The 72,089-nt window shown below is 31.3% G+C and overlaps 1 protein-coding gene across 1 annotated transcript; it reads left to right on the plus strand.

Moving 5' to 3' along the window:
- The first annotated feature begins 15,004 nt into the window (after window positions 1-15,004).
- On the plus strand, window positions 15,005-46,170 carry LOC123656368. Its single transcript, XM_045592059.1, has 3 exons — window positions 15,005-15,139; window positions 43,974-44,192; window positions 44,981-46,170. The coding sequence occupies exons 1-3, from the start codon at window positions 15,005-15,007 to the stop codon at window positions 46,082-46,084; spliced, it is 1,458 nt and encodes a 485-aa protein (XP_045448015.1). The 3' UTR covers window positions 46,085-46,170.
- The last annotated feature ends 25,919 nt before the right edge of the window (window positions 46,171-72,089 follow it).

A 72,089-nucleotide genomic window follows, 5' to 3' on the forward strand; every position in this document is an offset into this window, starting at 1 on the left:
TTGTTTGTTTATTTGTTTTTCATTATTGTATAAACCTACCTCAGTGCTGTTTTTTTTTGTGTTTTTGAGTCAAGGTTGACTGGTAGGTAAGACAGTTTGTGTAATAATTAAATGTAATAAAATAAAATCAAAATAAACATTCAACAAATGAAATGAGAAGGACAGTTTTACATTATATAAAAGCAAGTTTTGTTACTTAGGAAGTGATATTCTTATTTATTTAAAAATAGAATACAGTTTCTAGATATACATAAAATACCGCAGTAACTTAACTAAACGGTTGAACGCTTGTAATTCACTTTATAAACATTGACAATTAATTCAATGAGGCATGTGTACTTGTAAGTCTGCTTCGTTGTAAATTAATTGTGTATCATCTTTTGTCATGTTTATCATAATTTGTCAGCATTTATTTTCTGGTGAGCTGAAATAAACTGTAATAGTCTGAAAATGTCCTATTACTGGGTAAAGGATTTTTATACTAAAACGGTTAGAATTTTCTTTGGTACGCTGTTCCAAGCGACTTAGCAGATGACTATGTGTTGATGACAAAAAATATATACCTATATATTTCTTAATTATGTTGCATATTATAGTAGCGTAAAAATCTTTTATGAAGAGTTCATTTTAGTTAAATGTAATATAATGTTTTTTTTTTGGTAACTAATAAATTGTTATTATTTTTAAAAATAAATAACTGTTAGTTTTTTAAATATGCATTTGCTTAAATTAATTGCGTGAATGTTTAACTGTTACATGTGGAGGTTGAATCGGTTTGCATACGTTGAAGAAACATTTCTTTAAACCAATCAAAAAGTACACATATTACTGTAACGATCAATTCAGCCCTTTTTGCAATTAGGTGTAGAACATTCAACCGATTCATGGCTCTGCATAATTGGGTGTTAAGTATCAAGTTTACTTAGTCACTTTACAGTGGATCTTTGAGGACGAAGGAGACGCTTGTAAATCCTACAAGCCGTTCATTTACATCATTATGATTTAATTAATGAGCGTTATTAATAAATGACTTCCATTTTTGGGGTTGTGTACCCCAAAAGGAAAAAACGGATCCCTTATAGGATCATATTGTTGTCCGTCCGTCTTTCAGGACCCTTTTTCTCAGGAACGCGTGAAGGTATCAAGGTGAAATTCATATCAAATACTTAAATCTACTGTATCTTAGAGCTGTGAAAAAATCAAACTTCTAAACCAACGCAATAAAAATATATAGCCGTTTATGCTGCAAATTTTCGAAACTCGCAAGGGGATCAAAACCTACAGGCGCTTCCCGTAAACTCAGAATCTTGAAACTTGGTGTGAAGCAATGTCTTATAGCACAGTTACGGAGGGCCTAAGTTTTTAGTTACAATTTATAATAAAAATATTTTAAATAATTTTTATACGGAACCCTCGCTGCGCGAGTCCGGTTCGCACTTGGGCGTTTTTTACATTATTAATTTAATTTTAAGTCTTAGTCTTAAAAGGCAAATGTTGTTTTACAATCCATTACCACTTTTTGAGGGGAATGAATGACATAGAATTTTTTACTTTTCAAATAATTAAAAGTTTTAAATTGAATTTTATTTTTACTCTTTGTAATTTAACGACTTTGTATTTGATGTATAATGAATAGTGAAAAAATTATTGAAATGAAATTCGAATTCGAGGTCACTATTAATGCTTTTGCGGTCATGTTTTAGATGCCTCATGATCACAGATGACACTAGTCATACGACAATGGCGCTAAGTATCGCTTATGAAAAAGCATTAAATTAAAAATTATGTGTACAGGAATACACTTCTATAACAATAAGTTCACTCAGATTATTTAGCTCCTATATACGAGTACATACAAAGACCTCTAAAGTTTAAGGGAAAATGGTTACAGATATAATATGAACAGATATATAATGAACAGCACATTTAATTAGAAATAAATGTTGTGTGTACAGAAATGTTTGAACAAAAGAGCTCTCTGAAATTTCTTAAAGCCCGAGGGACTCAGACAAAGATTTTTAAAGTTTAACACTCTAAGTTCAGGCTTTCGGGAGGACTTGATTTAGATGAAACTAGCACAGATGAAGCGTAAAACTCAACAGTTACATTTTAATCAACAAAGTTAAATCAGTCATTATTAAAAATGAAAACGATGAAATTCAAGATGAAATTGCACTGGGACTCGTACTACCGAATAATATCTATATATTGATACGTGAAGCAAAAACTTTGTACTCCTTTTTACAAAAATCCGCGGACGGAGGAGTGTGAAACTTCACGCAAATTTTAATTTAAATTATGCATAAAAAATAGATTAAATCCCAAAAAAAAGTTATTCACACTACCATGTATTTACTCTTTTGTTAAAACTTATAATTGAAATTAATTATGGTCGGATTTCGACCACTGGACGACCACTAGTTTTTATTGTTCTTAATTTAAAGATGAAGTCAAAAAAGATTTTTTTCTAGTAGGGAATTCCTTAAATTTATAGTGTTTTGTTCATTTCTCTTGAAGGGCACTTTCTAACCCTGCTATATCATTTACCATCACCTTCCTCCTCCTCCTGTATTTTACCATTTAATTTTTGTTTAAAAGATTGAAATAAAATGTAAAGAAATATTTATTGAAGGGATGTTATTCTTTTTATATTTTCATTTTGTTTCGTTCATGACTCCTGTTGGACAATACAACCTTATACTTTTTGATATTTTAATATCAATAAAAATGGGAAGAAGTTTTGCGACCTTAACATCAAAAAGATCGTCAGACCTTCTATACAAATTTCCATCCCCTATTTCATCCCCTTTTTACACAAACGTTGAATTACATGTTTACTCATTAAAATCGTAATCTGGGGGCACGGTAGTGCCCCCGCCAAGACGAGCCAAAAAAAAAAAAAAAAAACGAAAAGCACTACCTATCTTTTCTCGAAGTGCTTCGTCGTTTTTTTGAACCATCATAACTTGGGTTTGGATTACACCAGATAAATAAAATTCTCAGGATATGGTGTCAATAGTAGACTTATTAAACAAATAAAGTTTCAATTGCATAGCTCTTATACTTTAGATTTTATTGATATCTAAAAAACCCCGATTTCGTCACTCACTGATGATCATCAAAATTCATAGAGTACTTCCTGAAGTCCCAGAAAGCTGAAATTTGGTATGTTAGCTAGTATTAGTACAAAAACAACAAAAAAATTCTAAAACTTGGAACTTTTACCCCCCAACCCCTTAAACTAGGGGATGGAAGTTTGTATGAGACTTCCGCAAATTTTGATGCTAGAGGTCTGAAAAATGATATAGAAACTACTTGTTACTGCTTGTTATAAATAATAATAAAAAATACATTAAAAAAATCGGTTATTAGTTTAAAATGTACAATGTCGAAAATTTACATTTTGTAATTTTGGTATTTAAGTTTTGGCGGAGGTCACCGTTTGCATATTAGTTCAACATAAAATCAAAAACAGCTTGCTTAAACCAAATATGGTGAGTTTGGATGATATTTATGGTATAAAATGTGTCGGAGGTAAAATGCAACTATAATATTGTCATAAGCAACTTACAAAAAGAAGTGAAATCCCACCAAAAACATTTTCATGTAAAATGTTGCCAAGACGAGATCATATGGCTCGCACTGTCAAAAAGTGATCAGATCTCATGTAGATCCAAGCTTCTAACTCTACACGCCCTAACTCTACAAACCCTAACTTCACAAACTCTACAACTTAGTCAAAATATGAGGCTTGGCCGTTTCGCTACCGTCACGTGGGCTTAAGGTGAAAAATTTATTCACTGTTTATTACTTTTATGTTATACAATAGTTCTATTAAAGAAAAAATAAAAAGAAGAATAATAATCAGTGAATAAATTTTTCACCTTACGCCCACGTAACGGTAGCGAAACGGCCAAGCCACATATTTTGACTAAGGTGTAGAGTTTGTGAAGTTAGGGTTTGTAGAGTTAGGGCGTGTAGAGTTAGAAGCTTGGATCTACATGAGATCTGATCACTTTTTGACAGTGCGAGCCATATGATCTCGTCTTGGCAACATTTTACATGAAAATGTTTTTGGTGGGATTAAACATATTTTTTAGAGATTCGAATCCGCAAACCGTCACTGTTTTAGGCGACTACTCGCACCACTACACCAGAGAAGTTGTTAGAAGAGCCTTTAGACCACCTTTATTCGGCCCTATCGAAAAATATTCTTAGCAGACGTCTATTAACTATAAACTATCCTCTTGCCAAATTTTATCTTAATACGTCAAGCGATTTTGAGATTTCGTGATGAGTGAATGTTATATAGATTTTATTGTGGTTGTTTGTAACGTCTGATTTAGTAAAGAAATGATACTTAATATCATATAGCTTTCTTTTCACCTTTTTAAATAAAAAATTAGTATACTTGTCCACTGTACTAAGGAAAAAGGAATAATGTCGTAATAAATAGGAATTATTAAATGGTAGATATTCTCGTAGCAGCTTAATTGAAAATCTCATCTTTGAGCACAGCTTGACAGAAATTGTAAAATTAGACTCATCTGCAATGGAAATTAATTAAGGTGAACGTGTGTGATGACACGGCGATGCGGCATTTTAATATCAGGACTTAGAAGCGGTTTTCGAATTAAACTTCTTTAGTTTTATAATTTCTTAGCTTTTAGGTTCTATTGTTGAATCAACGCGTAAGCTTAAATTCATATAAGAAGTGTGAAGGTTTGTTTATCGTCTTATATGCTAAGCTACTCGTATTTTACAAAAGTTACCTGAGTGGAATATAGTGTTTTCCATTACAAAGGTATTCGAGCGATAGAGACAAATATTAAGTAATATCGATTTGATATATCTTTTAAGCATGCCAAATACAGTTTATTTAATTTATAGTTCGACCTTGCCATGTTGTAAAAAAACATTAACAGTAAATAAAGTATAACGTATTTCGAAATACGAATCTTTTTAATGAAAAGCTCAGCGTCAGATCACTTTTGTGAAATCTGACAACGGCATTTTCCACCAGAGCTTTAAACAACTGAACAATCAGAGTTAATGGACCAAATCCGGCAAATCATCGCTAATGGACTCGATAAAGACTTAGATGTTGTAAAATGCTGACTAACTAGTGAGAGTACGTTAACTTGTAATAGCTTTGAACGTTCTGCCTTTTGCTCGATTTAAATCTTATTGCAGTTAGTAGTGTTCATTAAAGTTTAACGTAACTCTAGGTGCGGTGGCTGAAGTAATCTCATTTGTATTGAACGAAATAAATTACTTTCAGTTTTAAAACATTATTCAAAAGTTGTTGAAGGTGAACGATTTTCTCTTAATTATTAATCAACTAACTTCGTAGCCTAATGTTTAGCTCGAACATGATGTTAAATACATGATTTAATGGACCTAAATTATTAAAAAAACACCTTTAAGAACTTACCTCTAAAACCTATACAGCTCATTTAATTTAAAAATTAGAATTATATTCGTAAAATTTACTTTTATTTTAATAGTTTATAAAGTGCTATAAGATTTTTTTCCATCTTCTCGAATTCCATACTGGATAAATCTTATGTAGAAAACAGAATTTACAGGTTATTGTAAAGTAAGTATAGCCTATACGAAAAAAAAAAATATCCAAATTTGTAACGTAAGAACAACATAATGTGTCCTAAATCCTTAACTGTATTTTATTTCCTAAGGGTTTGAGTGACACGTCACCCAGAATATATGGATTCACGTTACAGATCCGCAAGAACGCCTCGAACGTGACAAGACATGATAATCACTGATAATATCTTCCTAAGATAGCCCTGAGGATTAAATTAAATATGCACGACTAATACCAGTTGATTATCCTCTAATTACTTCAGAATCAAAATGAAAAAGGTCTACTGGAATCTATCATATTTGAAATAGGCAAGTGAATTAATTATTCTTCGAAATTTCAGTATTTGTCAGTTTAATTTAAATGTAGTTTTCGAACGCCCTTTTTTAAGGATTTCGTATATTTATATAGGGTTGAAAATTTTGTACCAAACAGTATTCATAATTAGGCTAAAGAGGTTAAAACAAGGACGAGTTCGTCAGACGAACTGTATTATTGTTCCAGTAATACAAGTTTGATGAGGCACTTACTAGAATCGCACAAGTGGTTGTTATGTTGGAACAAGTAAACGAATTAACCGCAGCGCTACTTCACTGATTCTATTACCGTAGCTACTTTCCTCGTAGCTCTTGTCTGCTTCTACCATTAACGAGAACTTTGTGACATTAGAAACAGGCTACGTACGTTTAACTCAGAGTTCTAAGAATAGATACTTTGTCAGTTCAATGTACCTAATTCTTCATTGTTAATGTATCGGAGGTGTCTGCTACATTCCACTTCTCAGCAAAAGCGTCTTCGTCGAATAAGATGAGTGGCGAAGTAAACTGCAAAGAGCTGTTTCACTGCTTTTTGTTTGAAAATACTCATGAGCCTCATTTTTTTTGAAAAATTCAGGTTCCCTCAGGACTTCTTTCTTGCAAGTGGACCGTCATTTATTGTTATAATTGTATTTCCTAGCAAACGGAAAAAACCGTTTTCAATTGTATCGATAAGTGGAACGAAAAAAAGTGAAATTAACAAAAATATAAATTAATAGTGAAGTGATTACGCGTTATCAAAGATGACTCAAAAGGTAGTCATCAGATCTCGATCAAATTTAAATCGGTCCACAAGACAAGTATCCGTTTTCGATTAAAACAAGAATCAAATCAAAATTATTCATAAAGAATAAACTGCTACCCTAGTCGATAATACAGCTCACTTACACGTTATAGTAGTTGTGGCCATGTAATATAATCGATATTCACCGAACTAGCTTTACTGGATTCCGATGGATGGCGTTGCGACAATGTCCGTCAACGTCTCATAAATATGCGTCATCAAAGATTACTCAAAAAGTACTCATTATATCTCTATCATATTTAAATGGGACCACATGATTAGGTATTAGCTTTTGATTTATAAAAGAAACATCAGAATCGGTGTACCCATTAAAAAGCTAGGAGGTATAATACAACGCAGGGTGACGAAAAAACAGTCAAGTAAATAAGCGTTATCAAAGATTAAAAAATAAAGACGACGAAAAAATAAGATTTAAAAATAGTAGTCAATCTCGATTAAATTAAAATGAAACTACATGATGAGCATTAGCTTTCGATTAAAGTAAAAATCGCCAAAATTGGTTAACCCAGTGAAAAGATTATGCGGTATGTATAATACAACGTAGATTGAAGAAAAAATAGTCAAGCAAATACGCATTATTAGATGTAACTTGAAAATTACTTCTTAGATCTCAGTCAAATTTGAATGAAACTACAAGACAAGTACAACCTTTTGATTAAAAAACAGAATTATCGAAATCGGTTCACTCACATAGAGAAGTAAAAAGTTCTGAGGTAACATACATAAAATCGAATTGAGAACCTTCTCCTTTTTTGGGAAGTATCGAAGTTCACGCGAGTAAGCTGCAGTAATTCATCTAGTCAAAGTATAAAATACGATACGGACATGATCCATTTTACCTTTCCTTAAGATAGAAATTAATTATGGATTTATCCAATCTTTCGCAAATGCTTGTAATGTCGATCTAAATTTGTAGATTTTTAAATATTCTATATAGTTTCTTTTGAAAACAGATTTATCATTTTATGTATGTGTGTGTATTGTGTAAATATTTATTTATTTATTATTTTGTAAGAATGTAAAAAATAAAGTTAATACGTAAAAATTGTACCTATTGTGTACTTTTTTGACTTACATATTCACATAAGTTGTACGGTGTATTGTTTGATAATGTCCACTTTGATCATTCATTACAACGGTGAAGACCTCAAAATACTCAATAAAATTTTCTGTTTTACAAAGAAAACATTTATGTAAGAAAATTAGCAGTCATTAAAGTATTATTCAGTGTTTTTAAGTTTTTTTCGCAACTGATCCAATTTACTCTTTCTAACATCTGATACCTGCGACAGAGAATGGTCCCATCGAAATATATATATTTTTTTATACAATGATAGGCTTGCGTTTGACCACTATTTCACCTGATGATAAGTGAAAATGCGGTCTAAGATGGAGCACGCTTACCTATATAGAAGTAACATATAATTTTCGCTACTTCGAGTTTTCTTACTGACGCAATTTTTTTGCAATATTTTTACGACTACAATAAACCAATTTTCGCATTTTATGACTTTCTGCCAGTTGTTGTGAACAACAACCTTTAAGTATTTTATTCACTACAGGAACATAACACTTCTTGTATTATTTGGCTGGTGTGATATTCTGTATGGTTGTGTATCTTTTCTGCTGTATCCTACCTTATCATCTACTACGCCTCAGTTTCATAATCTCTATAACCATCCATTAAGCGGCCTGAAAGATAATTATTTTCACGATCGTTGGTATTCAATACAAAATAAAAAAATGTTATTTCCTTTTTTATTTAGATAGCCCATGTGTAGTTGATAATCATCTTTTGATAACTCTTAACCTTTGAGACAAACTCCAAGGATAGCCTGTTCCGTTGGGCGTTGAGCGAACTCAAACTTAATTTTTACACAAAAGTCTTCGAGGAATGCGTCCTGCCTGTGTTAATGTACGGAGTCGAGACATGCACACTGACAAAGGGTCGCTCAACGTGCAATGGAACGGGTTAAACAAAAAGTAATAACTATAAACGTACAAGGTTGATCCCTTTTTTTAGTACGGAGACTCTACTCTAAACTCTTGATGTTATTGTAGGTAAATTAATTCTTTGCTGCTGGTATCCTTTTTATCATTCCACTTGAACATGATTTATCACAGTACCGTCTGTATATAGTAGTTAGTTCTCGAGATTTGACCGTTGAGTGTAAAGCGTTTATTTCTACTAGAACATCTCTAAAAATATCATTTCTATAACCTTTCTAACATAAAAAGGCAATCTAGAATATCTTTTAACTTTATCACATCTTACATTAAAAATGTTTCGATTGTGAATGATTGATACAAATATTAAAAACCAAAAAACAATATTGCATTTCTCTATATTAATAAGTAAGTCATTATGCAGCATCGTATTAAAAAAAGTATATAAAGAATATATGTATTTAAAAATGTGATAGTGTGATGAAATTTAAGCTATTTAGATATGGATTGAATAAAAAGGCAATAGCGCAGACGAAAAATCAGTTATGTTGACATAGATAAAAAATAAAATGACCAAAAATTAATCGAAGCAAAATATTTCTACTTGTATCTCTATATACGCTTTGTAAGCTTTGTGGCTACGGCAATAACGAATATAGCCACCCCCTAGGGCTCTTTCCGTGGGTGTCGTAAGAGGCGACTAAGAGATAACACAGTTCCACTACCACCTTGGAACTTAAAATGTCGACCGATGGCGGGATAACAATCCAACTGCTGGCTTTGAAATACACAAGTCGAAGACGCAGCAGCGTCTTTGGTGCGACAAAGCCAGCCCTGCGGGTCACCAACCCGCCTGCCCAGCGTGGTGACTATGATCAACACACATGAGTTCACGCCATTTTTGGCGCGAACTTGTGGAGGCCTATGTCCAGCAGTGGACTGCGATAGGCTGACGTGTGAGTGTGTGTATGGTGTATGTGTCTGTGTGTACGATACTTTGGTATTTTCAATTTCAGCTAAAATATTATTACGTATTTTGTAAGGAATGAAAGCGGGTTCGGATTGAATTTTCTATTTCTTTTGTCATGTTTTTACTCTGAGACGAGATGTTTGAAACAATATCAATATTAAAATGATATTATTCTGTACAAAGACGGATTGAAAAAAATAAACTTGTATGGATGTAAATTGTCATTAAACAAACCTGTATTGTGTTGATTGAGATCTTGTTTTATTATAATTATTATTTTTTATTCCTTACATAATATAATAATTTTCCTACATAAAAGGGTGTAAAATTCGTCAGTCATATTTGATTCACATGGTTGTTAATAATTTTGTTTCAAAATGTTGTTCCTTTCACAAAAATTTCTTCTAACGATGTAATGAATTTTTAAACCAATGAAAAGTTTGATAATTCAGAAGTGTTAGTCTGGCTCCGAATTGATATCCTTCTTTTATAATATAATCCACGTTTCATTTCGTTTAAGTTTTATTATACATTGGACCATCCCGGTTCTTATATTTTTTTCTTACATTTTTATATTCAAACTCTTTTAACAAGTGTTTTGGGAGTGTCTAAAAATACAGAGAAGAAAGATACAGAAAATTTTTTTTTTGTTTTTTTTACGACAGACGTGTATTTATGTTAAAAAGTCTTTTGAAAATATGTATGTTACTGTTTTTAAGGTTTATAATCAATGGCTAATGGTAGAATAAAATAGAGATAGCTATTCTCTCTTTATAGCCTACAAAAATATTTGTCATTAAAGCAAGAGTAAGCAAGAACCAGTAGCCATAACCACAACGCCAACCCATTATTAACTTTTCAGTCATGTGAAAGCTGTAAGTTATGTCATATACTAGAGGGGCAAACACGAAAACTTTACATTAACGAATAAAAGTGAATGTTAGGATAAATTTAAATTTGTCTCCTGGTATATTTTGCTCGTAAACGTAGAGAACCACACGTAATGAATGTAAATGTACAATTTCCAGAACTTTAGACATTTAGAGGACAAAAGGATCGAAAAGGTTTTAGATTAGTTTTTTAAGAATGTCTTGGAAGTAGTAATGTAAACTTTAGTGAATATGGAATACTAAATCTATCTGAACTCAAATTGAATATGTTGCTAGAATTTCTAAGACTATTATTTATAACATTTGTCTTCTCAAATTTACTAAATTGCAATGCGTCTGAAAATTTTGTTTGCAGTAGTTTGCAGTTGAAATACCGTTCGGCAGCCAAAACATAAAAATTACCATAAAATTGCGCGAATTTATTTAAATTGAATGTTAAACTATTTGTAAAAATGCCACAAAAACGAATTCAATTATACTTATTTATATTCCCAAGACTGTCACGTAAAACTCGTACAACGAGCTCAGAAAAAGAAGTAGCCTTATTTATATTTGGGATCAAATGACCTTTTAGATGAATTCACTTTCTAACATTTTACAAGCCATATCAAAGACTAAGATAAAGTAAAAAGTATGTAAACTTAAAGAGGTCCTAAAATAATAATGAATAACCCTATATTTTTTTCTAATTAAAAAAAAAACTATTACTGTAATATGAGTGGAAAAAAGAGGTATTAAATTAAGAAAATGTCTGTCAACTTTACAAATATTTTTATGAAAGTAAGAAACTCGTAGTTTATACAATTAAAATGAATTAAAGAATCCTAGTATAGCTCGGCTATTACAAATATTTATTTTTTAAACATAAATATAAATTTAATTTGTTAAATGGCGACTTTTTCTTATTTTGATTACTGATTTGATTTTATCACAGGAAAAATCGTAAAATCTGTACTTCTAAAAATCATTTTTAATGTTGAAGCTCCAATCTATCGTAAGAAAATATGTGTAGATGTAACAGGACATCTATAAACTCTTTCTGCAGTAATAAATAATAATATTACTATTTACAAACCGAAATACAGCTTTTGTAGAATTTGTACCAAGCGCATGCATATTGCATAGCTTTGCATACTTTATAAAACATTTTTATTTTAGTAAGGGTCTTTGAACTTAGTCGTCTCGACTATGACCAGACAAATAAACGTCATGTTTGTTCGTGTAAATTTCATTGTTTTTTTTTAATTTTAATATGAAATTATTTTTATCTTATCGTTGACTATGCATTTTAAAAGTATAAAATAAATTTCAGTTAATTTTGTAACTTGAGAAAAAAATGTCATTCTAATTTGAAACTTATTTTTATTTTGCTGTAACTGAAAGTTCAAAAAGTTAACAATTTTAATTTAAATCTGTTTTAAATGTATCTAATTTTTATGTGTGCTTATTATTTTTAAAGATTATTTGTTATCTGTACTGCTTGTTCTTTGCTATTTGTTTTTTCTTACTCGTACGTATACACGAACACTTTTTCGTTAGTAAAAAGGTTATCAAAAACGAAAAGAACATTTCAAATCAGCCAGAGATTACCGCGTACAAAAAATAATTTTTACAGCTCCATTAAATCAGAATACGTTTATTAAAAACAGCGAAGCGAATTCTCAATTACGCTACCATAGCGAATTTTGTTAAACATGTTGTGAGAAATATCTTAAGCCGTGGAGAAAAAAATGAAACATACAGTATGTTTCTACATAGACAACGCCTTTGTACAAATATGATGATCCCGCACATGACAAATAAATGTTTGAACCTGTACTTTTGTTGTGTTCTGGGTGTTATGAACGTTTTTCCGGACGCCGGATATCGGTGTCGTATCCTTCGGTGTGAAGTGTTTGTATTTCTATTGATATTACATTAACAATATCTATATAAAAATAAATAAAATTGAAGTGTCTGTTTGTAGTATTAAAAAAACCGCTTTTTAGTACACGCGTATGGATACACGGTATACATAAAATAAAAATAAAAAAATAAATAAATAAAATTAAAACAATATATACTTGAATATAATGTATAAATAAACATAAAACATAAATGAATAAATATAAAATATATATAAAAAATAAACAAAAAAAAAAAAATATAAACACAAAAAATTACTCATAAACTTGCACATTGTCTTATTAAACTAACTACAATCTACTCTCTAATCTACTATCTTTGAACCTATATACCAAAGTAACTTTGAATTTCATTTTGAATTTTATTATAAATGTTAATTTTGATAATAGTTATACTAAATAATATTTATAATAAAGGAATGTTAAGACGTTACTCAGATATCCTATTTTACATGTTTTACTGTTTGAAAAAGAACAGAGAGTAACAAATTATTTTATATGCATACAATAAATCGAGGTGATTGAACTTTATTATAATATGTACCTTTTCAGAAGATGCACCTGTAGCTTGGAAGAAAATCATAGTGATTTTCTAACCATGCATTGCTTTCTTTCCCCCAAAATAGTGGGGAAATTTAATCATTTTAAATTTATTATATTAGGTACTTAAATCTTTCGTCGCTAATCGCTATAACTAATTGCTAATAATTTAATTAAATTTTACTACAGTAAATGTCTTTGGAGTAAAACTTTTTTTCCCACTCTTGACTTGGAGAGTAACTGGTGAATTCGTGATGAGAGCGTTACGTAATGTGTGATCGGGCAAGGCGAACGGAAGTTGAGAGGAAGATATAAGTTAGTGAAGATAGAAAGATAGAGAGAGTTACGTTTCGTATATTACTGTAGGGGCAAGAGAGAGAGGTGCCAGCACACCATTTTTTCCATATATCTAATATACAGTGCAGGCCTATGGTGCAGGCCTATTGCTAAGAAGAGTTTTACTTCAGTCGTGTGGTCTAAAGCACACTCGTTTTTGAAGTAAAACTTCTTTACGTACGTTTGACTTGGGGAGTAAGCTGGTGAACGCGTGAAGGGAGTGTTACGAAAAGTGTGATCGGGCGAGGCGAACGGAACGAGAAAGAAAACACATTCTCTTTCTCTCTTTCTCTCAAAGCCAGTTACATTTCGTATGTCTAAGACACAGTGCAGAAGTTTTACTTCAGTCGTGTGGTCTAAAGCACAATCGTATTTTATTTGTTAATCACCATTGAAATAGAGTCAACAGATTTTTATAAGCAATTCTCTTTAGCACAAGTTGAAAGTCGGTCACATTATTTATTACCATGTAGTACGACGGTATTGTAAAAATGCGAATTATTATAATTTGTGGCCTAGTTTACCATAACTTTAAATTACTCCAGCTTGTTGCCAAGTTCCTGCATGCTCCAAGATAACTTTTGTAGAGCATAACCTAGAATTTTTAACAGAACAAAGTAGACAATTTACTAAGCATAGATGAAATATATCATTATATATCTGATATAAATGACTAAAACAGAATCTTCATAAGTCTCTTTGGTTATATTGGAGTATTAAATTTCAAAAATCAATTATAACACGGAAGTAGATACTGCTTATCTATCTATATATATAAGGTATTTTATAAAAGATGATCAATGAAATTTCTTGTTAATATCAATAGGTTACTTATTAGGGAAAATATCGTATTTTTTTAAATATCATATCAAAAATCAATCGTTCCAAGGAGAATCGAACCTGCATCTTCGACTCATCGTGTCGGTGATCTAGCCAATTAAGCTATGAAACGATGTACCCTTTAGGTCGAAATTTATGATATTATGATTTTACGGTTCTAAGCGACCGAAAAATATTAAGAAAAATATTTTTCTTTCTTATCAAATAATAAGAAAAATATTTTTCTTTCTTATCAAATAATAAGAAAAATCGTATGTCTGTTACTAAATTTCAATTGCAACATCGTGTTAAAAATCAGTTATACAAAAATAAACGTACATGTATGCTGTAGTCTCCTACGTCTTAATTAAAAGAATAGTTATAAAAAATACTTAGGTACATTTATTGTAGATAGACTTATTTTAGTTTTTGAAGTGAACTACCGCGGATCATATATCGTTTCTTATGGTTACGTTTCAGCCTGTAATATCCCACTGCTGGGCATAGGCCTCTTTCCTACATAGGTGTACATGATAACAACCGGGATCGACGGTGATCCACAAAGACTACACAAACACCCAGACCACGACAAACATCTGTATGGCCAATGCCAATTGCAATCAAATGTGTGTCATGTGCGGGGATCGAACCCGCAACTGCCAGCGCAATAGCCACAAAACAGTTTCTTATGGTTAGTTCCAATGAATGATTAAAGAGATTTAAAAATCTGTTAATTTCTTTGCAGATAGCAACCATCCGAAATGCGATGGAACGCAGCGGCAGCAGTGAGGTGATGGATACAAATGTAATAGACCATTGCGAGGAAATATGGAGTAGCTAGGAAGTTAAACAAGGACAGAGATAGTCGACTGGGATGGAGATGAACGGGACGGAAGCTCGAGGCGAGGAAGCGGTGACGCTCGCTTTGAGTGTGGCCGTCACCGTCATCTCCGCCATCGGGTTACTCCTCAACGCGTACATTCTTTTCGTCATTGTTATTACTAAACAGGTGATGTATTGCGTCATTTTATTTTATATTATATTAAAAAAAAAACATTTATACGAGTAAGGTAGGTAGCCTAATGGATGTGTTGTTAGTAATGGATGATTGATATACATGTTTTTACATCCAGATCGGTTCGGATCTTGAACCTACAACCATAGATCGGAAAACGGGGTGACATGTCCATCGTAAAAACGGCTCAATCATGATATTTATAATTGCTAGATTTAATTGTATTTAATATCCACGGGTCGATTTACAGGTGTCGTGCGAATTTTGGAACAAAAAATCAATGAGTTCAATCAATCAATGAGGTCAATGCGTCTCCAGGACGACATAATTAGTGTCTTATCCTTAACAACCGAATATATGTTAGACGAGATAATTTTTAATAAATACATTCGCCAAGTGTATCGTAATCATGGCAGTTAACGCGATATTAAGATGTTCTAAGTTTCTTGCCGCTTATTCTGATCTATATTTAAAATCGATGGTAGCTTTACATTTATTATAATTATTTTAAGAAAGAAAGATGCCGATTTTAAAGTGTTTTTGGACTACTTTAAGAGAAATTGATTTTGAAGTTTTCGCTGTGTACGATTCTGAAGCATTATAAAACTTACACTTATCTCGTAAAAATTGATGTTAATACTACAATACTGCAATGTAGTGTATAAAAGTTTTACTGTCTGGAAATAGTTTTTAATCGAAACCAGACAACTCGAAGAAGGTCTTATTTTGTTTTTTCTTTCTATGTTGCCTAAGGATGTACCCTTGTCGATTATAAATCAATTTTATTAGGTTACGCTTTGGTGACAAGTGATTAGAGAAATAAAATTGTCTAAGAACGAAGGCAAATCACTCAATATCAATACCGTTGCAGAATAAAACAAATTCTGGTCCCCGGAAAGAAAATCTACTTATCGATAAAATTATCAAAGTTAAATCAATGAATAGAAAAAAATATTAACAAGTAAATAAAGTTTTGATTAAAAACGATTTTATTAAAAAGTAATTGTTTACCCACACAGTAATTGTTTTCTTTTTTTTTTTATTTGTTTTTCGTTTCATTATAACTTCCTCCATTCCTGTATATTGAAAACTTGATCGAAATTAAAGCGGAATTTGTACGTAATTAATCGGTACAGCTTAACGTCAGGTAACCGGGCTTTCGGTCGTCCGCTCACTTGACTATAATTTTTAATTACATTCTAATTTATCAAATGTCACAAGTCATATCCCTATTTATCGATTTAAATATAAAAAAAAAAAAATACGGAGTATCTACTTTAGTAGACTAAAACATTCTTTTTAAATATACATTTTAGGCTTTATTGGTAAATGTTTTATTTCGAAGGTAATATACGAAAATATTTTGAGTTCCACCTTTTAGCTGATTTATTAAGTGCTAAAATTGTGATAAATGATACTTATTACTTTACTTTAAGTCTACTTGTCTTTATATAAAATCTATATATTAATATCACTTTTTACGAAAATAGCGCGGACGGAGGAGTATGGAATTTCGCACACTTATAGTTTATATAGTGCAGTGCAGAATGCTAATATTTTTTAAAATATGCATTAAAATATATTAAACCAATAAAAACATTACACATATTACCATGTATTTGACGCACACACACCCATATAGGTATACTCTTTTGTTTATTCTTAAAGTCTGTGGTCAAATTTAGTATAGATTGATTATAGATTAATATTGTTTGTATTTACTCAACGTCAAACATAACCATAATAAATTATTTTACTACATTATATATATTAGTTATTTATGGTCGAATTTCGACCACTGCGACTGCACTAATATGAATAAATGATCCTAGCGCAATGTGTATCAAGTAAAAGATAAAGAGATTTTTAGATTTATTTATTTTTATTAACACTAGTCTATTCCCATAATTTAGCGGAATGCAGTTTACGAAAGTTTGAGGTTCAAAGGGAAATGACTAGTTACAGCAGAATTTACAAAAAAAAAAAAATGTTGAAAAATTAATGTAAAATTAAATACAGTTGAATTTATATCATAAAGGATGAAAAATAGTATTGAGTACTTAGAATGATTGATTACTAACAAGCAGGTCCATAGGCTACGGTATCCGCTTACCATCAGGCCAACTGTACTTTACTGTGCAGAGGTGGCTCGTGACATTTTTTGGTGGGGGTTCACAAAAAAATAAACGAACAACTAGAGCTTACTATTTATTTTATTCGTACAGAAAATCCATTCCATACATGAAGATTTACCGCCACTGCCGGCGCTAGCTCCAAACGCCAGACACGGAAAACAAAATAGTTTATTGCTTTTTTCACATTCAAACAATCAATGTGGTTTGAAATATAGTTCAAATTAAAAAAAAGGCATAAAAGATTTAGTTTTCGTACTACATTTTTGAGTAAGTTCAATTTCAGGATGTCGTTGTCCCTTAGTTTTAAGTTCGAGGTATATTTCGAGAGTCTTTTCACACTGTTTAATAAAATATATTGTTCCATTTTTAACACAAAATGTCGCGAATAAACTATTTTTTAATGCTTATTTAAAATAAATACTGCGAAATAACTTACAAAGTCGACTTTTTTATTTGTATACATAATAACGGATAGCGCATGAGCTGGTTATTTTTGTGGCACGCGGCACGGCTTAAACCTCGGTTTGGCAACTTCGTACGTGACGGGAGCTCCAGATTAGGCTCATTTCTCATACGAAATCTTATGTTTCACGCCTGGGTTGTGTCGATGTTTCTCTTTTGCACTAATTGCATACAGTGCTAGGAATCGTAGGTACTAAATTTCGTTTCATATGAACACAATCGCTGACGCTCCACTGGTTATAACTTGACGTCAAATGTACGCGTAGGTGTAGGTAATATAATAGACTATTGTATAGGCATAGTAGGATAGAAAGAATGTAATGTAAGGATAGGCCGCCTCTAAGTAATATACATAAAAAAAAAACATAATTATGTCTTATAATTGGTTAGTTTTCTAATTCATTTGATTACAATATATTAGAAATCTCTTTATATCATTGATTTTATATGAAATGAAAAAATTTATATCTACATTTTGCAATAGAAAACACCAAAACATAGCCACAGAAAATTTGAGTAGTCCTTTATTGAGGTAGTTCGTATTTTGAAGGTCATTTTAGTAACCTCAGTTCGGTAAAAACAACGTGCGTTGCTTAGTTAATTAAAAAAATATTTTATTATGAAATAAACTTCTTTTACTTTTTAATACTGAATTTTTCTTACAGAGCAGAGTTAATTGTTGGCGAGATCGGTATAAAAACTAAGAATATTCTTATTATATAGAAGAATGAAACGTTATTTTAAAATTATTCTTATATTAAAAGTGATATTTCATTTATTTTACGATGTATTTAAAATATTTAAAATTTGCAATTAAGTATTTGCACCAAAAAAGAAATGAATTAATTCTTCGGCTTAAAAGCAACTATTTAATACACGCAAGTTTAATTGGTTTTCAGTCCTATATACAAATAAATGAAATGAGAGTCTGTTTGTAATATTAAAATAACCGCTTTTTACTAAATGCATATGGATGTATACACGGCACATATACCAAAATAACATTTTTTACAATTTTTGTCTGTCTGTCTGTCTGTCTGTTTGTTCCGGCTAATCTCTGAAACGGCTGGACCGATTTTGAAGCGTCATTCACTGGCAGATTGCTAACATAGTAAGGAGTAACTTAGGCTAGTTTTATTTTAGAAATTTATTTATTTTATAGCTGTTAAGTGAACAATAACTTTTTTGTTAAATTCCACGCGGACGAAGTCGCGGGCACTGCTAGTATGAAATAAAATATAATGGTTTCGACTTTTAGAGTGATGTCCATTTTAAAAATAAGGTACGTGCTTTTAAATAAATTATTTAAAAAAAGAATATATTGATACAGAGTAGATTGATATAGAGTACACTGTACAGAGGTAAAAAGTGATCTTGTTTCATGTTTTTTTTTTATTAATTTAGAAAACACTATACTTTAACTTGTTAGTAATTTTGTATTCCAATGAAGTTGATATGTGAAATAATGCGTCAAGAGTATAAATACTAATACCGTACTAGTAGTGATCAATCAGGGACCGTCCAGGTTCAATAGTGTGGATCTGACATGTATATTTATGTGCCTGTGCAAGTGCTAGAGGAGAAATCATTGACATTATTTGATAAAAATGTATACCTACAATACATGCATGTGTTACAATACCATGCCCACTATAAAGCCTGAAACTCTGAACTACATACTAAATAAGTCTACAAGCTTTCGCATTCACTATCAATTAATAGTCGCCCGTGACCATAGCGTTTGCAATGTGGCGTCGTTGAAATAGTGCAAAAACTGAGCCCACAGCTGAGTAAATGTCTTATAGAAGAGAAGGAGGTTGTAGCTATATCTCCTAAGCTGTTCCACTGCGGAATGTCGAAATAAACTGATTTTTTTTAAAAGCTTAGACAAGCTAATAATATGTATAGGTTAATTATTATAGGCTCCACTCCCTCAAAGGAACCGTGTCCTTTGTGGATACGTATTTTATATATTAAATTATCACGACAGATAAGGTTAGAGAACAAGAGATGAATAAACAATGATCGCTTCAAACCCTACGCGCCTAATTAAATTATGTTCGCGTGTGATATGTTACTCAACACTTAATCCACTAGACTCTTGAGGTATGAGATAATAATTAAGTATTTGTCTGTAAACATTGTCTGTAATATATTGTTTACAAGTAAGATGAGATGTGAATAAATAATGTATAGAAATAAGATCGTTTCAAATGATGAGATTGTGTATCACACGTATCTAAGGGTTTATTGTTTTATAATTTTTGTTAGGGTTTTAAGTTTTTGACATTCTTTTTAGTAAATGTTTTTAAAGAAAGCGTATTGTGTATTGTATTGGCGTGCTTAAGGTTTTGTAAAGACATAAATAAATAGCTACTAGATATTTATGTCAAAATCAATATCAAAAATGACTTTATTAAAATAGGCTTCAAAAGCACTTTCGGATCGTAATACAAAGTTAAATTTTAAAGTGATTATTATTTTTAAAAGTAAAGCTACTACCGATTCGGAATGTAAATTGCACAGAAAAAATTATTAAGAAACTCCGCAGTTACTCTTTTAAAAATAATATATAAACTATGTTTTAGTACAAAAATTGTGTTTGCTCGCAAACGAAAAAAAAACCGACTTCAATTACATCGACAAGTAATACAACGTAGATCGACGAAAAAATAGTCAAGCAACTACGCGTTATTAAAGATTACTCAAAAAGTAGTAGTCAGATCTCAATAAAATTTATATGTGACCACATAATAAACATCAGCTTTCGATTAAATTAAAAATTATCAAAATCGGTACACCCAGTAAAAAGTTATTACGAATTTTCGAGAGTTTCCCTCGATTCCTCTGGGATCCCATCATCAGATCCTAGTTTCCTTATCACGGTACCAAACTAGAGATATCCCCTTTCTAACAAAAAAAGAATTATCAAAATCGGTACATCCAGTAGAAAGTTATGCGGTATAATACAACGTAGGTCGACGAAAAAAGCGTCAAGTAAAAACATATTATTAGATATAACTCGAAAAGTAGTTGTTAGATCTCAAATAAATTTAAATGGGACCAATTAGCACACACCACCTTTCGATTAAAACAAAATTTGTCGAAATCGGTCCACACGGGCAAAAGTTCTGATGTAACATACATAAAAAAAAAAAATAAAAAAAATACAGTCGAATTGAGAACCTCCTCCTTTTTTGGAAGTCGGTTAAAAATAGTAATATCTTGCATGAAATACAGCGTAACTAAGGCCACACATCTTTATGCAATCCTGCACCGAATAATACGCTTTATCTATTCATTTCTTTTTAATAAGTACTAAATTTATGCTGAGATAGTTACAAAATTGTTTGTGGGATTTTATTATGCATGTAAATACCATACATAAGCCAGAAAGGAGACGTTTACTTTGCGCAGTCGAAAGTTACATTTTGGTTATTCCTTCACGTATTTACACTGTGATTATTACCATGTATATAAAAACAATCGATATTCTTGTGAATATAGATGATATTATTATAAATATTTTGCGACGCGATTGTTATTGATTAATATAATATATGACTTATGAATAACACACCCCACAGGGAAACTCGATCTCCAAGATCGTAAATGCCGCGAATAACCTTTTTTGCAAAATAAATTCAGTCTCAATAAGCATTACCCTACAGTAACAGACCGTAAGACATAACAATATGGGAATAACTAAAATATATTAAACGTGCAACGTTGGTCAGTTGTCGAGCTTTTCTAACTGCGAATTTACGAAGCTGAGTCTATCATTCAAGTATGACAAATGGGGATTCTACTGAAATTTTGAGCCCATATTTATCCTTAAGAAAACTCTGTGTAATGTGCAATATGTAAAATATAAAATATTACATAATTTACTGCGTACTAACGACCGCTATGGTCTAGTGGTGCATGGCGGTGTTGGCGGCTAAAAACCAGCTGAGTCTGAATTAATATCTGATATTTTTTACTATTACATTGTATTTATACAAATATTTATTTCCGGTTTGTGTCTGGTGTCTTTCCTTGTAGATCTCCCCATCGTGCCTGCCAGAGCACGTTAAGCTGTCGTTTCCAGTTGTTATCATAGACACCTGATCGTTACTAATAATAGGACAAATATCCAATACCTCGCAGTGGAGCAGCAATTAAGACCCAATCCTTCTCCTAAATGGAAAAAAAGGCCTATATGCCCAGCAATCGGATGTTGCAGGCTGCATCGTTTACACTGATAAGATAATCAAGTCCTAAAATCTCAAAGGACAGTGTGACCACCAATGCAAGAAAAACCTTTAGACACTAAGTTCCTTGAAACGAAAATAAATTATTATTCAAGTTAAATTACTTAGCATCGTTTTATTTACGGTAGTAAAATTCAATATATCCTGGCTATTTAAGCAATATTTTTTATCGTTGATCAAATAAGATTGCGATACTAATATATATATCATACACACTTATATAACTAACAAGCTGAGCAAGTTGATTTCCCCGGCGAATTCGCAAAAATATATCCTGTATGAATCTCGGAAATAAAATCATTATAATTTCATGTTTTATTAAAAATTAAGTAGAAAAGCAGCATATATATACATATACACACACACATATATGTATGAATTTAAGTTAGTTTACTAAAAAGTTAATGTTCAGTTCGCAGAGTTATAAAATAAATAAATTTCTAAAATAAAAGTAGCCCAAGTCACTACTTGTTACATCAGCTACTTGCCAGTGAAATTGCCATCAAAATCGGTCCAGCCGTTTCAGAGATTAGCCGGATTAACAAACAGACAGACAGACAAAAATTGTAAAATACGTTATTTTGGCATATGTACCGTGTATTCATCCATAGGCATTTAGTAAAAAGCGGTTATTTTAATATTACAAACAGACATTCCAATTTTATTAATTTGTATAGATAAGACGTACAGCAAGAAATGTACATACGCCATTTTAACTTGTAGTGCATCAATACTTTTGCGGAAAAATCATACTTTTGCATATAACAACAAAGCTAGCGAACAAGTATTTGGAATTGAAGATAGAAACGGACCTAAATGTATAAGTAAGACTTCTTTGGTACATTTCTGATCTGAATAAAGATTTCTGGTGTCATCCAGAAGTACAAACCAAGAAAATTGAGGCTGTTGTGTGTGTTATCCAAAATTGCGTCGTCTAGTTTAATAAAAAAAATAGTGGTATAAGTAAGTTACTCGTTTGGCATAAATGTTACATAAAGTTTCAAGTTTCTTTTGTTTTGAATAATGTAATGTTTGACTCAAAGCTGTCGTATTAATATGAGGGTCTGCAAAAAGTAAGTGGGCGGGGGTTGCTTTTTGTTTAACGTTGCAAAGACAAAGCCTTCCACCGCTCGAATATTATAGTACTTTTGGTTTGAGTTTCAGTTTAAAGTAGCAAGAACCGTGCTTAATGTACTGCGGTTTAGTTGGAGTTGTTAAATAACTTTTCTTGCATAAGGATACGATATTTATAAACCTCTAAGATATGATCGAAAGTAAATATAAAAAAATTAAAGATTTAAGAAACTTATTAACGAAAACAGCAAACTAACATTAAATAATAATAAAAAATATAAAGTTTATAATTATTATTTTTTATCGCTATTTCGTTTAAAAATAATAACTGTAGCACATGATTTACATGTAATAAATTGTTTTGTATTCAATTCAATTTGTATTTAATTCAATTATCTTATGATTGTACCGCTGTTCATTGAGTGTGTTATTAACATCGAACAGTTGGAACTTAATCCGCCACGTCCACTCCATGAGTAATGTTCGCTATCATGTTTCATAACAACCTTTTTATAAAAAAAATTAACAATGGGCATACGAGCAGACGAAGCCATCTGACGTTAAATGGCTACCGTCACCCATAGACATCTGCAACATAAAAGGAGTTGCGGGTACGTTGCCGGCGTTTAGGGAAAAGATGTCTGTACACTCGACGATTGAAAAGCGTTAAATTATAGCGCTTAACCTCAGGAGGAAGGTCATTCCACAGTTTGGATGTTCACGGAAAGAATGCGCGCGAAAAAATAATATATGCTACCCAAAAATGATGTTGATCGTCATTAATAGTTCTAAAAAAACAGAGCGCGACAGGTCACGTATGATACATAAGGTTAACTCAATATAACATTTATATGGTAATCAAGTTTATTCTAGAATAATACATTATTTGCATAGATACGTTATTCATCACAACTATTTATTTTTGATCAAAATGGTTCTTGACATCATTCGATTTCAATAAATATCTTAGAAAATATTATAGTCTTAGAATAACTCTAACGCATAAATATGGTGACAAAAAATTAAACCGAAATTTTATTGCATTATTATTAGCCAGGCATATATAAATTATTACGAATGAAAAATACTTCATCAACAAGGCAATTTTGTGAAGATAAACACTGTCTTTATAGAGTTTAATTTAGAAGCACAACGACGCCGCGTCGTGATGCGCAAGAGTTGCACAGTAATTGGTTTAAATTTATTTTAGTACGTCTCTCCTCAATTTAACGCAGGTGAAGCCGCAGGGCACAGCTAGTGTATACATAATACAAATTGTCTGCATAAAGTAGCTAAAACGCCTTAAAAATTCATTTCTGTCCTATCTCGATCATCTCACGTTTTTATCACTACATCCCATCTTAAGCCACTTCAACGTTGTTATTTCGTCCTAATTTTATTGACAAATAATAACATTGTTCTGAAAAATTTGTTTTTAAGGTTCTTTAAACAAATAATAAATTACTTCGAACAAACACTCAATATAAATATAACAACAAACAAAATTTTTATAACATTTTCTTATAGCGTGTCAATGTGTAACCGGGTCTGTTTGGACTAAACTGAAACGCGAAAATGAAAAAAAAAAATATTCATATATTAGAATTAATATTTTTTTAAGTTATTATTATTTATTTATCTTTTATTACGGCTGGGTCGGCAAACAAGCGTACGCCCGTACACTTAAGCGGTTACCTATATGTATGTGTTAGAAATGAATTATTGCTACATCGATTACCATGATTAATCTTGTATTATTGTCGAAAACGGCTCCAACGATTTTTATGAAATTTAGTATGCAAGGGATTTTGGGGGGGATAAATCGATATAGCTAGGATTAATTTTTAGAAAATGTCATTTTATCCCTGTTTTTAGGCAATGAAAAAATGGCTACAAAGGAAAACTTTCGCAATTGTCTATAAAGTTGTAATAGCTCAGGTGGGAAATTGGGCGGTCGGGATCGACCGAGAAGACCACGGTTCAAATCCCTATGTCTCCAGATCGATTGCTTTTACCGTTTTTTTCCGAAATGCACTCGTGATTTTTCATTTAAAGAACCAGTTTATATTTTTTATTATTATGTCAGTAAAATCGGAAAATATTATTCATATTTTATCAATATGTAATTCGTATTTAAATATGCTTTCCAAAAAACACGATTTATTAAAAATACCGAGCTAAGCTCGGTCACCCAGATAGCTACTGAAAATAATACGTGTCACAAAACAAAACAGTATCAAAATTTCGCCTATCTATATACTAAATACTTGTATTTGTTTGCAAATGAAAAAAAACGACTTCAATAACATCGGACAATGAGTACAAAGGTAGACGACAAAATAGTTACGTAAATACGCATTATATATATTGAGAGAAAACTCAAAAAGTATAATGCCAGATCTCGATTAACTTTAAATGGGACAACATAACAAGCACCATCTTTTGATTAAAAAAGAATCATCAAAATCAGCCCGACCACAAAAAAGTTCTGAAGTAACTCACGTAAAAAAATACATTCGAATTGAAAACCTCCCCCTTTCTTAAAAGCGGTTAAGAAATAAAAAATTATGTACAAACACTACTGTAAATAACTTCTGTACTTCTAAAAAATATTTTATCGAAATTTTAACATTAAGTGACTTAGCTATCTTCTGTTACAACAAATCTTTAAAATATGTTCCATATAAATGGTAGAGCTCAAAATTTAAATTTATATCAATTCTATTATGTGAAATGCAATACACACCTGCGCGAGTTATCAAAGTATTGCATTTATCTGGATCACAAAGTATTTTTCTATACACTCACTTTGAGAGCTCGTAACCTTCCCCTTTTGAATGCGCGCTCTACAGGCAATATCTCTTTCATACATCGCGTCGAATGTTTTGGGTCACATCATATAGGTATGAGATTATTCGAGAAAGTTTAAGCAGCTTTATATAGTATACTATTTTATTTCTTTCTTTATTACTCTTCTGACACTGATATTAATGTATAAATGGGTTTGAAAATTTTGATGATTATATGTTTTGTGTTTTCAAAGCAAAGTATCTGCAACAGTATGAATTTGAGGTAAGAATAACAACACCTTATTTCCACTTAGCCATTTGTACTGTTTTTTTTTTTAATATTTTAAAAGCCTTTATAATAATTTATTCTAATTTTCTTCTAAATCTAAATATAGAAATTTTTCCATTATTATTTTATAATATTTCTTTAAAACGTTTAGAGATGTTTTGATGAAATGATGAATGATGTTTGATGTCTCAGCAAAACATATCGAATTTAGTATATGTTTTTAATAAATTTGTGTGACTATACAAGTATATAAAAGTACTAACAACATAACTTTTATGACTTTTAAGGGGGTGACGGTGGGGGACGTCGACAGAAGAAGCTTTGTGTTACTTAGGAATTGTATCGTATTACATTTTAAAAACCAAAAAAGGACGGAGTTCTGAAATTCATTTTGAGTAATTTCTCAATCAAAAGTAATAAAAATTATTAAAAAAACTACAAGCGTGGCGCGTCCACGTACTAGCGAAACATAATTGTGTTTAAAAAAAACCAACTGCAATTACGTCGACAAGTAACACATCGTAGGTAGACGAAAAAAACAGTCACGTAAGTACACATTATTAGATATAACCCAAAAACTACTTATTAGATCGCAATCACATTTAAATAGGATCACACGACACACACCACCTTTTGATTAAAATAAAAATCATGAAAATCGATCCACCCAGTCAAAAGTTCTAAGGTTCTGAAACGAATTGAGAACCTCTTCTTCTTTTGGATGTCGGTTAAAATTGGTGGCTCGCGGCTCGCAGTGCTACCACACGCACGAGCGGAGGTGGGGTACGAGCAAACTTTCAAATTTGTCGGATCGCCAACGAACTTACTCGGCGGTTTTAAAGTACGCGTACAAAGGGTGACACACCAGCGAAAAAGGTCGTGGAGCCACAAGTTCGCGAACTTACTCGCACGTCTATTATCCCTTTAATAAAGAAGAAAGAAAACGTTTCTGATGCTTATTGAGAAGAATTTTTGGGTTGTTGTAAAATTAAAGCAAAAGGTAAATATAAGACATTTACAAAGAGTTTTTCGGATTTTATATTCCAAAAGAATACTTGCGTATTCTTTTGGAATATAAAATTAATAAGAATTGTCTGCTTCAAAGGAAATTCCAAACAACGGAGTTTGAAATTACCGAAAAGATCACTTTTTTTATTCTTTCACTTACGCCTAAACTAGATATCCTTTTATATTTTTCATTACATATGGTTGCTGGTTATATGTAATTTGGCATAGGCTGTAAATCATTAGTCATAACGATTTTTTTAATTAAACAAATTTTCGGATTCTCGCGGGTTATTATCTTTTTTGTTTGCCCGACCGAAAAACTGAAATTCACGTAAAAATGGAATATGCTATGTACGTAAGTTTACCAGTATTTTTAACTTAGAAATTTAGCATTAAATGTTACAGTAAAAGGTTAATACAGCTTCGTTATGGAATGACATGTTGAAATAAAGTTAACAATGCCTTTTGGCAAATCCCGAAATAGGCGTCTAATAATTGCGACTTTTCTCAGATGTATTTTCGGTCAAATATAGCAGAAGCCTTACTTTTTAGTCAAATCTTGAGTGTTTATCTTATTTAGGTTTTGCTAAGATCGTTAGATCAGAGATAAAGTTAAGGCGAAAGAAAAGGTAAAGGCGTGTTTGTCAAACGTCAATTTGTGTTGTATTGTGTAATTTACTTATTGTTAACCATTAAGATATTAGAACATCTAAATGTATTGGTATAAGTTAGCAGAACGAGAATGTTAGTAGAAATATATTTTTAGGAATATAAATAATTTTAATATCTACGATTTTATTTTTGTGTACCCACACATTAGGAATTCTAAACATTTTTGAATATCATATCAAAAATTGGCCAATTGAAAAATTGACTTTGAATAGTTACGGGTCTCTGTAAAGAACTCACTATAGACGGCGCCACGGTTCGCTTAAACCGAAAATAAAAATCATCATATCAAAAATTTCGCTCTAGCAGGTATAATTTCAAATAATTTTCAAATAATTTTCACAGAGGAGTCACTCCTCACAGAGAAGTTACTATTTAAAGTTGTTTAAATATCTTCTGCAATTCAATTTACACGTAATCACATGTAAATTGAATTGTGTGAATGTACATTGAGCACTTTTTATTAAGCCTACTCAAACGAGAATTTTTAATATTATATTTTTTTAAACCTAAAACACAGATTGCATATATTCAAGTTCTTATCTGACTGTCGACTGGCACAGTATATCTCTTGTGGAATTACGAGTAGATATAAATTGGTCAAAGTTCAAAGGACTATTGTTTTGTATTTTGTCAAACCACTATTAACACTAAAGGGTGTTAAGGTGCGTAGAGAAATTCTAATATTTTTTTTTTTTTGTATTCACTTTCTATGAAAACTAGAAATATGCAACATGTGTTTTTTTTTTTCGAAAATATTCCTAAAATACAAAATTTTATAAAATTGAAATTTCGACAGGACAGTCGAGTTAAAAATTAAGTAGCAAACACCATAGGGTTTCTATGGAAAATTTAAAAATTATACTTAGTTTAATAAAATACCTAAAATTTAATGTTCTTTTATAATAAAAAAGAATGTAGCGTGGTATAAGGAAAAATAATTGAATCTTTTTTCGCTACGTCGGCGTCGCTCTGTTCCAGATTGATGGATTTGTCCGAATGTCTCTAAATCCCTGGCAGATTTCTTTTGAATGTACTTATTTATTTACTTGCCGAGAACTTGAATATTTTAAACAAATTTAGCTTACGAAATTTAGCTTACGAAAATTAAGCCCGGGTATAGTATGAGTACTTTTCAGTAGGAAATTTGTTTAAATTTAATTAATTGCTTAAACTTACAAATACATATATTCTTTTGACTACATAAGAGACGTAACTCCCCATATTATCTCAGTGCAGATTTGTTTTCCTCAAGTATCTTTACATGTAGTCACTTGAAGATAAAACATTTAATATTACGCAAGGTAAGGTAGCGTAGCGGATAAGTCGGTACTAAGCTGCGATTTGTGGGCTGAATGGGGAGAATAAGGATAACGAAGATATTGACTTGGACATAGAGATTACTTGTATATATTTGTCTACAGTTTGCAGTGAAACGCTTAACTTTTACATTTGCAATATCAACATAGGATACTTATTTCCTGGATATACTCGTAATTACTACAGTTTCGATGTATCTATTCGGTGAAATAGCAAACCGAAAGGATAAAGTTACAATTTTTATATAGTAGATGATAGATCTTATTTACAATGAAATCCAATTGCTTTTTTGTAATAACAATGTAATAAAGAAATATGATACAACTTGTATCATATTTCTTGATAAACAGGAGATTCAAATGTACTCGTACTTTCATAAAATATTAAAAATTAACAACAAATGTGAAGATGGTGGATGAGAGATGGACACTTACTCTTATATTTCATGGAAACGATTCTAAAGTTTTAAATGAGACAATAAGATCTTTAACCTAGGAGTGTTTCAAATATGGACATGTCTGCAACTAATACAGATTATGCCAAAATTATAATTTATCATAAACAATCTGAATGTTTGGAGTGTTATGTCCTCGAACAACGCTACAAATGTTGTCTTCTAATTCTTTCAACAAAAGCGGTATGTTCATGTACATAATTTAAATAGTGATATAATTAAGGATATAATACACATGTATCGTCTTTTTAAAGTAAAATAAAGTTATAATAATGATATTACATTGTATTGGAATTATATAAAAAATAAATAAGTAGTTTTAACGTATACACGCGGTCGTGTGTTCCTAAGATAAGCAATTTAACACTTGAGGTATAGGCAACTAACATTGCTAAGTTTTTCATACCGAGAATCGGGACAGGAATCGAGCCCACAACTTCCGGAGCAGAAAGCAAGGTCACTGCACACTGCGCCAACGGAATAGTTAAACAATAAATGAAAAAAAAAATAATAATTTAAATACATTATTATTAGTTCTCACGTTAAAAACCTGATTGGCAGAGTTTTGGTATGTAAGTTTGATAGAAAATTTAAAGGTACAAAATCGAACTAATTGAAAGTCTCGAGTCAATACGGCGTAAACTTTTCAACTTAACAATTAATTTTGATAAATATTAATATTTGCTGTAAAACTTCTAACGATAAAAATTTTAATTACATATGTTGGTATAATGATTAAAACTTTGATTTACTTCAATTTATATATATTATTGACTAAAAATACATGTACAAATTTAAAACTATGGTTTTTATAAAATATTTGTACATTACGACTTAGAAAATTTCTTTAAATAGAAATTGAATAATTATTTGGGAACATGTAAAGTGAGTTCCTAAGAGTTAGTACTCGTAACTATAAATTTAAGCTTCGTTTCGTAATAAATTAGTTATACACAAAACTTTAAGTCATATTAAAACTATGAAATCAGCAATTTTTTTTATTTTATTATAAAAATAAATAGAAGGGTAAACCTCTCTTTATGGCAGTCACTATGTTAACAAAAAATTATAAAGAACGCAGACGAAAACGAATGATTCGCAATAAAATAATGAATCAGAACATTACAATAGAACTTCAAGTAATTTTATCCGACCATAGAACGTTAAGAAATCGTTGAAGATAGAAGTATTTTTATAAGAATATCATTTGAAGATTTTATAAGTTCTTTCAACGTTGTGGACTTTATGCCTTCTTGAATTCGTTTTCTTGTAGTAGTTATTATTTTTATCGTGTTACGATCAATAGGTTTTTTACTGGAAATATTCAGGCTATTGCTCCTTTTTCTTCGTATTGGAACACCTTTAATTTCTTCTTCATAATCTTCATCTGACTTTTTTGCTCCCATTTTAATTTTTTTCAAAAATTCATCATCGCTTAAACTAAAAACCAAAGACATAATTAAAAAAAAACAAGTATTCCTTAGGCCACACTTTTTCTATCTTTACTGACTTATGGATATAAGTCAACTTAATAAGCCATCTCAACTTCCGTTGGCCTTGCCCTATCACCCTTTTCATAATGCTCTCGTTACGCATTCACCAGCTTACTCCCCAAATCAAGCGTACGAAAAGAAGTTTTATTTAAAAAAAAAAGTAACAATATGCCAATAATTTCTCAAACTCACCCTGATGTGTCAAATTTATCTACTATTAGTTTATCTTTAAATGAATCCATTTCCTCATCAATTGATTTAGGAAAACTTGGTCCTGGACTTCTTGACGGTAACTTCGAAACCATTGTGGTAGGTGTTGGTCTATTTCTAGAAGGTTGTTTCGGTCTAGGTGGCCTAATAGGACCAGGTCTTGGAGTAATAGGTGATGGATAAGTCGGATTGAAGTTAGAATTATCTTCTTTTGGAATTAAATTAGGAGGTATCCATTTTGATGGATGGTTGATTGTATCATCTGGAACTGCTTGTCGAAGTGAGCTTATAGTTGAACGATCTTCAAAAGGAGGTACATCGAATTTCATAGCACGTCTATTACTATTTATATCTCTTGGATCTTGTGGCATTAGTTTTTCATCAGGAAAAGCAGGCTGAAAGTTAATAACAATTAATGATTATGACAGAACCTTGTAAGTAATTGACTAAGACTCAAAAGTGTAGCAGCGAAAGCACTACACTCTCGCAGAAAATTGACGTCACATACAATACCTAAATTCTGTAAATGAATGAGAAGCTGAAATTTAACTAAGATCCATCAATTATAACTAAAAGCAAATTTCTTTTCATTGATTATTTCTATTATTAGAGAAATAATATTACGCTAAAAATCGTATTTAATTTTGTGAAGTAAAAAATTCTCCTTAAGCTTCGTCACATTTTTCTTTACTAAAATGAAATTCGGAGATTTTAAAAATTCCATCCCTAACTCTCTGAGGACTTTAAACCGACCACCAGCAATTAATTAATAAATAGGTTATAATAATAGGTATATAATAATTACATATTATATTATAGGTATATTATTTTACGTGTAAACTAATAAGTATATAATAATTAGGTTATAAATACAATAATATGTTCCTAAGGTAGATAATTTACTGACAGATTTTTATGTAACAACTCTTATGTATATATGTTGTCATAACTTATATAAAAAGTCATATATTATAAAAGCACGAACATAATTATTATGTGTATTTTTACAAATAAAACATCCAAATCGTGGAAACGAAAACAGTTGATAATCGAATAACTGAAACGGGTCAGTTAAATATTAACCGACTTAAAAAAGGAAAAAGTTTCCAAATCAATTGTTTTTATGTGTTTTAATTTTTATTTGGTGGACCGATTTTGGTAATAATTTTTTTTTTTTACATCAAAAACTGGTGCTATATATGTGGTCATTTCAATTTGGTCAAGGTCTGACGACTACTTTTGGAGTTATAGCTAATAATGTGTATAAATTTAATTGACTGTTTTACTAACTGACTGTAATTGAACTCTGTTTTTTATTTTATTTGCAAGCATCATTAAAAGTGTTAATGTTGTAAATCGTTGATCTATTCTCACTAAAGTAGGTTCGCTTCTAATTTATTAAAGGGTTTTCCTTTAGCAAAATTGATTAACCTTTTGAATTTTGTCCATTGTTCGACGGGCTGCAGCCGCAGCTTTTCTCATATTAATGACGCTCTGCACAGCTTTAAGCTGATCGAGCGATCCCGGATATTGCTTTATTACCTAAAACATACATAATATATTTAACATATTCCAGGCCAACTTCCACTAAGGTATTAGATTTTAACAAATGCCATGAAAATACTATCACAAACTTAGTATATATTTTAGAAAGAATATTAAAAACACATATTTCTTTAATAAAGTTTAACTGAATAAATATTACAATATTTATTCACCAAGATTAATTTACAAGAAGATAATTTGCTAATTACCTCGCTTAACGGTACTTCAGGTGTGCCAGATTCTGAAGGGCTCGAATCGGGGGCTTTCGCTGTTAATCTCATTAAAGATCCTTCGAAATTGTTTCGATCGTTAGACTCATATATCGAATCATCTAATCTTCTACCTGACCTCAATGTGGTCGATGCATCGTCAGAACCAGTTAAAACTAAAACGTAAGTAAATGATTTATCGATATAATTTCTGTAGCCATTTATAAAGACTGATAGACAAATCAGTCGACTGAAATATATATATGTTTCAAGAGTAATCTCTTTACAAAATGTGTATAATCGTACAACTGAACTTACGTTTATTCTCCCCTATATGTCCAGCCACAGGTTGGTGACCACTGCGTCGCCATTCCATATCATCAGCGATTTCATCGTCAAAAACACCGCGTTTCAAATAGACTGACACATTTGTTTCTGTAATAAAAATATACTGAATTGACTTATCTTAAACAACCTTCACATGTTCCACTTAAAAAAATCTCCTATTACTGGGCAAAGCTATTGTATTAGGTGTTGGTATTTCTAGAAGGTAGTTTCAGTCTAGGTGGCCTAATAGTAGTATACTCGAGAGCTACACTCGACATTGAGGAAGTTATCAGCGAACAACAGACCGTCGAGCTGATACAGCAAGATATCGTGAAACTGAACCTATAATAAAATTTGGAGAATAATACACGACAACGCTGAATTGCGGCGTGGCCAAAAATTTCCTTAACAAGAGTCGATCGTTATCAGGTATTTATGATAACAATCCGGGCCGACGACTTAATGTGCCCCTAGAAGACATGATTTACTACAATACATATATACCCAGATTAGGAACAATAATTTAAAGTAATAGAAAACTTAATGTCTAATTATCTTCAAAATAAATAAAGATATAGTAATTGAAAGCACTAATAAATAATAATTAATTTGTAAGTTTACTTGATCAAGTCATAATCAAAAAATCGTCAATTAAACTGAGGATTCGTTAATCGTCTTTTTTATATAAATTAATTTGATTTCTTGATTAAATACGTTTGATTACTTATTTGCGGAGCAATTGTAATACAATTTCAAGTTAATTTTATTTATTTCAAGTCATTATATTTAAGACTAAAATATACTATAAACTATTACTACTATTATAAGATACTAGCTTATCCTGTAAATGTTGTTTTGCCATCTATGTTAATTACCCCCTTAATACCCCCCATACCCCTTATAGCTTAGGGGTATGATAATTAGATGTTGGCCAATTTTCAGACCTACCACACACGAAATTTCATAAAAATCTGTCCAGCCCTTTCGGAGGAATATGTTAACTAACATTGTGACATGAGAATTTTATATATAAGATTTACTTATAAATTAATATGAATAGAGTGAAAGACCTTATTAAATTTAGTTTATTATACTGCTAAAAGTAAATAGGTACCCTCTCGATATTAATTTTTTTTATAAAATGTATTTTACTATAATTATATATTAGAGTTAATTTTGAAGATAATATAAATAGTGACGTTAATGAAATATTATATTCTATTTGCGAAAGAACGCTAAATTCAGCGTGTGTTTTACAGTAGTAGTAAATTTATTTTAACAGTAGTAGTAGAATTAGTTTGTAGTTAGAATTTATGTAAACATTAATCAGTCGTTATAAATTATTGCCTTCCGTGGTTATGTTACAAATGTCGCTATGTTTCCTATTTTGTTGCACTATATGCATTACAATGTAAATTTAGTAGGTTAATTGCAATATAAATTTACGCATATATTTATTTTACGTCTGTTATTTATTTTCAAAATGATCAATTTTGTTGTATGCACATTGTATTATAATGAATCTCTCCATGCCTAAACACGGTAAGAATTCCAGACGATCATATTATCTTTCTTTGTACATATTCTATGGTTTTTATCTGATATTCACGATCTAATTTTAATTTTATCTGAGGCGTATTCTAAAATAAGTATCGAGTGATCCTAAATTCACCAAGTTTTTTGTGAATAGATAATTTTACTCTTTTGTTTCGGCAGTATACCACCGAATAATAAAATACACTAATATGACAAAGTAATCCACAAAGACGAGGTGAATCTTTATCGTTGTTATTATATTCAAATTGGTGAATACAAGTACGAGCAATAAAGTACATACTTAGTAATATTTTCTAAACCCACATTGATATCTAAGCACTGGACAAGGCTGGCAGTGTTTCTTTCCAGACTACGTAAATGTTATGATTAATAAGTTATATTTTGTAGTTTGAACATCACAACCCGAGCATAACGCGTAAGTCAAAGGCAATTTGAGTGATTTGTTAATTTCAGTAAATTAAAATAAACCTTTCAAATCCATGTACTCAGCTAAAGAGTAGTTGTACCCGAGAGCAACGCCCGACATTGAAGCGGTTATCAGCGAACAACAGACCGCCGAGCTGATACAGCAAGACATCGTGAACGTCCACAATCTGAAATATGATTAAGACAATTTGTAACGGTCAATTCAATTATTGCGACCCCTAACTTCAATCTCGTTAAGGCTAAAACGATGAAATTTCAAAATATTTTTATCTATACAAATTTTGATGTAAAGAGAAATAGTTTGTTTACTTGTTTACTGTTGAATTGCAGGTTCTAAGTATGTAATTTAAGTATACTTTTTATAATAATGAACCATTATTCAAAATATATTCTGTAAAGGGTATAAATGAGCAACGTATAAAATATTAATATATATAACGCCCGTAACTTATTTTTGCTTATTTTGTACTAACCACGTCTGAAAGGAAATGCCGCCAGACAAAACTTTGTACTAAGCATTTGATAATTTTGACTTTATTTCAAATAATAGGCTTAAATAAATAAAGCTACAGTATAGAAAAACTGAAATAACAATAATTTCTGCTTCCATTTAATTATAAATAATATAAGGGTTTTTGATTATAAATTTAAACGGAAAAACCGCATCTATTAATCTCTTACAATTAAATAACTACCATCTTCTATCAATGTCACTTTATACAATAAATCGGTAAAATAGTGTATTACTCATTGAATCGTGTTCCTTTATTTAGTGAAAAATTGTGTTATTCGTGCTAATGTAAAGTTGGAAATGATTTGTATGTTTTTCACTAATTTTGCTATATTACATTATTATGAAGATTTTTTTTCTAATCTAATTCCATTTTTTTATACAATAGAAAAAAATATATATTAAATATGTAAATCAAAAAGTCTTATACCCCTTTTTACGAAAATTTCGCAGACGGAGGAGTATGAAATTTCGCACACTTACAGTTTATATAGAGAGAAGGATTGCAGAATGCATTATTCTTTTAAATTATGCATAAAATCAATACATTAAATAAATAAATAAAAACATTACACACACTGCCATGTATTTGACATCCACACGCATATATATATATATACTCTTTTGTTTATTGTTATAGAAGTAGGTATAATCATTGCCAACAGAACCTTAATAATATCAAACTTATAATTTAAATTAATTATGGTCGAATTTCGACCAATGGGCGACCAATCTATACAAATAAATAAAATTGGAATGTTTGTTTGTAATATTAAAATAACCGCTTTTTGCTACACGGTACATATACCAAAATACCTTTTTTTACAATTTTTGTCTGTTTGTCTATTTGTTCCGGCTAATCTCTTAAACGGCTGGACCGATTTTGACGGGACTTTTACTGGCAGATAGCTGATGTGGTAAAGAGTAACTTAGACTACTTTTTTTCATAACTATTTTATTTATTTTTTAACTCTGCGAACTGAATAATAACTTTTTTGTTAAATTCCACGCGGACGATGTCGCGGGTACAGCTAGTAGTATATATAAATAATTTCCATGATAAATCTATGACCAGATTTTTTTTTGAAGTAATATATATATTTCAGTAAAACATTTATTGTTTAATTATTATTTAATTTCCTCAAAATATTTACCCTTATTGTTATTAAAATTAATAAATATAGATTCAATCAAAGCTCGTGAGATGTTTAATTATTAAAAATAAATATATGTTACTTGAATTATATATGTTATGTAAGTTAAAACCAAAAAAATACAATATAAATATCTTAATTATTTTTTTGCATTAAAATAGAGTTAAAAAATGTACAAAGTTAAGACAGTTTAAGGTCAGAAAATATCATTACTATTGAAAAGTAAAAAATAATCGAAAACTTAATTAAACTTTACTAAACGAAGTTTAGTAAAGTTTAATTAAGGTTACGGTCACCAACCCGCCTGCCCAGCGTGGTGACTATGGGCAAAACACATGAGTTCACGTTATTTTTGGCGTAAACTTGTGGAGGCCTATGTCCAGCAGTGGACTGTATAGGCTGTAATGATGAAACGAAGTTTAATTAAAGAAAGTTAGAAAAAGTCTCTATGTATTTGTTATTTTAAATCAAGTTACAGTCAAGAGTTTAAAATCAAGTCAAACAATCCAGTGGACACGATGATATCGATTTAGTAAGAACTCAAGGTACGATTTACACGTGCTAGCCACGGAAATTAAATTGCTGCCTCAGAGGAAAGCAGGCGTAAATAAAAACGTACAAGTGTCAGATCCGACTCGCGACTTGGAGTTCACTTCTTACGAGAGATTATTTTGATATTTAAAAATTAAAATGTCCTGTTAAATGAATCAAAATAAAATTAAATAAATAATAAAAATTTAAAAAACATAAATTGACGTCTTCTATTCGTACCGGCACAGTAAATTCTGGTATATTATTATATCTACATCTTACATATACAGCTAAAAGTGTTATAAAGCGTCAATCTCATCGTCACTTCTCACCATTGTTTCACATTATTTCACTCCCTATAACTTTTTTCATACCACTGGCTTTATATAGAGTAAACACCCATATCAGTAAAATTGAATAGTGCATCTCTCAGTCCTTATGGGATACTAGTTGTCTCTCGTAGTATGCTATTGTACGAGAATTCGACAATCCTTTTTACCTTATCCTTTGTTTCATTTTTTAAACCCATCAGCCTATCGCAGTCCGCTGCTGGACATAGGCCTCCCCAAGTTTGCGAAAAACATAATTATGGTCACTTAATATACTAGCGTCAATATCTGTGCTGGTACGTATACTAATTACTATTTTTAATTCATAGGTATATACATAAATACTGTACATTACAATGAGTTTTATCCGCTAGTAATGAAGCAGCTTACCTCTGTATGAGATCCACCATCCACCCACAACAAGTAAATATGCAACACATGATGAATTAACTTCGACTGCATTCATCACAACTGAACTGAAAATTAACATGAATATTTATTAAACTATATAAAAAAATTATACAGTTAAAATAATGCACAGTTCTTGTGTACAACAAGGATAGGAGGATTCGGTTCAAATGGGCGGCGTTTGGCAAGCTTCGTCGAGTATTCACTTTGAAGATTCCGCAATGCTGGAAGACAAAAGTCTTCGAGCAATGCGTCCTGCCTGTGTTGACATACGGAGTCGAGACGTGGACACTGACGAAAGGACTGGTCCACAAGCTTAAAGTCGCTCATCGTGCAATGAAACGGGCTATGCTTGGGGTTTCTTTCAAAGATAGGATTAGAAATGAGACTTTCCATGAGAGAACGAAAATAACCGACATAGCCCACAGAATTAGCAAGTTGAAGTGGCAGTGGGCTGGTCACCCATATCACAGGACCGACGGCTGTTGGAGCAAATGTGTCCTGAAGTGGAGACCGCGTCTTGGCAAACGCAGTGTGGGACGTCTTCCGGCCCGCTGGACCGATGATCTACGTAAGATTGCCGCTGTGGGTTGGATGGGGATTGCGGAAAACCGGGATGCCTGGTGCGAATTTGGGGAGGCCTGTGTTCATTAGTTGACTGCAATAGGCTGAGCCGACTGACTGACTGACTTTTGTGTACAATATTTTAAGTACATAATAGGAATCTTTCAATATTTTCATAATACTGTCATGACGTTTATCACTTTGAGTTTTAAAAATATGTTATGAATTAATTGAACAATTTCTTATTAAATAGTCGAAAACCCTTTTCAAGTACAAAATTTTACACAACCTTAAAAGGTTTCATTCTATAAACATTAAATAGAAATTAAGATATTTTTTTCATATAATGTAAAAAAATGCCTTAGTTGAATGCAAGACAATATACATCCCTAGCATAAAGATTATAAAACTTTTTTCGTAACTTACATTTTGCATGGCTCATGCAAGTATCTCTTACTTAAACTCTATAGTTCATTCATTACGAATCCCTTTACACATTATTAGAATTTCATAATTGTTGTAGTGCATTACATTATCCTAGACCTTGATTGAAATTGTCACATTTAACTTTCAACAGTACGTCAAGTCTTTTACGTTGATGTTGCCAAAAAGTATACAATGTTGTTATTCTATTCTATCACTGAGGTCTGTAAATTCTTTTCATTTTTAGCGGGAAGGTTGTGTATGTTTTTATGACTTACCATAATTACTATTTTTTAAACCATACTTTTAAACCAGACTTTAAGTTGAGTCATTTATATTGTTATATAGATAGTTACTACAGATATTACTTTTGCATGGTTTTCTAATTTATGTCATAACTATGTATTGGTCTTTAAGAAAACATCACTTATTGAATACATACATATATTTAGTAGATATACTAATACAAAGGAATCGTCGAGGTATCGACTTTATAAGTTAAATATGTTATATAAATATATAACATATGACTTAATCGTGGAAAATTTATAGCAACAATGGAATAAACAACTTTTCCTTCAAACGTGAACATTGTGATAAGGATTTATTGAGCAAATGTCTTCCACATAAGCTTAAAGGTACGTATTTACCTAAAAAAGATGTGTTACGTAAACACATATTTTTGTTTACTTTCTGAAATGACGAACAAAAATATAAAACGTTTTCTTATGTCATAAATCCTAAGTGATGATGTTATATTACTTAATTACTTACTCAAAGTCATCTTCACGAATCGTCATAATTCAAGAGCAAAGGAACCCAATCAAGTTAGAAAAACTTTAAAATAAAGTAATAAAATATCATTATATAACGAACCAATTAGACTGTTACAAAAAATATATATAAAGCCATTTATTTCTCTCATCTGGGTTAACGGAAGTTGACGGGAAAATTCCATTGCTCGCGGAAACAACGAACGCTCTTATATCCGGGACAAGTGCAAGCTCTCATGCAATTTATCCATAAATAATATTTTTTTATTAGTGAAAATGCGACCATGACTCCCATTGTATCATCATTGTTTTTAATAACGTTGAAAATTATAAAGAATAACTTTGATACATAATAATTTTTCGTTATTTTTCATGTTTCCATTTTAAATAAGTACTTATAGGTAACTCAAGTCTTAATTCAATATTAATAATATTAGAGTGAATACCAATAACATTACTAATATTATTCATATTTTCTTTAATATTGTATTGGTTTATTTCAATAAAATGTGTACCGAGAGAATGACCGCTGAAATGTGTGGGAATCACTAAGTTTACAAACACTTTCGTTTCAAAAAAATCATTCTCAGCGGTCAAGGTCATCAAATATCATACGGTAAAACGAAGTAAGATACTGTAAGGTATACTGTTTTAGATAAAACACATATATTCGAGAAACCAAAACATTATTTATGTTCAGCCGTAATTCAATAACAATTGAGTGCTGTTATAAATAACAGCACTCCATATAAATGCATTTTCGATAGCACGAAATTTATGCTAATGACGTTTAAAGTGTAGAGTTGATGAGATAATCTCGTAATATTCACGTAAAGGTATATAATAGTGACAACAATATATTGTGTGATTTGTATGTGTATATTAAATGTATATAAATAAATATCTACTATATATGAGTGTGTAAGTCATGAAACTCTCAGTTGAATACAAGTCAGCTGCAAGCACTTACTTGACTTCTATTCCCTAAGCTATTATAAAACAACTGGAAACTGGGGTAGGGCACAGCAGGAAATATCCTGTTAAAAATCTGGAGCAGCCCGACTAGGGAAGTACCTCGACCTTATACATAATTACATAGTTGATGCTCTCAAGCAGTGTTGTGTTTCTGTAGTGTGTAATGTTACCAGACTGGGCTAGGGGTTAGAGTCGCCAACGCGCTTTTGGTTACTATAAGGTGAGCCACTTGTTTGCTGAACTAGTTGTATAGGAAAAAAATCAGAATGCAAACAATTATATACTACATAGAATATTCTTGTATAATTTGTAGCTGTCTTTTGTAGTACATTTTCTTGCATTTTTTAAAAATGATTATATTTTATTGTTTCATGAATAGTGTTTAGGCATAGAAATTGTGTAATTTTTTTATAGATCGTAAATAAAAAAAGGGGAGTTCTAAGAAAAGTATATAACGATTACAATCGGACTAATTTTATTTTGTGTCTTATATTTATTAAATTTTAAGATTTGTTTATTATACTTAATAACTTTACTAATTATAAAATTAATAACGCATCTTGAAAGCAAAATGGTCGCAAAATTACGTACAAATAGTTTTCACAGACTTCATTCAAGAGCTCGCTGAATATTTGATAAATTTTTGCCCTCTCTACATAACCTCATTTTAAGTTATATTTATGTTACCTACATAGCTTTACTAATTAAAACATGGTCAAAACCTTGGGACAGAAGAAAAAGTATTGTTGTATACTTATGTTCAATATTTTTCACATTTTTAAAACGAAAATAAATGATTTCCTCGCCCACTAATATGTGACTAGTGGGGCTCCGCGGTTTCACCCTCGTTCGTTTAAGGAAAAACGTACTAAAATATTATAACTATGACCTTAATCGGTAAATGGACGCTGATGACGCGTTCAAACAAACAAAAAAACAAACTCTTTAGCTTTGTCATTACGTAGTATAAAACAAAGTTGCTTCCCGCTGTCTGTATGCTTAGATCTTTAAAATTACGCAACGGATTTTGATGCGGTTTTCTTTACTAAATAGAGTTATTCCAGAAGAAGGTTTATATGTATAATACATGCATAATATAGTAGAGGAACACTGATTGACACGGGTCGCTAGTATTATTATAAATACGACATCTTTTATAAACAGTTATTGTTGTTATCGTATTATTATATCACGAACTTTAGCTATTAAAAGTTGATGTCGCTCTGCACCCTAACCCGGTCTTCTTACATTCTCTCCATTGAACGCTAGGTAACTTTGGCAACAGCGGTCCGATCAATGACGTTCCCTGTTTTATTCTATCATCTGTATAATGTCGAACTTTATTAGGATTCGTTTCTTGACATGATGTTATTTTTAAGTTATTTTCTGGGCAGGTCCATCGTCTGGTATTTTCTGCCCTGAGCGTGCAAAAAGCCTTATTTCTTTTTGTGTATTTGGTAAAATTGTTGAGGATTTCATATGTGGGTAAATACGCGTAAAAACATATTTTGTAATTTCCATTAATATAAAATATGATAATACACTAGTATTCCTTTTTTAATTAAACATGGCTAAAGTTAGTTTCCTTACAACGTCAATTATTATCGTTTCATAAAAAGTGAAGCCTTGGATAAAGAAATTCCGTCGAATAACTTAATTACGTATATAAAGTTTTAATTGAAAACAATCAAGAATAAACTTTAAAGATCATTTCTTGTTACGAAATAAAAATGCATCATTTTATTACAGAACTAGCTGTGTACTGTACTGTACTTAAATGGACTATGCAACACAAAAAAAAAATCAATTTGAACCAGTTTTTCCTGAGATTAAAGCGTTTAAACAAAAAACAAACTTTTCAGCTTTCTAATATTAATATAAATAAACGCCTTATTTTCTTAACGGCCTTCAAAAAAAAAAAAAAAAAAACAAGGCGGTTCTTAATTCGAATCTATTTTCTTTATTTATGTTACCTTAGAACTTTTTATTAGGTGGGCCGATGATTGATCGCTGATTTTTTTATCGAAAAGTTGCGCGTGTCATGTGGTCCCATTTAAATTTAATTGAGATCTGACGAGTACTTTTTGATTTATCACTAATAATGCGTATTTACTTGACTATTTTTTTGTCGATCTACGTTGTATTATACCGTATAACTTTCCACTGGTTATACTGATTTTGATAATTGTCGATTGTCATATAGTCCCATTGAATTTGATCGAGATCTGATGAGTACTTTTTGATTAATCTTTGATAACGCGTATTTACTTGAATATTTTACGCTTCTAATTCCATAATCGTTGTAAAGCGTGATCGATTATGTCTTTAACGCAGTTTTTATCGTGAAATTTCCCTTTATGTCCAAATCGTACCAGTATTATCAAGTTTTACAGCCTATGACCCTTACCCAAACATCTCCATATATTAAATTTTATCGTGAGCTGTACAGCAGGTTTTCAAAAGTTTGACAGGAAATACAAAAAAAGCAATACATAAAAGCTACATTCGCATTTATAATAATACGAGCAACCCGCCCGGCTGCGGTTGCACGGGTGCAGTGCTGATACTAAATATAAAATAAAAATATATATGTGCAAGAAATGTGTTTATTTACGATATCACATTAGAAACCTCTAAAACTATCAGTGTTCCTCTACTAGATTATTCCTGTATTATAATATAAAACTTTCTCTGGAATTACTCTATTTACTAAAGAAAACCGCATCAAAATCCTTTGTGTGGTTTTAAAGATCTAAGCATAAAGACAGAAGGAAGCGACTTTGTTTTATACTATGTAGTGATTAGCTGCGCCTTGCGGTTTGGCGTAATTTCTGATCTCGTGGACATGTCGCGTTAAAAGAAGCCTATGTGTTATTCTGACACTCATAGTACCATAAATATGGAAACTGTTTTCTCATTATGTTTTTCTTTTGTTTACAGCCAGCATCAGCGTCATCAGTGTTATTGGTACACTTAGGAGCAGTGGGTGCTCTGGCGAGTGGCGTAGCTTTATGTGGTAGCGAGGGTACTTGTGCGTGTGGGGCACTGCTCCACGCGTTACACCCTCTCCAGCTGTGGACTGTGTGTGGGCTTCACGCGGATCGTGCTGCTGCTATTGCTGCACCACTGCATTATGCGGCTATTGTTTCTGCTAAAAAGGTGTATGACAAAAGTTGTTGCGTTTCTTTAAACAGGGTTTTGTAAAACTTACTATTTTATTCTGTTCTTATTATATAAAAATTATAATGACCAGAATCGTAATCGTTAGTATATAATTGCGCTATCGTGATGCTATCATCGTATTCGCCACTTTTTCTTTACAATACATCAGGTTCATCAGGTTTTGATACAGTTTCTACTGTCCATTATATTTAATTTTGTGATTAGTTTTGTACAATAGATTTTAAGTAAGTTACGGCATTGATAATATGTTAAATTAACTCCGACGACTTTGTAAAATATATTTTATTCCAAATTTTTTCTTAGACAAAATACTATCAATTTAATCAAATACTTTTGTTAGTGAAAGAGAGCAGCTTTTATATTCTCAGAGTAAATAATTGCTTCGTAACTAATTAGATTAAAATATGATACCAGGGTAAAAGCTTTATCATCTGTAAATTATTAAACAAATAATAATAAGTAGACGAATGGCAGTAGATTGTATAATACATATCATATTTCGAGTAATAAATTATATTCCGTAAGTCTCAAATTAAATTGAAATCACTGACTTCAATTTGATCTTTAATAAAATAACATTATCATTTTATGAAACATTTTATCTTTACTAAACATTTTTCTGTTCGCTGGTTTGTAATTGATGAATTTTTGAAAGTATTTAACCAATTATAATGACAACTCTTCACGAGAAAATTGCTTTATCTGATAAAAAATATAAGTAAAATATCACCCTACGACTGTTTTAGCAAAATATCTCATTTCAGGTAATCTTCTGCGTCGCCAGCGGCTGGATTGCACTAGCTGCCCTTTTGGCGCCACTGGCAGCAAAGCAACCTCCTCTGGTCTACAGCATTGGTCTCGGAAGCTGTGCTCCTGACTGTGGTGCTGGACCTGCTGCTTTAGGGTTTTGTCTCCTTTACGCATTGTTAACTCTGTTATTACCTACTACGCTCGTTCTTCTTTGCAGCCTAAAAATTTTACGTATAGCTCGATATCACAGACATCGAATAGCTGCAGCAATATATGAAGTTACGTTATCAGCACAAGTTACTGTAACTCATCAACGTAACCCATTTTCTCCTCCACCACCTCCCCGAAGACGAGCTTTATCTGCTGTTTTACAACCATTAGGATCATTGGCAGTCTTGTACTTTCCATACTATTGTGTATTAATATGGCCAGCTGTCTCTGTACCCCCACAACCTTTAGCTGCTCTAGCGGCGGCACTTTTGGCCGCGGCTCCTCCTGTCAATGGCATTTTATATGGAATTCGTAGTAGAGCTTTTAGAGATTCTTTACGCAACTATCGAAGGAAAAGGATGACGAAAAGTGAAGTTACTCAAGAAATTCAAGCGAGAACACCTAGTGCTTGTGGATCTCGACGACCCTCTTTATCTGCTGGTTCCGGCTGTATAAGGCCACCGACAACCAGACGACTGTCTGACGCAGCAGCTATGGGTTTGCGTGGAGCAGAAAGACCGGCACAACGTGCATCTTCTTGTAATATGCTACAAGCTTCTCAAGAAGATGAAACCCCTAAATCTCGCACATCTGCCATTCCTTTAATAAGAGCACCACCACACGTTGTTCTTGGGCGAGCACTCGGTTTAGAAGAAGGTGTTAATAGGGAACGTAGACGACGACAATCTCCTCGAATTACAGTAACCAGGGCCATGTCTGACGAAAGCGAGTCACCTTCTCGTCGACCACTCTGCAGACAACATTCACGATCGAGTGGCGCCCTTCTAGGTACTATGACCTGTTCTCCAGCTCTATCAAATCATATAAATATCGATAAAGCTGCCGAGGAACAGCTACTACTATCATGGCCTCAACGGTCGCATATAATTAAGAATGATATTCTATAAAACGGGTCTTTTTCTATAATATTATTGAAATTGCTATATAAATTGTAATGTGTAGAAGACAATAAATGTGCGTGCAGTTCAGTCGAGTTTTGTTGTTATTTAATTGAATTATTTCTAATCGCTTTCTATTAACACTCGATCTTCCTGACCAAACTGTGACCAAGTGTTGTTTCCTATCTCTATTTACTACTCTATCGTAGACGTAATGATTTATCCTACAGGGTTCCTCCATATCGTTAGCTTTACAAACCGAAGTATTACTTTAGTGCGTACTTCTAAAAACTTTTCTGAAATATTTCTTAGATTTAGAAAGAAAATTATATAAGATGGTTGGATATATTTTTTGTTATTTATTTTCTTATAGATTTCTATGGGCATTGTTATAACAGAAGCTTAAAAGTATATCACAGTAATATTTAGACGAAATGAGATTTGCACAAAACTAGTCATTACTATATAACGTTATGTTACAAGTATGTTAGGAAAAACACAAGATGCAACGCTTTTATACAATGCCGCCGTCCAAAGTTTGGATTCTACGCCTATAGTGTAGTGCGTAATGCTTAAGTAGAACAATGGAAAGTGATAATAGCATTATATACTCCTCACTTTGAGGAGTGATAGTGATCTCAATGTTGAACACGACACTCGCATTAAAACGAGTTATCTATAAATATATTTATATTTCGGAAGCACGAGGAAGCATTTTAAGAAGAATACTTTAAAATCAATTAGTATGTACACTTTTAGAAGAAATATTTAAATTATAATATAATATAAGAAGAATCATCAGAGTGTTATCAGTTATATGTAAATACATTCCAGAAGTATAGAAGTATTTAACTAATATGAATTATTTATCTGTAGTAAGAGCAAGTCAGAATGAGCCTTTATATATAATATAAATCTATTTAAAATAAAAACATACTTTATGAGACGTGTACTTGTCAACAATCGAATTTCGTTATTCGCTAAATAATTTTGTCTAGCCAAAAAGTATTTATAAAGTGTTAAAAAAGTATTTAATTCGAAATTGTTCTTCTACATGGAAGCACTTTTGATGTTTGTATTGAATATTTAACTAGACAATTGTAAAGTATTTTGAGCGTAGATTTTATTCAAGATATGTATGAGTACTAATTGTCGTTGTTTAATCTCAAATGATTAATAAATTTGTCAATGATTGTTATTCTAGTCAAAGAGCTGTTATTTAAGATTTGTGTTAAAGTAATATAAATCTATGAGATTAAATGAAAAGACATTACAAATTTTTTGGAGTTTTATTTCATTTTCTTCTCGGCAAATATTTATTTACTTATAATTCATTCTTTTCTCTTTAGCAAAATTTATCGTGCCAAAATAAGCCAATGGTGTTTTGTTACCACTATAAAATAATCAATTCAACGACGAAAAGGCTTCGTATTACAAAAAATCATGGAAATACAATACAGTTGAGTTGAGAACCTACACTTTTTTCACATATTTAAAAAGTTTCCCATGCATTAATTAACGTTATTTACGCAACTTTGAACCGAATTTTGATAATTCTTAAATTTTCTGAATATAATTTGACCCAAATCGTTATTGAAGCTAAGAATTGAAAAATCTTAGAACTTTTACAGCTTATTATTACAAGCAATAAATAAATGAACATAAAACATTAAATTTTGATAAAATGATAATAATTATTTGGGTACTTAAAAATAGGAAAATATATGTTTTAAAATGTACAAAGTACTTTATATAGATTAAAGAAAATAACCTACTAGGTATTAGCAGGACAAAAATGACAAGGGTCGAAATCACGACTGATAAGATCTAACAATCACTTGTTGCAATGACTGCATCAACCCTTCATCAAAAATAAGCCTTTTGTAAATTAATATACTTACCTATTTGATATATATTTTTTATTTACCTAATAAAATTTACCTCTTATTCATATTTACTACCGTAAGAGGTCACGTGTGTCACTTTGGACTGGACTAAATTAGATTTATGAGTTCAATATGAACTTTGCCAACACTAATTGCTGGCGTATCACATATTCGAATTTGTTATGTAAGCCCGGATTTTATCACTCAGGTTCGCTGTAATACTAAATATGTGTACTTGGTTATGGCATATAAAATATGTTTTATATGTCCTAGATATATTAATGCTTTAAAACTGGAGTTGGTGTATCTATTGAACTTCAAATATCCGCAATTAATTTAAAAATATATCAGTTTAGGTTAGTAAAAAATTATACCGCATTGTTTTTTAAGATATTACCCACATATTTCACTTTAGATGACTCAGTCAGGTACTAGTACCTACATAACACAATTCATATATACATGTATTTATCTTTTCTGCAGAAAGACGAGATTTTATACTAAGCTTTCCTGCAATCGTGCCAAAAAAATTGTTTCAGTCATAAGAATACAAGATAAGACTTGAGCAAAGATTTATCGCGTTAGCATTTTGGTTTATGCTCGTTGTTATTAAGAGCCATTTCACAAAAATCGGTAACAATCCGCGAAATTGTAATATTTTGACGTCGTTAATCTCAGTGTTGGATGCAATAATGTAATTTATATTCTTGAAATATAATAGAGCAACCTTTGTTGTAGTCCATAGTCAGATCAGAATTTTGATTTATATTAAGTGTATATAAAATTATTAACCTTTTCATCAGCCTCCTCCCTGGGTAAACGGTCGCAATGTATACTTTGAAGTCCTACTTTTCAATAACCTCTACGTTGAAACCATTTTAAAAAAATATCATAATATGTGGAATATAATTTTGTTGTCCACTATCATAGATTTTTATTCCATTTGTATCTCTATTAAACGATAAAAAAAATTTAAAGTTACGAATATTTTCCAAATAAGTACAATTTTAAAAGCGATATTTCTCTTAGAAAACTAAGAAATTTTAACGAACTATCTTCATCAAAGTAAACTTACATCATTAAGGAATACAAAAAAAATAATTAAAAGATGTAATTATTTTTAATACATTTTATATTAAATAATAAAAAGATAGTATATATTGCCACGCATCAAGCCCGGTAAATCAGTCGAGCGCTAGCGCTCTTAGAGGTAAGGTCCACGCCAAATTCTGCGCAGCCGTCTCTTTCGCTCACACGCGCCAAGCGCCTGTTGTTATAGCGGATAAAACGCATTTGATACTTTCATAATAAAATATAAATAAAATAAACATATTACGAAAATGACTGTAAAATAATATAATGATAATTTCTGTAAACAAATGTATAATTTAATTTTCTTTTCTCACACTATCAATACAAATAGGCATTTCAATCTGTTTGTCTTGTTATTTGTTAATTAATATGTTTGTCGGTGTCGATGTCATTAAATGCTTTTTTATTCATATCGTAAATATTAGATTCATTCGTAAACTGAAAAAACTAAATCAATTTAAAAAAATTGTTTCATAAAATTGATTTTTTTTAATTTTATTTTAAATTTATAGACTGTTGTTATATAACATACTTGAAATTTTTAACAAATTAATTATGTAAAAAACATTTTATACCATAGTTATAATTTTTATTATACATCAGAAAATGATCACGATGGTCTTTTGGTTGTCACACTATACGTACTAGCACAAACATCGCGCGGCTCGCACGACTCGCGCGATACAACCAAATTTACCTAAACTTGCAGAGCGTAAAATTGTGAAATGGCTCTTAAGGATTTTATGATTAAATATAAGAAAATTGAAACCATTGAAGATTAATATATAAAATATGACAAATTAGAAAAAAAAAAACCATTTGTCAAAGTAAGCGTTTAGTAATGTAAGATTTATTAAACTTTACCCTCAAGAGTCGTATTACTTCGAAAGTTTGTATTTTATACTGTAAAAATGAATATTTTTGGCTTTCTCCTGTTTATAATATTACTATAGGCTACCGGTAACAACATCTTATCTACGTATATAAAAATGGATCACCGAAATGTATGTACGCGCATATCTTTCAAACGACTGCACCAAATTGGATCTCTTTTTTGTTGTGTTCGTTACTATTAGCATGAAGTTTTTATAAAAGAAAAGAAACAAAAAAAAATCAATATGTCAAAAAAAATGATTCGGGTTATTCATTGATCGATGTTTACCGGGTTATTCATTGATCTGGTAGATAGAATAAAACCTTTACGACATTGTTTGTATAATTTCAGTTTGCGTAATTGGAAACCTTTTGCGCAGGTATGAATGGCAGGTACACCTATATGCGCTAATTCACATCTGCTCGACACGTGTCGATGCAACACAAATACAGAAGCTGTGAAGCTAAATTAACTGGGTGCGAAATAACGAGCGCCGTATTTACAGTCCCGAAGATCAAAGGAGTTGTAAATGTTGCGGTACTTTGAAATATAGCGTTAGTGCAGCGAACTTATAACGTCCATTAAAATACTCGATTTCAAGAATTTTCTAAGAAAATTAATTTGATTAATTTGATTTGATTTAATTAAGTGTCCTTATGCGTATTGGAATTTATTATCGTATGTATTATATTATGTATCGTATATGTGTATGCGTGTATGTATAAGTATCGTATTATTTGTATCTACGTGTGTATAAATTATTATGTATTTATTTATATATTGTATAATTATGTATTTATATTATATTTTTATTATCTATATGTTTAGATTGTACACGCTAATTTTGCGACTGTTTTATAAGTTTCCTGTAGCAGGACTACTGGAAGAGATTCCATCATGGGATAAGTAGTGCCTTTGTACCAGCATTGTTTATAAGAGCTATTTCCTTTTGCTTTCCCAGTGTACATAAATTGTTAAATAAATAAATAAAATAAATAAAATAAATAAAATAAATAAAATAAATAAAATTGGTACTTTTTATCCTTTATAAAGGTAACTGGTAAAACCTTACGTAGCACGCATTGTACCTTACAATATTAATAGAATACTCATAAAATCATCTCTTTTGACAGTTGGATTTATTTAAATGCACGGCTATTCTTTTTTAAATATAAACAAAATATACCACGATATCAATTTAATTTTTTTTTTATTCTTAATGTAGGTACAATATTGAAAAGGCTTTTAAAATCATGTAATTTCTTACTTTGTTATTTTTATTTCGAAAATTAATTACCATAAGATTCGTTAAGTTTCATAGAAAGCGTCATTTCATATCAAAGACTTCAAGTGAAAAAGCTTAAAATGTACCTATCAAAATACTTTAATGATATCTAAGAATAATAAAAAAATAAAATAATACCTAATATGCCCTGGAGGCATCTATTTCTCTATACATATAAAATTAAACATTTTAGGATAAATCTTTGCTATTTGTAAAATTGTAGGGGTAATGTAAATATAGTAATTAATATGTAATAAGTTTATATCACCGTTGAAAACTGTTTTTAGGTTTCACTAAATGAAAACTAATAAAAGCGGCATTCACGTTTCATAGCTGTAATTACTTAGTTAATTACTTAGTTTAATACTAAGTTTAGAGTTTTGTATATTTAAACTTTAGAAGTTAATTAAACTTTATTTGCGTAAAACATTTTGAGGGGAAAAACAATTAGGGTAAATCCATTCGAGATGGCCGTACTCTCTACCGGAATCTCCCTGAGTTGACCAATCAAGAAATTTCGCAAAATAATCGCTAGATGGCAAACGTTACACACGTTGACGTTACGTTTAGTTATTTTGGGAGACGCACTGGAGCAACGCACGTGAACGATCTTCGAAATAAAAACATTCAAAAGTGAGTAAATAAGTTTTATTTATAAACAGTAGTGTAAGTTTATTCTTAGTGGTTCATATCCTGTCGGTGAATAAGGTGATCAGAACTCCTGAGGTGGAGGGTGATTGGGGATTGGGTCGGCAACGCGCTTGCGATGCTTCTGGTGTTGCAGGCGTCTATAAGCTACGGTAAATTCTCCACCATCTATATATTACCGTAGCTTATAGACGCCTGCTATCGCTATCAGGTGACGCTTGTTTGCCGATCTAGTGATATAAAAAAAAAACTGGAGTGAAGAATTATTGAAAGCCGCAGTTACCCGTATTCAAAACGGAGAAATGCCTACTTATAAGATGTCTATCGTCTACAGTATACCTTGAAAGACGCTTGAGAGAAGATATAAGATTGGCAATGATAAAAAGGACCGACATCGACCGAACCAATATATTTGGAATAGAATACGAAATAACCTATGGCAGTCCACTGCTGGACATAGGCCTCCCCAAGTTCGCGCCAGACGTCTCGGTTTTCCGCAATCCTCATCTAGCCTACACCGGTAATCTTACGTTGATCGTTAGTCCAACGGACTGAAGGACGTCCCACACTGCGTTTGCCCATTTCTTTTATAATGTTTATTATGTTTTATATTGTTAACATACGGTGCCGAGACGTGGACACTGACGAAGGGACTGGTCCACAAATTTAAAGTTGAGCGCAACGTGCAAAAACTAACAGAATTTATAAAAATAAAAAAATAGTAATCATTCCAAAAATCCAAGAAATATATCTAAAACAGTATCAGACGCATGTTAGCAACTGTTAATACCAGGGAAGAAAGTTATATTTAAACAACAAGATAAAGAAAATTAAAAACTAAAACTCGACTACGACAAAAAAAATTGTACGTAACTTTATGACCTTTAGAGGGTGCCACATTCAATATAATGTGTCACCATGTAGCCATATAGCCACCAAGCGGATAATTAAAACGCTTCTAATGGTACCTAATTTGTCTAAATATAACAAGTAGTTTGGGAGATATGAGGGAACAGATGAACATACATACATACATAGACTGTTAAAATTATAACCCTCCTTTTGTCTTTACCGTAGTCGGGTAAAGAAAGAATTTATAACAAAACTCAGCAATCACTATCATTTTTACAATATTTGTTGTTATTAGATCGACTATATAGTAAACATAATTTATACGTGTAGCGAAAATTTACAAATACTTTATAATATAATACAATAGAATAAAATTTTTCGTTGGTTTGATTTGTATCTATATGAATATGCAATAGGCAGCTTGTATAGGCCTTCAAGTTTAAGTCAAAGCTACTAGTCAAGTGTACTACAATTTTTTGGTCGATGTCAATTATTCCCTACTAATAAAAAAGTGTTTTAGTAATATTTTGGGTTTTATGTACCTAGCTGTCTATACCTAGAATGTGTAATCGTAAACTTTATTTAACATTTGCAGAATAAACGCAAACTCAATGTACGCAATAAATTACCGATGTGTACAATTTCAGGAGTGATGTATGTTATTGTACAGTTTATTTGTTTAAAGGTAATAGATCGTGTTTGATATTCACAATGGAGACACTAATCCCTCATTATGATTCAAACGTAATTTTCAGTTTCACAGAACTGTATAATTAAAACGTGAACCGACACAGCTCTTTTGACCGCCGCGTTGAATTATGATTCTATATACAGTTTACGTTTATTAGTGACTATTTCACTGTAAATATTGTTACTATCTATCAAAATGAGATAAATTACTATTAAGATATATTTTTACGTGTCTTTATGTACATATATTTGAACTAAAGAAACGATACATCGAGACATAAAATGAAAAGTTACAATATATATATGGACTTAAATTCCGAACGACCTCATTTAATGCATTTAATCGGATTATTCCTTTTTTGTGTTCGATATTTTCAGGAAAAGGTTTGTATGAAACAAATTTTAAAAAGTAAACATATTTGCGAAAAAAAAATTGCGGCACAAAGGTCGCTGCGTCACCGAGTAAGTTACAATTTTTTTTAAATTTGTCTAGCTTTTGCGCTGCTCGCGGTTAAGGTTTTCGTAGATCGTTTGTTGTAATTTGGGTATTCTGTTATCTGTATTGTCTATGTATCTTAAGCCCCAATACAAGAGTTCAATATACAGAGGTCCTTTGAGTGTGAGAATTTGAGTTGAGTATTTAATTATTTCAATAAATTAAAAAAAATGTTACAAATATTATTGCTTTTTTGTTTAATCATCTTTTGGTAAAATTATCGATAAAATACATTTTGAGCCAAACTTAGAAATTATTAAAAACAAAAAAAAAAAAAACATTTTTACTTTCACTGAAATCGTTAACTATTTCGACCCTGAGTGACTTATTTAGCGTTACGATTGTGCCTTAGAAATCGTACCGTGGTACCTATCGTTTTTATGGGTTACTTTTGCGGAGTTGTAAGAACAGCATTTAAGAAGAAGAAGAAATATACTTTATTGTGCATAAAAGTTATAGTACATAGGTATCTTAAAAAATAAAAACTTACAAAATAATGATATGCACAAAGGCGGTCTTATCTTTAGGTAAGCGATTTCCTCCAGACAACCTTGGGGTAGAGGACATTTTAAAACAAAACAGAGTAGGGTCATCAAAAAGGCAAAACAAAGTGAATCCTAGAATATAATAATAATAATATAAATAAATAATAAACATAAAAATAAATAAATAAATAAATACACAAATAAATATATCATAATATAAATAATCATATATAATTAAAATATATGATTAATTATCGCATAATCGATTATATATTTTTTCAACTTTGATACGGCTTAAGTTGTTAATCAGAGTTATATTTTTACTATTTTTTTTTATCGTCTTGGTCCTTTAATTGACAAAGATAGTGGCGGACATGTATAAAAATATAGAAAAAAACGGAAGTACAACCTCGTCCTTTTTTGAGTCGATAACAAATAAATGAAACATCTTTTATTTTACTTGTTGCATGAAAAAAAAAGTTTTTATGTACGTAATTGTAGAACCTCTAAAATGGATTTATTTTTCCATTTGATTTATGCTTAAAATGAGGCTTGCTTAAAAATAAACGAAATAAATATGCTGCCGGCGGCTGACCTATAACGTCTCCAAAGCAAATATAAACAAAGAAACAGGCTAGTGGGGCATCCAATCACACTGGATTCATAGTGCAGACACAGACTATAATTATATATATGCGTGTGTTAATGAATAAAAAAATACATTAAACTCAATGGTCCCTAGTGGAAGTTTCTCCTGCGTTGGAAAAAAAAGAAAGAACACAATATATAAGCACAAACTCCCAGACCATGACAAGCATCTATACGAGTATATGCAATACATTTGTATTGCATATACTCGTGTTTGTCAAGAGATGGGATCGGACGTCCGCCGTACGTAGGCGCACAGTCAGTGCTGTGACCACTGCGCCAACGTTATCGTTGTCGCCGTCGTATTTTATTGAATGTATAAATTTTCATTTTTTTTTTGTTTATACGTCACTCATCTCTTATATAACCTAGATGAGTTTGGATGGAATGTAGCATACATATAATAATAAATTTGTTTTTGAAGTATTAAAGTTTTTTATTTTTATTTTTTATATTTGTAAGGGTTTTTTAAAGTTTTAAACTTTTCACTCATATAAATTTTCGTAGAAATGTTATCTTTTATAATACGTTTTATAAAAACAAAATTAATTAATTGCAGTAATTACATTTTCAATAAATCTTACGTATTATATATATTACTAGGGCGAAATTCGACCATAAATAATTTAAATTATAAGTTTAAACATTAAACAAAAGAAAAAGATTGTATGATTGATATGATTTTTGATTGTATCAAATACAAGGTAGTGCGAGTAATGTTTTTTTTTTTATTGATTTAAAGTATTTTAATGCATAATTTAAAAAAAATTGCATCCTTTTATAATAAACTATAAGTGTGCGAAATTTCATACTCCTCCATCCGTGCAATTTTTGTAAAACGGGCACAAAGTTTCTGCTTAATGTCATAAGCAATTGCATTCTTATTTTGTAACAAGTGACATCGTCGTTTTAAAATATTTGAAAATTCAGTAATTTAAATTACTAAACATTTTCTTTGTACAGTGTACACACAAGATGAAAATTCTTTGCTGTGCGCTTTGAGTGGCTGTGGCAAGTGTCTGTTAGCTTCGCGCCTCCGATGACGTTACATAACGACACTTAGATAGCACTTAATATTGAGTTACCTTTTTAATGTTGACGATACCTTCCTATGCTAAAAAAAATTGAGAGTCGCTGAATTTAGATTTCTATCGATGTATTCGGTTGAGGACATTATGTAATGTATACAAGAACAATTTGGGTGCCTTTAAAATTGATACAAAAGATACAAAGTGCGTGTAATAAGTGCATTTATTTTATACTCTACTTTATAAAACAGATAATAATATTCAACATTCGAAAATATGTTTTGTATTTTCTTATTTAGTTCACGGATGACAATAATTTATTCTCAGGGGCGATGGCGTAATCAATTTTTGAAGAAGCTAACAAACAAGTAACTTAAACTGATGGAAAATAGAATTACGCGGCAGTTTTAAATTAAACACTTTATTTTCTTAGCCGAAGCGACTCGTTTAAACCTTGAAAGTAAATCATTACAGAAATATCATCTGTAACAATTATCTTTTACGATGCTCAGAAATAAAATTATACAACTGTTAAGAAAAACGTTGTTTTTTTCTTTACCGCTAGGATGGCAAACAAACATCCGTGCCGTCTGATGCCAAGCGGAAACGTAACCTACGGACACCTGCAATACAATATTGCATTGCATTGCTGACTCTGCTCCACCTTCCGGGAGCTCAGGCTACCTCACTCACCACATAAACTAGCGCTACTTAACAGCATTATTATTTAGTGGTGATCTTCTGTAAAATATGTAAGCATATTTTTTATTATTTTATGTATTACAAGTACAAAAAAATATCTTTAATAATTGTGTTTGCTCGCAAACGAAAAAAAACCGACTTCAATTACATCGACAAGTAATACAACGTAGATCGACGAAAAAATAGTCAAGCAACTACGCGTTATTAAAGATTACTCAAAAAGTAGTTATCAGATCTCGATGAAATTTATATGTGACCACATGATAAACATCAGCTCTCGATTAAATTAAAAATTATCAAAATCGGTACACCCAGTAAAAAGTTATTACGGATTTTCGAGAGTTTCCCTCGATTCCTCTGGGATCCCATCATCAGATCCTAGTTTCCTTATCACGGTACCAAACTAGGGATATCCCCTTTCCAACAAAAAAAAGAATTATCAAAATCGGTACATCCAGTAGAAAGTTATGCGGTATAATACAACGTAGGTCGACGAAAAAAGCGTCAAGTAAAAACACATTATTAGATATAACTCGAAAAGTAGTCGTTAGATCTCAAATAAATTTAAATGGGACCAATTGGCACACACCACCTTTCGATTAAAATAAAATTTGTCGAAATCGGTCCACGCGGGCAAAAGTTCTGATGTAACATACATAAAAAAAAAAAAAAAAAAAAAAAAAATACAGTCGAATTGAGAACCTCCTCCTTTTTTGGAAGTCGGTTAAAAATATATCTTTACTACTGCTCATGTTTTAATAATAATAATTTTCGTAATATTTACAAATATCTTGAAGAAAAAAAAATCTCTATTAATGAATTGAAATAATCTCGGATTTATTGTTCGATTGACGTTTAATCTTTAACGTTAAAACTAAAATGAAGAGAGCCGAGTACACACATTCTATTCTAAAATTCCAATAGAACAATCCAACAAACGAGATTAAAACAAAGGGGCATAGCTCGACTATCGTTATAAAATTATATGAGTACTTGTAATTTGTCATTTATAATGTGTATGTTCAAGACCGCCGGCTGCGAATAAGACGTGCGGAAGACCGAAATATTTGACATAAACTTGGGTCCAGATGTGCCGCGATAGGCTGATGTAACGTTATGTGTGGTGATGTAATGCTGGTGCTCTAAAAGACCTGACTAACTTTTTTACTAATTTATCAACGCCGAATCTGAACTATAATAATAATAATAATAATAATAAATAACTTTATTGCACACAGTAACATATAACAATTACATAAGTATAAAGCTTAAAGGGAAAAAAAAAATTAATAATTACGTCGCATGCAACGGGCGGTCTTATCACTAGATAGTGATCTCTTCCAGACAACCCACCAGCCGGCCTAGCATGCATACAACGAGATATCTCTTGACGAGAGAGAAAGATAATGTCTACATCGAGTATTTTCTCGATTACCCTAACATGCGCACTACGAGAGACAAAATTCTCTTCCGAAGACTTCGCCTTGTCGAGTAGAGAAACATTATCAACCATAATCACAACTGAATATCATTCTTATTTCTTATGTCGTAAAGTTGAATTTACAAGGTTATTGACCAATTTCAAACGAGTGACACATGTTTTATTTAAAAATGTTCTCGGCCTTTTGGCTAAGATAAAAAGTGTATATCTAATTTAAAAAACTCTAATATGGAAAATAAAACGGCGTAAGTAAATGAATTTAATTATATATGTAAAACAATATGCTCGTGTTGTGCTTTATATCTTGTCGCACATTAGATAATTGTAATTCTATCACGCATTGTTTGTTTGTTTTTTTTTTTTTTTAATTTTTAAAATTTTTTGAATTTTTGAATTTTTTTTTTGATTATTGATTTTACTTTTATTCTATTTAATTTTATTTTTAGTTATTGATTTTTTTAATATAATTTTGTTTTGTTTTTTATTCTGAATGTTGTCTTGTCTTGTTGTACTAACCCAATATGGACTTATACTTTGGTCTAAAATAAAGTATTATTATTATTATTATTATTTAGAATAAGAAGCAACAGGGCGCAAATACGTTTTTTGTGTCATTATATGGCACACTTCACTCGACTTTTCGCATTTCCCGCTATCGTATACCGAAATTATATAATTATAATAGGGAAACGCCATGGTATAAAAAAATAGGCACCCGGTTTTATTTATTTTTTATTTATCGTCTTTCTCGTCGATAATATTGAAGACGAGAAGTTTCTCTTCCTAAAACGACAAAATTCGACAAAATTACGATGTCATGTTAGCTTCAGTAGAGATAAATATCACAGATCACTAAAATTTAATGATTATCTCTTCTTGACGTAACGAGAAGAGTATCGCGTGCACGCATGTTAGCTACTGTAGACATAGAGAGATAATACGAGAAAAGGGGTCGACAAAATTTTGTCGTGGCGTGCATGCTAGGCCTGCAGAAAGGAGCTTGCTGAATTTAAGGGCTTGTGCAGCTTAAGAATATAATATAATATATAATTAAATAATATATACAATCCATATATTATACATATATCCACACATGCGCAATACTCACGGCATTAAAAGGTATAAATAGATAAAAAATAATTAAATGTATAATATAATAAATAAATAAATAATAATAATAATAAATAAATAATACTTAATTGGGTACAACTATAAGTCGTTTTGGGAAAATAATGGCGAATGTATGCGTGTAAGAAATCAAGTCAAAGTTTTGTAAAAGTTCTTAACTCGATTTTTGAAGACAGATATAGTAGGGGATTGACGGATTTTAGAAGGAAGGGCATTCCACAGTTTTACCGCCTTTACTGAGAAAGAACTGGAATATGTGCTCGTGTTATATTTAGGTAAACTTAACTTGTTATCATTTAGAGAGCGAAGATTTAGGTGAAATGTCGGGTTACCCAGGAAAGAAAAGCGCTCTTTAAGGTATAGCGGGGAAGACGTACGAAAAAGAATAGAATAAAGGAGAGTTACGACATGGAGGTTACGACGGTGCTTTATTGGGAGCCATCCGAGTTTTGAGCGGTACTGCGAGACATGATCGAATTTTTTGAGTCCATATATAAATCTAATGCAGAGATTTTGCAGGCGGTCAAGTTTATTGGTCAATTCTTCCGATAAATCAGGATAACATGCATCTGCGTAGTCTAATATTGGAAGCATCAAACTATTCACAAGAGATATCTTTGTCTTGACAGGCAAGAAATTCTTCCACCTCTTGAGCGAGTGAAAGGTAGCAAAAATCCTTTTGCTTACCTCAGCGACGTGAGGACGCCACGAGAGAGAACTATCCACAATGACACCTAGATCCTTAACGACGTTGGAATAGCCTAAAATGGTCCCGTTGAATGTAACGTTCGGTATGTTACTAAAAGTAATTTTAGACAACTGCTTAGATGTCCCAATGATTGAGAGCTGTGACTTGCTGGCATTGACTGACAGACCAAAAGACTGACTCCAGTTTATAATAGTGTTCAGGTTAGCGTTTAATGTCTCTACGGCTTTTGCAATGTTCTCAACTGGCGTTGTCAAATAAATCTGCAGGTCATCAGCATAAAGGTGAAAGGAAACAGTAAGGAGTTCGGTGACAGTATTTATGAAGATAGAGAACAAAAGTGGGGAGAGCACACTACCTTGGGGAACACCAGCACTGTGACGGCAATATGAGGAATAACGATCTCCGACAGCGATACGCTGTTGACGTCCAAACAGATAGGAATGAAACCACTCTACAACATTGCTGGATATATTTATAGATTCTAGCACAGCTAAAAGGATGTCGTGATCAACGGTATTAAATGCGTTGCTAAAGTCTAGTAATGCCAATATGGTGACTTGTTTATTGTCTATTCCAAATCGAATGTCGTCAAATACTTTTGCAAGTGCCGTCACAGTGCTGTGGCCCAGTCGGAAGCCAGACTGGAAAGGACTCAGAATATTGTGCTTAGTTAAGAACAAGGTAAGCTGGAAATGTATGATACGTTCGAGAATTTTAGATAGGAAAGGAAGAATAGATATAGGCCGATAGTGTGAGGGTAATGAAGGCTTAGAAAGTTTAGGGATAGGTATAACATTAGCAAAACGCCAAATATTAGGAAAGGTCTTGGAAGTAAGGGAGAAGTTGAAAATATGACAGATGATAGGCATAATCTCATTCAGCACCAAAGTGATCATTTTGCGACTGATACCGTCACAGCCAATAGCATCAGATGTGATAGATGATGCGTGTTTTTTAATATCATCCGCAGTTATTTCATCGAACTCGAAGAGAGGATGATTGGGGGAAGGACTGAACTATTTAAGGTGAAACTATAAAATTTTGTTAAAACTTTTTATATAAAGTATACATTATGAGTGTATTATACCCAAAGCCCACTAGTAAATAGTAACTTATCTAATTTTAGCGCTAAAAATGACAGAGCTCACATACAAAGTTTTATGTCTTGTTTTATTTTTTAGAAACTTGCCAAAATGCTGAAACGAAACCACTGTTCAATTATTTGTAAAGAAAGGCTCACATTAAAAAAAAAACGTAAAAAAATAATTTCAAACATTTGGCTTTGAATTTTGGGATTTAATGATTGCTTTTTATAACATTTCCTAAATTTTATAAAGAAAAAAATGTATTATATTAAAATTAAAAAACAGTGTTCTACAAAAAATATTGACACATATTTTTAAAATACAAATTTACTTAGTAACTTTTTTTTAGAGACTAATCATAGTGTTTTTCAACTAAATTTCTGTCTGGACATATAAATATCGATCCTTTTAAACAGAACTCGTAAAATATTCATTATAAACAGAAAAATTACTTGTTAGAGCAGAAATATACTTTATTAATGAAATTTATGAAAGACAAACTGCCATAAGAATGTTGTTTTGACACTACAAAGCCATTATCTAGTGACGCCATTGCACTGTTATATCCAGTCTTAAGGGCCATAGAGGTACGATACTTGTAGACACGTGCAGCACAAGAGATAGTATAATGTCAACATAAGATTTGTTTATTTTCTCCGACAATGACGAGGTTTATGTATTTATATAAATCGAAATCTACATAAATAAAAATGCCAAAATGTATTTACGCGAATAACATGCGAACGACTACACGTAATTGGATAATTCTTAAGATTACATGTATGCAACGCACCTCAACATTCGTCTCAATACTCCATTAAATGTTTTATTACAAAAGATTGGTATTAGATTAAGAAGAACATTTGCACCCATTTTGTTATATTATAATTAAATATTATCTAATATAAAAAATTCTCATGTCGCGGTGTTTGTAGTTAAACTCCTCCAAAACGGCTTGACCGATTCTCATGAATTTTTTGTGCATATTGGGTAAGTCTGAGAATCGAACAACATCTTATAAGGGGGCGGGGGGATTAAGGGGTTAATAACATAATTTGCTGTGTTAAATATTATTATAACATTCCTCTATCTGTTAAGTTTATGTTATGCCTGTAAGCGCCTAAACTATATTCGTAGTGCCTATGGCCTCGAGCTCTAGTTCTTGTCTCGATACGAACGATACTTTACAATAGCCGTCAAAATATTAACTGTATAGGCAACAATGTCCAAAAACCAATAGATTTCATATATAAATGTATATCGTCGTAGTATTGCAATATTGCGTAAATAACAGTGACAAGAAGGTCGTAAGTACAAATACATCACACATCAGCCTATCGCAGTCCACTGCTTGACATAGGCCTTCACAAGATCGCGCCAAAAATGGCGTGAACACATGTGTTTCGTGAAGTAAAGTATTTAACCTGACCATGTATATGTATGTATTAAGTTACAATAATAAAAGAGCTCGTGATAATCATTTTCGTCACGGAACCCTTATAGGATCACTTTATTGTCCGTCTGTCTATCAAGACCCATTTTTTCAGGAACGCATGGAAGTATCAAGCTAAAATTAATATCAAATAACCAGGCTCTGTCCCTAGAGCTGCGAAAAATCAAACTTCTAAGAAAATGCAATCAAAAGATACAGCCGTTTATGCTGCAAATTTACGACACTCGCATAGGAATCAAAACTTACAGGGTACTTCCCGTGAACTCAGAATCTTGAAATTTGGTACGAAGTAACGTCTTATAACAAGAGATAAAGGAAAAATTGTGAAAAGCATAAATTATTAACTTGTAATTTATAAATGACTTAAAAACTTAGGACGACATCACAAAAATATTTTGAATAATTTTGTTTGTACGGAACCCTCGATACGCGAGTCCGACTCGCACTTGGCCGGTTTTTTATTAGACGATCCACTCTGCTGACCCCAGGACAATGTCAACTGCTATAAAGAGCCACTACGTACGAAATCTCAATTTTTTTTTTGTAGTTACTCGGTATTAGTAACTTGTTAGTAACGCGGTATCGCAGTATCATCGACTATATGTTGAATTTGTATAAATTTATATAACATAATTATTGAGACACGAATAACCTTAACAAAATTTGCAAGTCATTTTCATGACTTCATTGTCACACTTGTTTCAATTTGTAGTATATTTACGACATGTATTGTAACAATATAATAGCGTATAACGCATAAAAAAGTCGTTAATAAGTGTACAGTAAAATTTTTATATCTCGAAGCGGTATGCGGTTAGCACATGTTATGTAACAGCATCCTGCGGTTTAGAGGACGGACGCTAAATTTATAAAACGAAAAATTATTTGTGGGAAGAATTAAAACAAGACTTTATAATTTGACTTTTAATTTAAGCAAGAGCTTACAAATTAATACTATATTGCAACCAAAATAACACACTACAAATATTTATATTTATAATACCTTTGATTTATTGTTTAAATTGATCATCGATGAATAGAAATATAAAGCATATGTGCTTTAAACGAAACTTTTTCGTTTGATTTAGTATACAAGGGTTCGAACATTTTTGTATGGAGCCTGGCATATCTAGCCGCCGCCATCTTGATTTTTTTTTTCAAAATTTCTGAGCGCGGTAAAAGTATAACACGGTATCCTAAAGTGTCACGTTTCCGAGATATTTGGAAGTAAAGATCGCCATTTGTGTCCAAAGGCGAACATTGAAAATCGAGTTACAGATATACCAGATCATTAAAATATTAGCAGAACCCAAGTATATTTAGCTATTAATATGTTTGCAACTACATATAAAAATATTGATTATTATAAACAAAATAAGTAAATACGCATGTGTATACGCATTTTATTTAAATATCCATAGTATGTAGTTTGCAGATGTTTGCCGATACCTCCTTTTGTACATAAGTAGGTACAAACTAAAATTTGAAGACAATGGAATGCACATACACGCGTAATTACTCGATTCACTTTCGACTCGAATAGTCAATGTGTCATTGCTAGACAATGGATTCTCTTCTAGGGAAAGGTTAGGTTCCATATTTAAAGAAGACATGCAACAAAGCCACTTTAAGCAGGAGACGGCATCTCCAAAACCTAATTGTTCAATAGGAGTTAGTTAAAGACCCAAAAGGGCTTCGCAGTCTTAATTTAAATGTTTAACTTTTTTAAACAACTAGGTCAGCAAACAAGCATACGGCTCAGCTGATGATAAGCAATTACCGTAGTTTAAAGACGCTTGCAATACCACAAGCATCACAAGGCTGTTGCCCACCCTATCCCCAATCCCCCCAGGAGATCTGGTCACCGTACTCACCACAGGAACACAACACTGCTTGAAAGCGTTATTTAGCTGTGATCTTCTATACGGTCGAGGTACTTCCCCAGCCGGCCTGCTCCAGATTTTGAACAGAATATTCTGTACCTTCAGTTGCAAATCATGTCTCATTAGTGGCAACAAATATCAGTATTAAATCTCACTCAGACAATTATCTGAAGTGAAACTTGGACGGGCAACTAAACAGCTTAGTGAGCGGGCACATATTAATGGTGCATGATTCTAACAAGACCAATCCCTAGAGTGTAGTACGTCTTGTCTGACCATTAGCACGGCTATTTTCAGCTTTTAAAATTATTATACAATCTTTGTAGATTAAACGTAGCGAGCTGCTTGTTGGACATTAAAATTTAATAAAACCGTTTGAATCGGCAAATTCATCCCTGATGAGGAATGATAACTTAATCTGAGGATTTATTAAAAGTAAGCAGGAGTTAAATACTTAGCTTACTAAAACACTGCTTTTATTCTTTTTAAAATAAGAATATATACAAATAACAAATTCATGCGAATGATTTTTTAATGTATATCGACTATATAACTAGCTACGACATTTCTCTATTAAAATATCTATCAATATACTACTATACAAGAACTCCAAATAAACTATTTTTCATTTTTTTTTTCTTTAAGTATCTACTTATTTTAGTTTCAACTTGTAGTGTACAACAAAGTGTGGTGTATCCACAGATATACAAACTTTTTATATTAGAATAATAATTAAATCTCATTTGGTTTTTATATTTTACATTCGATTATATATTTTTGCTACGGGAACATTGTTTTTGATTTTATTGTTCTTTAATAAAAAGTCAATGGAGAAATTGCATATTTTATCATTATTTCATTCATTAAATAGCTCGTTCGCTAAAAAAATGTTGTATATTTATAAATAATTGAACACAAACGTGTTACAAAAAATAAAATTATGAGGTAGTCGCATACTGACCATAATGTTTACAATCTTGCACAATACTTTAGCCGGTTCTGAGAGAGCATTCGCCAAAATTATATTACAACCTCTAAGTAATTTAATTTGGTTAATTCCAGAGATACATATTATTAAGTATACATAAACCATAAGCGCATTAACTAAGCACCTGAGCTTGTTAGCAATTATCGTGTATAATTGCAAGTGCAGCGTGTGTGCGGTTCTGATGCGAACCTCGCTACGTCATTAATTGTTCGAACAGTCGCAAAATTCAACAATTCATAACTGTATAACGTAGTTACTTTATACTATTTGGCCAAACAGACTTTGTTCCATTGCTCTAAGATACGAACTAGACGTGATCTTCACCTATCTGCTTAACGGATAAAAATTAAATAATTATCTTCTCTAGTATGTTAAAGATAAATAGCGAAAACACTGGCTGAAAAATTCCTGACCAGGCTATATTATATTCGACAATCGCTATTCATATAAACAAATAAAATACACTTTACCATCTATTCTCATACCTATTTGGTACACTAAAAAAATTATAAAAATCAATTGCGCCGTTTTGGAGAAGTTCAGCCACAAATACCGTGAAACGAGGTTTTTATATATTAAAAATTACATAAATGACCTAATTATTATAAATAGAAAGGATACAAGCACGATTTGCAAACATTACTTTGAAAACTTTGTTAAACACACTTGAGATGGTAAAATAGCTTGATAGTTTGTAATACTGACATTAACTTACTGAACTTGCTCGTAAAAAGTGTAGGTATTCCACTTCTGGATGCAGGTATCTTATTCTGTTAGGTACAGCTTACCAGCTTAATCTCCCCACTGCTTCATTGCGGGTTGGCAGAAAATTATCCTAACAAGATTAACGGTCGTTATTAAGTGTTTAATATTATAACCAACAAGACCAAAGCTGCGTGACACTGTGAAATTGAACACAAGGATAAACACCAAGTCTAGTAACAAATATTTGTAAAAATAAAAGTAATGACATAAACAATATAAAATAACACGTAAATTAAGTGGATATCCCCAGGATTTCTTATGTTGGAAGTCCAGAAACACGAAAAACAAACTCAAGACCTATTTGGTTGAAATTTCGTGTGTACATTTCAATGTGTTCATGGATGGTTTGATAACACAATTAGATCCGGATTAGCGCTGCTGTCAATATGTCACATGTAAAGTGAAGGTACTATTCATGGTAGGGCAACGTCTACGGGGCGGCTTGTATTTTTTTATAAAAAATATATGTCAATTAGTTACATATATTAATACGCGCAGCAAAAACTTTGCACCCCTTTTTACGAAAATTGCGCGGACGGAGGAATATGAAATTTCGCACATTTATAGTTTATATAGAGGAAGAGTGCAGAATGCTAATATTTTTTTTAATTATGCGTAAAAATACATTAAAAAAAAACATTGCTCACACTCTACCATATATTTGACACACTCGCGTCAATCGAATTGAGAATAGATTATAGACTACAGATTGTTTGTCTTTACTGAATGTCAAACAAAATAACATTAATAATGGTCGAATTTCGACCACTGGGCGACCACTAGTTTTTACTAATAACCAATAACAACGAACAGTAGATTTTATTCAAAATTTATAACGACTTAGATAACTATGTGAAAACTTCTTTTAATTACAGAGTAATGAAGTAGACGACTACGATAATACAGATTATAGCAGATCGACTTTAATGATTTTAACTTTTAATTATCAGCGATATTATTTTATTATATAAAATTGCGTGTCACTTCATATAGAATCGTAAATAAGAATACAATTTCGAAATTGAAGGAACTTGATTTAGTTGCAAATAGGTTTTGTACTTTGAAGATTCAAATCGCATTGTTACAGCGTCTGAATATCTGGGACAGAACTCAAATTATATATTGTTTTAGATTGCTTTATTTATGAAGTACTTTTTAGTAGTAAATATTTTCCCTTCTTTGCTTTGTTAAGTACTCTTATAATGGAGAGTATTTTCTTTTATTTGATTTGTTTATGCGCTATTTTTTTTATTGTAAATTTGATTTTCTTATTGTTTTCGTTTAATAATGTGGCTTTTGTTTCTAAAACTTTTGTTTGTTAAATTTTCTATATTATTATCAAAAAATATGATATGCTAAGTTTTACTTACTTGACCGGAAAGTCTGAGTACATTCTATTGTAATTTTTAAGATATGGCATAATTTTTTTGACCACCGAACATATGAAATCATTTGTAAATTCACTGAATTTCGAACCTTCATCACCATTTACGTAATCTGCATTTTTTCTACATTAGCTGATCCAACGTTGTCCTGTTCTGCGAGTTTCGAAAATTTTCAATTTTTCAGCCCAAAAGTAATTAATAATTTTTTTAAAGAATTAGTAAAAATAAAAAATTGGATTGACTATTCATTTTTATTTTGATGAGATATTTTCTCATGCAAATTTTAGGAAGCATCAGCTTAACTTTTAGTAGTGCTTGATGTTAGAATGTTTGCATGCTAAAAAACCACGATCAAGAACGGTACAAGATAACTTCAAGCGATCCATATAATATATTGATTTATGTTCCCTCTTTAGTAAAAGGCTAATGAGGCCTTTTTTGCGTATCTCGTATTCTTTTAGTAATGTTGCTTATTCTTGATATAAATTATTATTAATCTAATAAATGTTTCAAAGGTAACAATAATTACGGGTATAGATAACAATAGTCACGTGTATAACCCAATTTAATAAGATAAAGTTTCGTACTTGATTATCAATCAAGACGAATTTAAACAAACTCTCTAAGTATAGAATAGTTTTTTTGTAGAAATCATTAATCAAAGTCTTCTCAACGCCTTTTCATGAACATCGAGAATATTGCCGAAGAGAGCCAAAGAACAATTACTTTAATCTATCACTTTTAGAACTGAAATCAAGATAAATTTACTCTCAAAGTAAAAAAATAGAGTACTATAATATTTTTAGGATTATTGAAACCCATTAGATTTTACAAGTCTGCTCCTTATTATTGCTTCTTCTGGAAAAAATAGTGGACAATGTGGGAGGGGATTCTTATATAAAATCTGGATAAACCCAAAATTTTATGTTACCTAATTTTAAAATAGATTTAATTGGCTATTTAAAATAGCTATCTACAACTTCGACTTTTTATTAAAACCTTAATCTATAAACATAATTACTAATGTCATTAAAACTAACATTTCATGTTCATAAGTTACCATTTTAATGTTATTACTATACTAAGTTATATGTAATTGAATGATTCAGTTTTCTATCCCTTTTGCAGTTCTTCATAACTAAGCCAGCAATAGTGTGAGCACTCTAAGTTTTCTACGGTGCTGCAAATGTCCACGACCTCGTCTGATAATTTGCTGGCTACTTCGTTTAAATAACTGAAAAATTATACATTTACCATAACTATAAGCTTATCTTATGATACCCAACTACCCAATCTAGGCCACTATCATACTTTCATTTATATGCAAGTTTGATAGTGGCCTAGATGGCTAATTGAGACATTCAAAATAAATAGCATTTGTTGCAACAACTATCACAGTATTTAAAGATAATTTTATGAATAAACAGTCATCGGTAACTGACACAGATTTTTCTTTATTTTTTTACAGATGTCCTCCCGTGACCAAGGTTGCTGTAAAGTATCCGAAACGTCGGCATCTAAAAAACTTAATAAACCGCGATAAAATCCGACAAGCTTGTTTCATTGTAGTGATAAAATTGATAATTGAATATTCATGCGACTAAAAATTTCATAATAACATTATGTAATTTGACTTGTTTCAAAATTTTAACTGAGGTAGATAGAGTACAACAGGTATTTCCTGCTCAAAATATAGAGCAGCCCATCTGGGGTAGTGCCTCGACCTTACAGAAGGCCACAGCCAAATAATACTGTTTTCAAGCAGTATTGTGTTCCTGTTGGTGAGTAAGGTGACCAGAGCGCCTGGGGGGATTGGGGCAACGCGCTTGCGTTGCTTCTGGGGTTTCAGGCGTCTAAAAGCTTCGGTAATCGCTTACCATCAGGTGAACCGTACGCTTGTTTGCCGACCTAGTTATATAAAAAAAAGATTCATTAAAACTAATACGATATGTCCAATTTACTAATGAAATATGCGAGGTAATCAATCCTTACCCCAAGCCTTTACGTTAAGGTAACTGCTGATATTGATTCCTGAAAAAATTATATAAAAATATGCCTACGATGACTGCTAGCACAAGCGGCAATATGATGCACAATAACTTGGATAAGTTGACTGCTAGGCAACTGAAAGAAGAAATAAAATTTACACAATCATTTCACGCTTTTTAATATAATAATAATGTGTAAAATTATACCTACGAGTAAAATTAAATTGTCTGATCCCTTTACATTTAACGATACAGACATTAAAACAACCACGACAAACTTCAATCCCAGAATTTACATAAATCCCTAATCCCTAATACCTAGTAATATTATAAATGTGAATGTAAGTTTGTTTGTTACGCTTTCGTGTAAAAAATACTTAACCGATCATCATGAAACTTTGTACACATATTTTTGAAGGTATTAAAAGTAACATAGGATACTTTTTTGTAAAAAAAATTAATGGTAGCGAAGCCGCGGGTAAAAGCTACTTATACTACAATTATAACCCTTCATGCTAGTGTTTTATTCCCGTGTTTTATTCATCGAGTTAATCCGGCTGTAAATTTACTTAAGCTGTATTAAAATATATGATACATTATAAAAAATATCATAGAAGTTGAAACCAGTGAAAGCACATCGTACGAATTCAAATCACTTACTTGTAACCAATGTACTGGTACGTATAATAAGAAGATGACTTCGAAATTGTAGAAAATTGATTTAGTCAGAAATTGGTTGTGTACAGTCAGATACAAATATGTGTAAAGAGTAGCAACGTGTATTATAATTTTAAGCTCACAAGCACACAATATTTCACCGTTTTCTAATAATTTGCATGCATTTAAAATAAATTGTTTTGACTTAAACTAAGAATACACTAAGAATCCATATTTTTAAGCAATAAACTAAGAATACATATTTTTAAGTAATAATATTTATAACAATATTCGTATCTGACTGTACCTATCTACTTATTTTTTTTTTATCATATTATTAAAGCGACTGAATACCTACTGGGAATATTTATTGTATTTGCTTTTTTTTTAAGTTACGGAGTTCATGAAATGTATAATGTATGTTTACTTATATGGAAGAGCAGAGCTCATTTAGAAGACACTTGGCAAATAAGTTCTAAGAAGATTTTAAGAATTTTTCTATAAGCTACAATCTAACTGCAATAATTGTTTCATAACAATGTATATGTAACAGAATTACTTTTGACTAGGTCTCCAAACAAGCATACGGCGCACCTGATGGTACCGCTTGCTACTTAGTCTATGTATTATTAAAATGTATGTGACACCTGTGTGTTTTATATGTTCACAAATTTATGACAAAGTTGACATAAAGCGTCTCTAATGAAAATTTGAACTTTAGTATCGATTAAGGATAAAATTAAATTTTACCACATTGTATGAATGGAGAACTGTTAAAGTTAAATCCAAGTTTCTCACTTTAATGTGTACATTTTATATACCTATTATCGCCTTTTACGACAATATGATACAAAACGCATATTCTAGAAGATTGACAATATGTGTTGCACAGATTATAAAGGTTTATTATTTTTATCACATATTTTTTATGGTAGATACAAAAAATAAAGAAAAACTCAAAGAAGCGCCCAAAAAGAATTTTCTTCCAGGCAACCGTTGAATGTATACTTTGAAAAATAACAATTTTTTACAAATTTCGTGAATTCTTTTAGAGCCTGTTATAGAGTTAGCATGTGTGTATTTTTTAAAAATTGAAACTTAATACTTGGTGTTGATACGAGATTTTTAATAAACGCCCAACGACAAACTCGACTGACAGAAAGCCGATATTGGATTAACGATGGAATGCACTTGGGTTTTTCCCTTTTATCTGAAAAATACTGAAGTTATATTATTATTAGTATTTAAGGGACAGGAACAGAGTTTTTCATTGTTCTGTTATAGCGAATCTGTTATATTGAAAACTATAAGTTATTTACCTTTTTTCCCGCTATGTAGAAAAGACAATACATAATACAATAAGGCAACATATTATGCATGTCTCTTATTTATTATTGTACTTATTTATTTTTTGCTCTAATGTGTCACTAATGATATTGTTTGTATAACCCTACATACGTAGGATTAAGAGAAAAGGTAAATATTCCTTCTTTTCTTTCTTTCTTTCTGTCAACATCTTGTGTAAAAAAACATGACACTTATGTATATCAAAGTCTCGTTGACTTTAACGCAGCATAGCAATTGCCTTCATCACTAGAAGGTTTATATGTATAACACATGCATAATATAGTACAGGAACACTGATAGTTTTAGAGGTTTCTAATGTGATGTCGTAAATAAACACATTTTATGCATTTACATTGCAAATATTTATTTGATATTTTATATTTAGTATCAGCATTGCACCCGTACAAAGCCAGGGCAGGTCGCTAGTAACAGAATAAAACATCTTAACATTTTGATAAAACTCAATGTCTTTCTAATTTTATTTGCAATAAAATTTATA

Source organism: Melitaea cinxia, chromosome 9, assembly GCF_905220565.1.
Source record: "Melitaea cinxia chromosome 9, ilMelCinx1.1, whole genome shotgun sequence".
Lineage (NCBI taxonomy): Eukaryota > Metazoa > Arthropoda > Insecta > Lepidoptera > Nymphalidae > Melitaea > Melitaea cinxia.

Excerpts from the sequence above, each read along its gene's own strand:
- LOC123656368 (XM_045592059.1), top strand. The coding sequence starts at position 15,005 with ATGGAGATGAACGGGACGGAAGCTCGAGGCGAGGAAGCGGTGACGCTC. Across the intron at positions 15,140-43,973 it reads TCATTGTTATTACTAAACAG|CCAGCATCAGCGTCATCAGT; the intron begins GTGATGTATTGC and ends TTTTGTTTACAG. Across the intron at positions 44,193-44,980 it reads CTATTGTTTCTGCTAAAAAG|GTAATCTTCTGCGTCGCCAG; the intron begins GTGTATGACAAA and ends ATCTCATTTCAG.